Below are 72,089 nucleotides of genomic sequence, written 5' to 3'. Positions count from 1 at the left end.
ATATTGCAAACACCATATAGGGCTTGCTACTCCGACAAACTTAATGTGATATCATTCATTTATGTATGTGGCTAAACCTGTTAACCAAGGTTAGGCTTTTAAAAGTGGCAACTGGTAGTAGTAGCTGAATGTTTAAGTAGTATTTGTCGACCATTAATGTAAAAATACAGTGGACAAAGTAAATGTTGGTTCAATATAGAAGCAGCAATGTTGATTTGAATAAGGGCCATGTGTTTTATACCTAGGTAGTACTTTCCCAAATTAAAACTTTTAAGGGGGTGGATGGCCATACAATCTGTATTGGCACCTGATTGTTTGCATTGGCAAAACCTAATTTAATTTTCTTTCCAATAGGAATATGTGTGACCCAGGCCCCAGTGGGGAGCAGCCAGATATGCGTAAAAAAAAAAATTCGAATCAGGAATTAGAGGTTTTAGTGGCAGAGGTTTTACAGCGATTCCATTCGGAGGAGCGCCAGATTACGGGACCGGAGCGTCACCGCCATTGGGAGCAAATTACGCTAGCGATTAATGAAATATCGCCCCATGGACGAAAAGTGCATGAGGTCCAGAAACGGTACAAAGCCACTGTTTGGAAAAAATGCCTGTAGAATGTGACTAACTCTGTTGAGTAGTATTTATTTGCTTTTGTTTCTCTCTCTATATAGATATATATATATATATATATATATATATATATATATATATATATATATATATATATATGTATGTACATTCTGTGTTAGTATTACTTAGCCAACTGTGATGTACAAGCAGCCTTGTATGTATAATCTTTTCTTCTATCAGGCCCTTAGGTGATGGTTCCAAGCAGCATGGGCCTTGGCCACATTTACATAATGAGTTGTGCACATTAACCACGATTGTAAATCCCAAGACATTAGTGTACAATGTGGCATTAATAAATGTGGTTTGATGAGTATATTGATTTTAACCTTTAAAAAAAAAAGTTATTTAACACCATAATGTTTGTCTATTCCGCAGCTGGGCAGACTATAAAGCTAGGCTGAAAAGCAGACTAGCACGGCAACACCGCCATACGCACGGAACTGGGGGTGGGCCACCAATGGACATTTTCTTGACCCCGCTTGAAGAGCGTGCGAGGGCCGCTATTTCTCTTGTTGAGATTGTTGGGGTGGGCGACATAGACACTGGCTATAGCCCACCCTGAAAAGGAGATTCCGCTCCACTAGGTACAATGATGAGTGTGCTTAGTTAATGACTGTAAATGTTTCTATATGTCTGAGCTAATGTGTAAACTCTCTGGGTGTGTCTGAAGGATAACTTTGATTGCACTATATCTTAGCCTATCACATTTAAAGAAATGTCATGTAGACAGTGAAGATAAAAATCCTCTATATATACAGTTTTGTGCATAATTTGAATAAATTAAAGAATCTAAAGTCTCATTTGGGTGACTGTAAAGGGCAGCAAGCACATTAAAAGGGATTTCACACTTGACCAATGCTACATCAGGCGTACCTCAATATGTTTTTATAAAACATTATTGTTGCCAAATGTTTTTATCAAATATCTTAGTGTTTGTTTTAAATCTCTCTACAGATTCCCAGCAGCAGGCCACTGAAGCAGTTTCAGAAGTTGCCCGTGATGTGGAGGGGGATCAGGTGGATCCAGGTGACAATTCATGGGAGCGGGCACTCTCGGACGCATCACAAAGACTTTACTGCGCCACAGATTCACAGAATGATCACCTGGCACTTATAGCGAGCACTGTCCAACACACGAATCAGCAAATTACAAGTCTCATAAGCACACTCTCCACTTTCATGAGCACACACACCTCTTTAATGACCTCACACAACTCTTTAATGGCCACACACAACACCCAAATGTCAAATTTAACTCAATATATGTCACATATCGAAACACTCCTGGGTGAACTCTTGCATGCCCACTCCCAACGCACCTCCGCCACATTCCCTTCACCCAGCTCAGATTTAGTGTTCACCAGCCCCCATACCCAGTTGGCTGGTGGCTCCAACCTCCCTGTTGGGTCTGTTGCGTCCCCCCTCCCTGTTGGGTCTGTTGCGTCCCCCTCCCTGTTGGGTCTGTTGCGTCCCCCCTCCCTGTTGGGTCTGTTGCATCCCCCCTCCCTGTTGGGTCTGTTGCGTCCCCCCTTCCTGTTGGGTCTGTTCCGTCCCCCCTCCTTGACCCAGCCCTCTGTCGTCTTATGTGTTTTGCTTTTGCCCGTGGCTTCGGCCAATCCCCTGTCGTGGTCCCTTCCCAATCCCCTGTCCATGAGGCTGCACCTTCACCTCGTCGGACACAAACCCTTTCCCATGCAGGTTTGGCTGCTTCATCTGAGCCCTCTACATCACGGGTGACAAGAAGTAGGAGTCGGAGCCAGCCCATTCAGACTCCTTACAAAAAACCGACCAGAAAATAAATATTAGTTTTTGTTTTAAAACATTATTTCATATTTGGATAACAAAATATGTATTGTTTCATAAATAAATTTATTTTTATTACTAAGTATGTGTTTCTTGATTTATTATTACATCATCTATTATGGTTTTTTGTACGCAATACTTGTTATCAAGTATCAGCAAAATATTACCTCCCAAAAAACGGCCGGAATCATGAACGTTCTTTAACGAATAGGTATCTAATTTCAGTCTGGTGTCCAAAAGGATGTGGCAGATTGATTCAGGGTCATAAATGGAAAGGATCCTTATTACAATAATCTTCTATAAACCATGAATTAATGTCAGGGTAGTAAAATATCACCCGTTTTGTTTAAAAACTTACATACTGTCTGTATCATAATATTGTTCCCAAATACTTGTTAGCTTATTTGTAGACGGTAATTAAAAGTTAATCTAGGACCTCTCCTACCCCCCCATAAGAATCAGCAAGCTCCATTTTTAAAACATACCCCTCCAATGCCACATGGTTTGACCTGACTTAGTTACTTTGCCTTAACTTTCTAGAATGATTCAGGCCCCTGGTTTGGTCAAGAAGACTTAAACAAGAAGTTTATCAAGCTAAGCTTCAGAATGCTTTTGCCACAGTGTTTCTTTATTTGTGTGAAAAAATGCTTTTAAATTAAGCGTGCCACTACTACAGTGGGCCTTTATAGGTTGCAAAAATTATCCTGTAAAGGAAGTATTGTTTTTGTAAACTGTAAGTTGACACAAAGTAGCCGGAAAAGAAAGGTGCAAATAGCGCCAAAATACTCCTGAGATTATTTCCCATCATGGCACAGGTCAAGTATTGTTAGCTACTATTCTGAACAGTTCTGACTGTAGAAAATTGAAACACATCTAATAAGGCATTTGTCTTTAAGAATAGTACTAATGCACAGTGTATGGTACACCAATCATCCTTTAGTCTAACGCTTGTTTAAATGTTACTTAATGTCCTTATTGCACTAAGCACATATAGTTATTGAGTCAAATTGGGTTCCTAGGTGCACTTACCCCATCCACCTCTGTCATATCACATCTACCCTGGCCCCTTCTGTTAGTCTGCAACATCCCCGTCATCCACACCACCATTGGAAAACACACACGGTTTGTTCTGCTGCATGGGCGTGGTCAGCTTGGATGCAGTCAGGTGATCATTCCAGACCTACCAGAATCACAAGCTCAGATCCCAATAACTGATCAGACAATAGTTGTTTGGGACACCCTATTTAAATCTGCTGCTGTGATCTGTTCATTGGCCGAACAACACACTTCTCTCCAGAGGATAAGTCTTGCCTCCAGTGGTCTGGCCTGCATTACAAAAGCAGAGTTATTGGCCACATTTGCAGACTGCTCATTCAACTGCTATATTAAACAATCACCAAGAACATGAGCAGGAAGATGATCCAGTGTGCTAGGTTCTTATTCAGTCCAGCTCCAGCTAGTCCCAAGGGCCCATAATCGGACCAAGAAATACAGATGGCCGTGACATTTGTACAGTATATAAGGGTGTATGTTGTGTTGTGTGAGCTACTTGCTGTGTGCCTGGCTAATCATGTCATAAGGACACTAAAAACATCGCAGTTTGATTATGGTTTACTCTGCCAAAGAAACACACCCTCTAATTCAATTAGGTATACACAACATTATCTACATCACCTAGTGATCATCATCATCATCATTTATTTCTATCCACTGATTCCGCAGCACTGTACAGAGAACTCATTCACACCAGTCCCTGCCCCATTGGAGCTTACAGTCTAAATTCCCTATCATACACACACAGAGAGAGAGAGAGACTAGGGTTAATTTTGATAGCAGCCAGTTACCCTACTAGTATGTTGTTGGAGTGTGGTTGAAAACCAGAGGACCTGGAGGAAACCCATGCAAACACAGGGAGAAATCCACAAGATAAGGCCATGGTCAGGAATTTAACTCATTAGCCCAGTGTTGGGAGGCAAAAGTGCTAATCACTACGCCACTGTGCTGGCCGTGATTGATATCCAAGAGGTAGTTTTTCCACAAAATTTATTGCTACAGTCCTTATTTAACAAAACTCTATGGTCTCATTCCACAATTGCATGACAGTTGAAAACAATTTGGATGCCTTAATACACCTTTTTTGCCTAAACAGACCTTATAGTTTATTTAGTTATGAAAACTCATTCATTCATTGCTATACTGACCATGACAATACATTTTTGCTCCCTTGCAGTGGTGGATTTTATTTACGCAAGGGCAAGCTAGTTGACATGACGTGCAAATTATAATGCTGAGTCGTTTAGTAGGTGGAGATTTTGTGTATAGACAGACACAGGTACCCATTGCACATGATCACTGGGCCAGAATGAATAAGGATGCCCAAAGCTTTGTATCCTTATTTCAGTGTCCTGGAGAAAACCATGTTAAAATGCAAGAGGCGCAAAAGACTCTTCACATGTAGTAGCATGTTTAAACAGTCATAGCTTCTAATCAGGCCCAATCTAACATAATTTACTAGTGACACACACACTGACATAGGATTGGTAGTCCAACCAAGCTGGAATGTGGCTTTTGTTGATATGTTATATTTACAGAGGGAAATTTAACAGATATTTGGATAGTCTAATATTTACACATTTATACACCACAATAAATAAACTATAACATTGACAGGGCCACCAAACATGTCATGTGACAGCTGGCAAACAATGTGTGTCATCAGACAAATGTAACTAGTGCTAATTTTGTATAAGTGTGTTGGCCGTAATCTGACATTTTGCAGACTGGAGCTATTACCAAACTAGGTGAAGTATTCCTTATCACAACAATGAAACTTTGTAAAGACACCATGAAAAGGGTGTATACTGTATTATTAGCTGTTCCAAAGGTGGGTTACACATAATGTTAATCTGCCCTTGTAGCAACACTACACTAACTTAGGACACTAACGCATTTACCATCATTGTTAGTGTCGGATTTGTGTGTGCCATGTGGGTGTTGGGCCACTTTTAAACAAAGTGCCACTAGCACAGGCGAAATATAGTTATCCTGTTTGTGCAACGGCCAACAGTTTATAGTGTTGGACGTAACACCGGTAACATTTTTTCATTATTTGTATGCGTTACACATTTTATAATGCCTATATTTCAATGCACCTACCATGTTCCCTCTAAACGCTGTAAAGTGTACAAGAAATTAACTACTAAGCAAGCAAACACACATACAAACCTCCTCCAAACTAAACTAATTTCCGATAACTGAACATAAACACCATAGAGTGTGTTTGTAGGATATGGTGTGTCTGTGGCAAAGGACAAAAGAACCACACATAATAATATTATATTTTCAAAGTATACCTGTTACACAATAGTTAGGAAAGCAAATCACAAGGATTTGTGTGTATGCAAAGAGAAATAACAGCACTATAGTAATGGTACAAAATGGCATGACAACAGATTGCAGAGTCATTTGCAGGATAAGATATTTATTACATATATGAATCCAAACGGCCTAACAAAAACATAGCAAAGAAGTGAATAGTCTGTGTGTGGCAAAGATCCTTGGATGAAGAGATGCCAATGTGGCCACACTGAAGAGAGACATAAGCAGGCTTGGAGCTCTGGAGAAGTACTTCAACATGTAGTGAGACACGAATTGCACCACTCCAAAAAGCAAACAAAATAAAAAGTTAATTTCCACAAAGACCACCACTCCAGGCCAGGTGTTATATACAGGCTGTAGATATAAGAGAATAAAAACACAGTTAGAAAAATGACCACTACAACAAATTATATGTGCCAAACAATTACCTATAAACCTAGCATGGATAAATAACCAGAGTTAGGCCACATTTACATGCTCACAATTTACAAACACATTATGACACTAGGGGACATCTACATACTACAGCATTAATGCTTTTTGAGACTTAGCAAATACAAGCATCAAGTGTGCAAAGTCTGGACTGCCCAAAGTGTATCAAACATTAAACATTAATTTTGTAAAAAAAAAAAAAGCCTGTTGATTAAATCTAACACACTAAGGTGCATTTAGCTAAAGACATTGAGGCAAAACCTACAGACATGAATCTATACTTTCTACACACATTGTAAAGGTTACAAAAAGGTAGCAAAGCTTGGAAATACAAATTTTTACACATATTATACATTTCACTAACACACTAGTCCATGTAGATTCATATTGACATTTGAACTTAACATACCTTAGATCATCTAACCTAGAATAAGCTTGCCGATGATTTTAACACACAGCTTTTAAATGTTAAGGGTTAAAAAGTGCATTAAAAATTATTACCTCAAAAATACTGATCGACAACATAGCTCCTGAAGTTTGAGCAACGCACTGCTTCACGAGGGGGGGGGGGACTTGATCTTCCTCCTCCGCCTCCTCCACCCCAGCAACCTCGTCCATGACCCCTGGTGCCCCACTCCTGATGGCAATATTATGAAACACCACACACAGAGCGAGGATCCTACAAACCTTCCTCTGATCATACATCAGGGCGCCACCAGACCGGTCCAGGCATCTAAATCGAGCCTTCAGAACTACAAAAGCCCTTTCTATGACCGATCTGGTGGCCCTATGAGCCGAGTTATAGGCCTCCTCCTGCTCTGTGTGTGGGTTCAATATAGGAGTGAGGAGCCAAGGGCAGGAGGGATACGCATTGTCTCCTATGTAGGAAGAGAGGAAAGGAAACAACAAAAATTTTTTAAAACCTTTTAAGACTACAACTATACGTCATAAAATTTGTATGCAAACATTCTAATATATGAGGGCAAACTACAATCTAGGCCAAATAGTAAGGTTACAACGTCTTAATACTGTATAAGTAGCCTCCAAACAAAACTAGCCATATCCATTAATGCCTCAACAACAAAGGTAAAGAAACTTTAGAGTTTGGCAAAGTGCACCTAACTAATATTTTAACACCTGGCAGAGTCCACTATTCTCAAGACACATACCTATTACTACTAGGTGACTTTCAGTTATACGGCTACATGAGCATTATATCTCTTACTAGTCAAAATATTGATACAATCACTCTATGGTACCGAAATCTAAAAATACAAGGCACATGTTTAACAGTGAAAGATCAATTACTATATTAAACTTTAACAATCTATGTCTGGCATACAATATGACTAAACTTTTAGAGTTGAGGGAACCATTATTTGCAGATAATTACCAAGAAGCGACGGACAACCTCCGCATCTGACATCCCAAAGAGGCTGACACGTGGCCTGAAGATGCGCTCCCTCGGACGCCGACATCTACATAGTTGCTGGTTAGGATGGGGCACAGGAGCACGCCCCTCGTGATGCATAATGTAGTGAAACTACAGGAGTGCCTGTATATGTTTGAAAAGGAAGAGGTCACAATCCAGCACTTAGGTGAAAAGTTTAGACTTTGCATTGTCTGACTTTGGCACAAATGTCACAACCAATACTTACAATGATGTCGTTATTCATGCTTTCGCTTAATGGTGTAAAAGGACAGTCCATAAGAAGATGAAAGTAATGTTTAAGGCGAGTTTGAATATAAAAAGAAACAAAAAAAATAAAAAATTATATTGACCTTTATGTGCTATACAAATGTGAAGGGAGTGAAACACTAAACACAGAGTGCTAATGTGTTTTTAAGGTAGGGCCAAAAAACACCACTTTAATAAAAGTGATTATAGCACAAGAAAATAAATCATAAAACCATGCCCATTATTACTGCAAGGTGTTGTGTCATGTGCAAGCTAATGTTTAGGCATAAATCTGCAAATATATGTTTGTGAATTACTTCCTAGAAATAGTGTGACCTGGTTCTCTTAGAAGCTGTTAGATCAATGGGTTTTGTGGATGTTAAACCACCCAGGGGGGCTGGTAGATAAGGATAGCACCTTATACCATTTATGGCAGGATGGGAAATGTGAATGCCTTTGAGGAGATCTCTTGCAAGACAATGAAATCTCACACATGTTTGGGAGGCCCCAGACAAGCCGACTGCAGAGACTGGGTTGTATGTTAATGACAGATTCAAGCTGAATAAGGGCACAGGAAAAGATCATATCATTTTCTCCAATATCATACATACCAGAGGCATGTGTGGTATGCAGATGAAGGGAAACTTAGGACCTGTTGTGTGAAGGTAAAATCATGTTCGTAAACCATACTGTTGAAAAGTTAGAACGGTGTAAAGAAAACTTGACTTAGAGGTATTCAAACAGCAAAGTCATAAGACCCTAATTTGCATTCTCCCCTCCTGTTGGTTCTGACCTCACAGGGAAGGGGGCTGGGGGGCCCTGTAGCTTGACTTTAAAACTGTATTGAAAATGTAACTCTGGGTTCTTCTGAGGGAGTCAATTCGATATTGAAGAGGTCCCATTTTTCCTGCTTCTCCCGGCAACGGAAACTTGATTCTAAGTGAGGTATCAATTCTGTGTTTTATCATTTTTATTTTATAAGAAACAATTGCACTCTATTTGTATGTCATTTTATTATCTTTTTATCTTAAGCATTGTGGATGTATTTTCCATATTAAATTACACTTAATAAGTTCTAGTCTCTGTGTTCTTATGAATTCACGCGACAGTTTGGTCCAGACGCTACCTAATTGAAACTGTGCAAACCTTGTGGTTTAAGTGAACTCTGATTAAAGTAAATTGTGTTAGATTAATGCTAGGGAGAACCGAAGGCTTCCTAAATAAGAGTGTCAGCTCTTATCCGAACAAACCTTGGTGGTGGTATTTAGTATCGCAAAGCTAGTGTGTGGCATAGATAGGGAAGGATTTAATCATTTTAGACAGACCAGGTGGTTGTCTTTGTGGTTGACCCTGTGTCACATATGCGTCACACAGACTCAGGTGAGTGCTGGTCGTGACAAATTGGTGGCAGCAGTGGGATATATTTTTAATTTTTTTTTAAGAACTTAAGTGAATTAGGGTTGTGGGATCCCTGAGAAAGGAAATACAGACTAATTCACCAGAGACTGAACTCAATGCTTAAAACATTATAAGACATACAGCAATTGTTTCTTTCCCTCCCCTTCTCTTTTTTATTTTTTCTTATTTTTTTTTATTTGGCATTAAACTGAGGAAATGGCTGCTGCATATAAACGTTTGACAAAGGAGGCGCTGATTTCAGATTGTGAGGATGCAGGAATTCCCACCAGTGGCAAAAGTAAGGAGCAATTGATTGAAGCTCTTGTACAGAGGGATGAACATCAACTCACAGTTGTGTCCGAGAAAGAGCATAGCCAGGACTCAGGAGCGGACCTGACTGTGGATATTCCTCAAAACCAGGGACGGTTAATTTCGGATGATTCTAATGGTTCATGTGTGGACACTGCTATGGACGTTTATATGCAAACCGCCCTGAAATATTTGGGCCCAGCGGACATTACAACTAAAATGCAACTTATACAGCAGTTCCAGGAGAAGGAAGCTGCTGACCGTCAAGAGAGGCACGCTGCTATTGAGGCAGCAGAGAGGCGCGCTGCTATGGAGGCAGCAGAGAGGCGCGCTGCTATGGAGGCAGCGAAGCGCCAAGCAGAGCGACAGGCAGAAACAGAATCTGCCAAGCGAGAGGCAGATAGGAGATATGAGCTGGAGCTTGCCAAGCTCAAACGCCAGCCAGAAGCCAAAGACACTGGTATTAGCAGTCGGGTGTCCTGAGAATTTCCCTGTATTGGAAAAAGACGGGGATGTAGATGCTTTTTTGCGAGGATTTGAAAAGACTTGCCGACAGTATGGACTGGCCAAAGATCAGTGGGCACAATATCTAACCCCTGGTTTGCGAGGTAAAGCATTAGAGGCCTTTGCAGATCTTCCACCTGAGATGGACGGAAATTATGAGGCAATCAAAAGTGCCCTGTTGCAACGTTTTAACATCACCCCAGAGGCGCATAGGCAGAAATTCAGAGATTTAAAACGCAGTGCCTCTGACACATATTCAGGACTTGTGGCCCAGCTGTGTGCTTCCTTCAAACAGTGGGTTGGAGGGCTACCAATCACCACCAATGATGCTCTGCAAGATTTGATGATCCAGGAGCAGTTTCTGACTTTGTGTCCGGCTGATGTGAAGGAATGGGTAGTGGATCGTGACCCTACATCATCTGCGGAAGCAGCTAGACTGGCTGACAAGTATACTGTCACCCGGGCACCTGCAGCTAAAAGAGGAACTTTTGTGCCAGGGCAGTCGGCCTGGAAAGGGGGCCGGCCAGGAGGATCAACGCCACCCCCCTCAACTCCATCACCCACTGTTTCTTCATCTTTTGGGAGGGTTGGGGCAAAGCCTGCTGTGGGAGACACCCGCAGGTGTTTTGTAAGCAAACAGGTGGGGCACATTAGTACCGCTTGTCCAGAGAAGAAGACCAGTTCACCCTCCGCTGGGGGGGTACCTTCCCTGCAATCTTCACCAGCTGTCCTGTGTGTTGCGGGACCAGAAGGGGGCCGAACGGACAACCTACAAACAGTCACTGCGGGTGGCAAGGTAACTGTGGGGTTAAGAGACACTGGTGCGGATGTTACGTTAGTACATTCAGAACTGGTAGGATTAGAGGACTTCATTCCAGGAAAATGTATTTCTGTAAAAGGAGTGGGTGGAATTAACCTTACTGTACCTGTAGCCAAAGTTTACCTTGATTGGGGTGCTGGAAGAGGTATAAGGGATGTCGGGGTCTCGGATAATATGCCTATACATGTGTTACTGGGGACAGATTTAGGAAGAATGTTGTCTCAATATGTCTGTAATGACAATCTCATTGCCACCCCTGTTACTGTGTCAGAATCAACTGAAAGTACCAAAGTTTGTTCCCAGGTAGCAGGAGGTGACAAGGAAAAGGTCTGTTCAATTGCACCTGAAATGTGTAAATCAGGATGTGACAGGGACAGGGAATGTCTTATTATATCTGATGTAGGTAATGATGCTAATGTCACTGTGTTAGAATCAGCTGAGAATACCAACGTTTGTTCCCAGGCAGCAGGGTGTGACAGGGAACGGAAATGCCATATTATACCTGAAGTGTGTGATGATTTTAATGCCGCCCATGTTACAGTACCAGAACCTGCTGAGAGTAACCATGTTTTTTCCCAGGCACCAGGAGGTGACAAGGAAAGAGAATGTATTATTGTACCTAATGCGAATAACGAGGATAATGCCAATAACAGTATTGTGTTAGAATCCAAACCTGTCTTCACACTGACATCTTGTCATGGGATAGGGACAGCGGACATTGTTATTGCAGATATTGGCATTAAGACTGGTGTAAATATTATGCTTACTAGAAATGGGACAGATGCCCATGTGATTACTTCTGTTGTGCTAGAGAAAGACAATGTTTCTACCCAAGTAATATGCCCAGAAGATGCTGTACAAGGTAACTGGGAGGGCGGGCAGAGTGAAGATGTATGTTCTGTGCCTGAACCAGCTGCACACAGAGCGGGTGAGCATGGGGGGGAGACACCTAGTCCTGACCAACGGGAAATAGCGAGTGACAGCAATCCTTACCTTGCTGCTGGGACCTGTAGTTCGAATGTTCACCACTCAGATCTACATCTGAGTTCTGACCATTCATCTGAGTTTTCTATAGAGACAGGGGGGTCAGTGGCTAGCCCACACTCACTTAGCCAGCCGTCTAACAGCTTAGAGGAGGTAGATGATGGGCCCAAACTCCCTGTTACTCTACACCCCCAGATAGATGAGTCCAAGAGGAAGGGGAGCATCCTGTTCCGTAGCCCCCAAGATAATTGCATAGTGTGTCCCCACCTAGAAGTGCAGTGTCAGGAATCCCAGGCCATTGTTCCCTCAGGCTTTAACTTAGAGGACCTGAGAATTAGAGACAAAGTGCACACTGCAACAGGGTTGGTACATGAGAACATGACGCAGGCCCAGACAAGCCAGAAGCAGTGGTATGATCCCCCTGCCAGGATGATAGAGAGAAATTTTCATGATAATCTGTTGAAGGCTCCTAATGACAGTGATGCGTGTGCCCTGACAGTCTGTAGATTGCCAGATGAGGGGAAGAAGGACTTGCCATTGGATCTAGTAGCTGCAGCGCAAGGGATAGGACCCTTTAAGAATACAGAGGTTAGCCCACAGATATTGCCAGACCAGAAGTCCCAGCTGTCTGAGATATGTAACCCCTTTTTAACCCTTCTCCCCAGAGAACCTTTTGAGACCCGGCTAGCAGCTATTCCATTTGAACCAGGTGGGATCTGTGGGAGATGGCTTGGGCAATGACCTGTCAGTCAATTCCCATGCCATCTCTTAAAAAGGGAAGGTGTCATGTGCAAGCTAATGTTTAGGCATAAATCTGCAAATATATGTTTGTGAATTACTTCCTAGAAATAGTGTGACCTGGTTCTCTTAGAAGCTGTTAGATCAATGGGTTTTGTGGATGTTAAACCACCCAGGGGGGCTGGTAGATAAGGATAGCACCTTATACCATTTATGGCAGGATGGCAAATGTGAATGCCTTTGAGGAGATCTCTTGCAAGACAATGAAATCTCACACATGTTTGGGAGGCCCCAGACAGGCCGACTGCAGAGACTGGGTTGTATGTTAATGACAGATTCAAGCTGAATAAGGGCACAGGAAAAGATCATATCATTTTCTCCAATATCATACATACCAGAGGCATGTGTGGTATGCAGATGAAGGGAAACTTAGGGCCTGTTGTGTGAAGGTAAAATCATGTTCGTAAACCATACTGTTGAAAAGTTAGAACGGTGTAAAGAAAACTTGACTTAGAGGTATTCAAACAGCAAAGTCATAAGACCCTAATTTGCATTCTCCCCTCCTGTTGGTTCTGACCTCACAGGGAAGGGGGCTGGGGACCCTGTAGCTTGACTTTAAAACTGTATTGAAAATGTAACTCTGGGTTCTTCTGAGGGAGTCAATTCGATATTGAAGAGGTCCCATTTTTCCTGCTTCTCCCGGCAACGGAAACTTGATTCTAAGTGAGGTATCAATTCTGTGTTTTATCATTTTTATTTTATAAGAAACAATTGCACTCTATTTGTATGTCATTTTATTATCTTTTTATCTTAAGCATTGTGGATGTATTTTCCATATTAAATTACACTTAATAAGTTCTAGTCTCTGTGTTCTTATGAATTCACGCGACAGTTTGGTCCAGACGCTACCTAATTGAAACTGTGCAAACCTTGTGGTTTAAGTGAACTCTGATTAAAGTAAATTGTGTTAGATTAATGCTAGGGAGAACCGAAGGCTTCCTAAATAAGAGTGTCAGCTCTTATCCGAACAAACCTTGGTGGTGGTAATTAGTATCGCAAAGCTAGTGTGTGGCATAGATAGGGAAGGATTTAATCATTTTAGACAGACCAGGTGGTTGTCTTTGTGGTTGACCCTGTGTCACATATGCGTCACACAGACTCAGGTGAGTGCTGGTCGTGACATGTTGTAACAAGGGGTATGCAAGAAACTATATCTGGTTTATACTTACCACACACACACACAGACAAGATTGTCTTAAAATGGCACACAACAAGATTAGTCAAAATCCCAGCAGAACCAAATATCTGTGGGGGAGTGTAAACAAGAAAGAAAAAAAAATAAAGGGATAATATTGAAACATTTTTACTACATTCTAGAGGACTGTATGCAGTTCCGCCTCTAAGTATACACAGTGGACTAAATATTAAAACTCCACAGCTAACCAAACACTTTTGCACTAACATTCAACATAAAAACCACTAGCACAGTACATTAAGCCCTTTCTGCAGCAATAGAGATTTCTTGCTCACCAACATATAGTTACATCTTTAAACATACTGAGTACTGAGCAAGGTACAGCAGTAAACATCAGATTAAAAAAACATTTGCCCATCTACAGTCTACTTACCATGATTTGTGAAACTCACAACAACACAGAGGTGGTAGGAAGGTATTTTTAACTACCACTCTAATTAGGTAATTAAATGCCGGTGCGAACGCCAGAGAGTATGGTGAACAGAAGTCATTAAGAGCTGACAGCTGCGTACTAATTAAACAAGTTTGTTTTTGACTAAAAGTCATGCTGGCATGTAACCTAAGGTTCTTCATTGTACGGTGAGTCGATATTTAAACTATTATTACAGATGTCAATAATGCGCTTAGCTTTTATTACTGTGCCAATAATATAGAATAAATTGATTGGACGATAATTATATTCCCTAAAAAACATTTACATGTATTGAATTAACATGTGTAAACTTAATGTGTTACACTATAGTGTAGTGGTTATGTATTCCACCCACCAGTACTAAATGCAGGAGTTCAAGCCCACAGGTTAACCATAAGAACAGAGCTCCATTAAGCATACTCAGTAAAGTATAATATGAATAAAAATACGCAAATGCTTGCAAGATACGCAATTTTTTTATATTATTTTTTTGGCCTCAATTCTTAACATGGTCAAGTCTTTCAAGGTCCTGATGCGTTTAACAAGCATTTTTTTTATTTTATGTGTGTGTATGTAGGGTTATGGTTTTTATAGCACCTTATCCGTCATTCAGTTAACAATAAATGCAACCTGCCAGATTTGACAGACCTAAGACAGCGATTCAGCTGGCCGAAAAAGTTATTGTGCAGTTTGGTGTGTGTTTTTCTATCTGAAGTATACCTTAGTGGATAAAGAACTAACCTTGCAATGATAAGGTAATGAGTTTGACCCCCGATTCATGCGTGTATGTGGCTTACCTTTGTTTATGTCAATGTTTGAGTGCATTTACTCTACTCTGTGACTTATGTAAGAGTGCTTTTGTATATGGTTTGGTGTTTAATCTGCCTATCTGTCATGTTGAACATTGTGATCACTTACAACAGATGAAAGGAGTTGTAGCAAAAGACTTTATTGCAAAGACATAGTAAATCTATACTCTCAGAAGTAGAAAAAGAGAACACAAAAATGGTAGCAATATTATTATACTTTTGATTTGTATTAATGAACATAGATATAATTCCATATGCATACATTTTTACTCACCATATACCAGTTCCTACCATGTATAATATGTGAAAATATTTGGAATTTTAAACATCTTTTAAGGACACCCAACTTATTATATACCCTATGTATATAATAAGTTGTTGTCCTTAAAAGATGCTCATCTTTCATTGTTATTCTATTCTGTTCTTGTCACTACTTGTACAGTGGCGTAGCAGATAGCCAAGGCACCTTTGAAGCTTGCAAACGTGTGTTCAAGACCTCACTAATTCACTTTTGTCTTAGGGATCCTTAATTAGGGATTAAGGATATTTCCTTACAATATTTGTGTTGGTGATAAAACTTACCCTGTGGTAATCGAACACTTCGTTTACAATAGCTAAGAAAATGCATGTAAATTCCTTGAAAAAGTGTACAGTTATTCTATGTGTATTTTTATTTTATTATATTGAAAAGCCACCATCAACAAGTGTCAAATCATCCATGTTGCATATTGACACTAATGTTAATTGTTAGTTGCTGAGAATCAAAAGAGATTTGTAATCAATATTTATGATAAAGCAGAATGTTTGCCTAACAGTTTAACACAATTTATCAAATTAGCCATGCACTTTGCACTCGATTCCAGCAGCCGACATGAATGTGGAATGGAGTGTGCACTCTATTCCGGAAGGCACAATGAATGGGGAATGGAGTGTGCACTCCATTTTGTAAACTGTCATGAATGGGGAATGGAGTGTGCACTCCATTTTGTAAACTGTCATGAATGGGGAATGGAGTGTGCACTCCATTTTGGAAACTGTCATGAATGCAGAATGGAGTGTGCACTCCATTCTGGAAGGCACAATGAATGTGGAATGGAGTGTGCACTCCATTTTGGAAACTGTCATGAATGTGGAATGGAGTGTGCACTCCATTTTGCCAGCCGGAATGGATAGGGAGTAATAAAAGAAAATATAACGGACTAGGCATACCAAACTGCAGTGTAGAGGCCATAAAAGCCAGGCCTCTTTACTGAAGAGGCAGCAAGCAGCATAGTGCAGTATTTTTTATTTATTTGGTTTTTTTTTATAACAAAACAACTATTAATATGTGTGTTTGTTTAGCAATTTATTTTTTTTTATGTGTTTTTTCATACGCAGAGTATGCTTCTAAAGGCTTTTAACAGTTGTTTGCGCTAGGTGTTTGGGATTTAAACATGACCCTGGCCGTTATTAACTTTTGTGAAAGATTTGAGACAGGAGTGACGTCAATTTCACTCAACTGGAAAGAGGGAACGCCTACCGTTCTCAAGTAAAAATATATAACGCCTACTTTACTCAAATGGTGTCTCATCTCCGCCCAGTCTGCGCCTACTCTCCGCCCATTCCCACCCCTTTGTTCTCAAGGGGTCAGCAGCCATCTCAAATCTATTTGCGTTGTCTTTTGAGATTGCGTTGACTTTGAGAGTAGTATCTGCTGTGATTGCGTAGCGCAAGTGGCGTTTTGCGCATCTCAAGTGTCGTTTTACGCATCTCAAGTGTCGTTTCGCGCATGCGCAGAACAAATTAGCAGATGCGTATGCGTTTGCGTACCTTGATGAATCGGGCCCATGGTGTTGTGATGGAATTTGGTAACGGGGACAGAAGACCTCAAGTAACTGTCTAAAACCAGCTGCATTAATAGTGGATATTGGATGCAGTCGCGATGGCGTCTGTGAACCGCTTTGCGACTTCTTTCATACTTGCTTCCTATTGCAAAGGACTGTTTAACAGTCAATTGTTGTAAACTAGTAGTAGTCTTCTTCTTGGTCTGCTTCTGGGTTGAAAATCCACCCCCAGCAGCAGGAACAGCAGCAGTGGGCCTAACGCTCAAGGATTCTTCTGAGGAGTCCTGGATAGGGGAGGAGTCATCTCACCTTAGAAACTTGGATGCAGGACTAACTTGTGAGGATATTGATGATGAAGGTGTTAGGGATGTAGATTGCAAGTGCTGAGATCTAGCTGAGAGAAGGGAGGTAGCTGATGCTGGACTGCTCGTTGTTATGTTTTTAGCATAAGTTTCTGATTTTCACAAAAACTTTCCATGAACTCACCTCAAATGGTGTAACATGGATGAGGTTCCTAGATGGTTAAGGTCCATACCTTTACTGACTGTGGCTTTACAATGCTACAAATGGCTAGACCAGTGGATTCTAAACTTTTTCAGTTCAAGGCACTCTTAGGGTCTCCAAAAATTTTTCAAGGCACTCCTAAGCCACAATAATTACCAAGTAGTCTCCCGCCTTGCTTACCACTGGCCCTGGCTGAGACACCGCTGTGAGATCTCCAGGGCATCCCAGGAAGCCTGGGCGCACAGTTTGGGCTAGACAACTGTTGGCAGGATTTGTGTAAAAATAATTCCACACATAAGAGGTGGATTTTTTGTCTTATGCCCAGGCATGAAAATGGCCTTCTTCTTATCACTGGCAAGAACTGCTGCAGTCTTTGTTTGAAAGTGTATGAAAATAATATTGTGACCTGTGAGGTGGTCAAAATTGACTGCAAATGACTATAAATTAGTGTTATTGAGGTTAATAATAATGTAGGGGGAAAAAAAGCAGAATTATGTGATTTTAGCAAAAAAAAAATAGGGACTTTAGAAAAAAAAAGGGATCCAAAACCAAAACCAACCAAAACACGCAAGGGCGGTTTTACCAAAACCAAAACCAAATCCTGAAGTTAATCCAGATCCAAAACCAAAACCAGAACACCGGGGTCAGTGAACATCTCTACTTATTCAGTTTAATTTACTATGGAAAATACATCCACAATGCTTAAGATAAAAAAATTAACAAATGACCCAAAGGTATAATGTAATGGTTTCTTGTAAAATAAAAAAGGTTTGATAACTCACCTATAATCAAGTTTCTGTTGCTGGGAGAAGCAGAAAATGGGACACTCTTCAGTATCAGATAGACTCCCCAAAAGTGAATGAATCCTTAGAGTTACTCTACAGTTTTAAAAGCTGTTGGAGTACCCACAGCCCCCCTTCCTGTGATGCCAGAACTAAAGGTCTGTGTAAATGCAAATTAAGGTTTTATGATTCTGTTGAAAAAACCCTCTTCTAGTCAGATTTTATTTAACCTGTCCTAATGTCCACACAACAGGTTATAAGTCCCCCTTCATCTGCATAACCACATATGCCTCCTGTATGTATGGTATCGGAGAAAATAGGATATGATATTTTCCTCTGTCTGTAGTCCAATAACATATAACACAGTGCCAGACTCAGCAGACGAGATGTCTGAGGTTGGGGCATATCACTGTCCTAAAGGAGATATTTTTAAAGGCTTTCACTTTTGCGACCCACCATAAATGAAACCAGGTGCACATCAGTACCCATGGGTCTGAATTCTTATCTGCAAACACCATCTTGGGAGGACAGATGAGTTTAACATAATTAAAGGGACACAGTGATTTCATTTAATTTTCAAAGAATTAAACCCTGGCTGTACACAGCTCCTTCTAAGCCATATCAAGCTATTACTAGGAATTAATTCACAGATATTTGCAGTTTTACATGCCTAAAAATTAGCTTGCATATGACAGAAGGAGATACCTGAGTTGTTTGAAATAGTTAAATTAAGAAAACAGTTATTTTGAACTGAAGGACAAACAGAGCTAGGACTCCATAAAATATTACAATGTTGCCTGTTAAACTTTGTTTGGCTTTGCCTTGGGAAGAAAAAAAGCTTTAAGAAAGATCTTATTCTAGTTTGTTTAAATATAGTTCCTAACAGGTACTATGGCCTAAAGCTGGGTACACACTTATGCAATTATTGTGCAGATCACACGATAAATGAACATTTGGTCATATATTGCACGACTGTGTGCGTGCCTCTAATCATATTCTATCATATTAAAGCACATTGCAACCGTTTGATTTGCCTTTCTAAACTTTCTAAATATCATACTTGCCAACTTTTCCTCGTTGGCTTCAGGGAGATCCTAGGGGAGTTGGGCATGCGGGGCTTGACAAATTGCATCATTTTGGCCCGCCTCCTAAACGATTGTCACAATTTTGCCCAATTACAGCAGGGGGCGGAGCTAAGATTACGCAATTTGTGCATCATTAAGCCCCACCACTTATTCATTGCGGGGGCGAGAACCCGGAGTCTCCCGGACATTCCGGGAGAGTAGGCAACTATGTGTTAAAGAAAAGCAACTAATGAATCTCTAGAGACTGAAGTGTCTTTTACATTTCTGTCTCATTACTGAAGTCATGTTGTCTTACCTGTCAGTCTTTGATTAAATCTTGGTCTCCATGAAAATGGCCACCTCCATAGGCATCAATACATGGACATAGGACACAATTTCTGAACTGTGTCATCATGCCAATGATGGCAAAGCCAACCACGTCTTATACTGGCTCAGCATCAGGGAGAATGCCAGACTCTTCAGGGAGTGAGGGAGATCACCCCTATTTCAGGGAGTCTCCCTGACTTTTAGGGAGAGTTGGCAAGTATGCTAAAAATGACGATCAATGATGGAACAATATTGTGCAAATTTGAAAGTGTGTACATAGTCACGACCGTCTGTCCAACAATTCTGCTGATAATTCCTCCAACAGCGATGCCTTAGTGAGCGTACATATTTAAATCTATGATGCTGTCCTGAACCTCTTACTTAATATATCTAAAGCATTCTCCACTACTCGCCTTGCTCTTGATAATCTGTAATTGAATATCCTCCTTTCTGGTGTGAGTGCTTTTTGGGGGTAAGGTTTTAAAATATTAACTTGGAGTGCAACCACTTCATCAGCCACAAATATAAAGTGCAATGTTTTTAGGCTTGCAATGGAGTGGTTGTCTCCTGCAATACCCCATCATCAGACTCTTTGCCATTTTTTCCAATGTCCACAAAGATGAATCCATATTTTGCATCCACTATTGCCACTGAAGAATCCCTTGTAATTGTAGAAATAGGAACCTGTTCTAGAGGGAGGCATAATTATGACGTTTCCCATTTATGGCAATGCCACAGTTTGGGAAATTCCACATTTCTTCAAATTGGAACTTGGTAGAACACTAAAGAAGTGGTTGCAGCCAGAAAAGAACACTGCAGGCAGAATGATAGAAATTATGCCCATTGACCATTGGGTCTGGGGTATGAACCAAGGGCTCCAAAGGTGGGCACTGCAGGTGCACCCTTAGTCCTATGAGGAATTGGCTGCTTTAGTGGAGAGATACAGCTTGTGCCCAAACCAACATTTTCTGCTAAAAAGTTTGTGCCTTGGCCAAAATCTGGCATTTGGAACAGTGGACTCGATGTGGGTGAGGAGAGAGTGCCTGATAAAAGGCAACTGTTATAGCTTAAGTTTTACCAATCATTGTGAAGTCAAAGACATAAGCCACAAGATCCAAGTGTCTTTATTTTTATTTCATGCAAGCATGGGTGCAGCACTCTAACAAGTGTCTCAACAAGAAACAATGCATTTATACAATCTTATATACCTTTACTGTTGCTGGGCAGAGTTTTAGTAACACAGTGTGGAAAAATGTATCCAGGTGCGATTTTGCAAATCTAGCGATTTTCTCGGGAGTGTTGAAACTCTTATTTTAGCTGTGATCAGATCATTGATAACCTTGGTCAGCTGTCACTCTGGTTACTCTGTGGAGTTTTGAGTGCAAAAGCTTGATTGAAGAGGATCCAATAGGTTGTTTGCAGAAAGGAAGTGTGTGAGTGTAGGCAATTTGCTCGAGAAGTTTGGAGGGGCATGGGAGCTGAGAAATGGGCGGTAATTTGAGAGAGAGTTTGGGTCAGAATTTAGTTTTTTTTAGAGTAGGATTAATGTGCTTGAATAGTGATGGAAAGATACCAGTAGAGAGAGATAGATTACAGATTTTAGCTAGAGGGGGAATAAGCACATGAAACAGAGACTTATCAATTTGTGAGGGTATGGGATCAAGAGGACAGGAGGTAGAGTAGGAAGATAAGATGAGAGTAGAAACTTAATTTTTGGGATCAAATGAAGAGAGGGTGTCAGAGGATGCAGGGAAGGAATTGAGCTGATTGCTAGTCGAGGGATATGATACCATATCAAGTCTGATTTTATCAATCTTGTCCTTGAAATAGGAAGCAAGATCCTGGGCACTGATGGAAGTCAGAAGATTTGGGTTAAGAAGATTGAGAAGTTATTTAAATGTGTTAAAAAGGCTTTTGGGGTTAGAAGCCTGAGCATAGATGAGAGATTGGAAATATGCTTGCTTAGCAGTGTCCAGAGCACTTCGATAGTAGTGGTAGATAGCAGTATATACGCTGAAATCATTAGAGGTACACGACTTATGTCAGTGACGTTCAGCTTTATGAGAATTTTTTTTTTATTTCGTTTTACTTTAGTTTGCCACGGTTGACAACAAAGTCTACACAGAGTATGAAGAGTCGCTGGATCCACTTGATCAAGGGCAGTTGCTAGAGTTTGGTGAAAATGAGGAACTGCCATATCAGGGAAGGAGAATGTAGAAATTGGGGAGAGAAGGTGTTGGATAGAGGTGGAAAACTGTTGAAAATCAATAGAGTTGAAATTCCTGCGGTTGTGAGGAGGCTTGGAAGAGTTAGACAATAGGAAGCAGGGCCGCCATCAGGGGAGTACAGTGGTATGGGGCCCAACAGGACAGTGGGGCTCCACCAGCCCGGGCCCAAACAAATTTATTAGGAGAGGGGGCCTCCGCAGAGGATTAAGAGAGGTAGTGGGCACCATTTATTTGCAGCAGCTGCTCCTGAGATGTGAGAGGTGATGTGGGGAGAGACCTCTGTGCTTAATTATGGATGCGGCAGTGGGCCCCCCGGTGGCAGCATGTCTGCCTGCACTTCCAAGATGTCAGGGACCCACAGCTGCCACCATTTCTCCAGTCCCAGCCCCCCCAGGTGCGCGGCTCCCGGGCTGAGAGGCTCGCAGTGGCATCACTGATGTCATGTAATTAATAACGTCTCAGCGCTGTCAATAGAGAGGAACCGAAAGCGGACAGCAAGAAGACACAGAGAAGTAAGTAAAATGCTGCAGGGGTTAGAAGGAAATGGGGATAGGGGTGACTGTAGAGAATGGGGGCGGGAGGCAAATGTTGGAAAGAGAATAATTTAAATTCGAGGGTGGGGTGAGAGAAGGAAGGAGGGGGGCCCTGTCTGTTACATTTGTACTGGGCCCGCAAATTCTGGTGGCAGCATTGCTAGGGAGGGTAAAGAACTGGGAGTCAGTGAGTAACTAATAAGGTGATGATCGGAAACGGGAAAAGGCGTGTTAAGAAAATTAGAAACTGAGCATAGTCTAGAGAAAACAAGATCAAGACATTGGCCATCCTGATGAGTAGCGAATTCAATTCACTGGGAGAGGTCAAGTGCGGAGGTTAGAGAGAGCAGTTTTGAAGCAGCATTGGAACGTGGCTTAGCAATAGGGATGTTGAAATCACCCATGATAATGGTGGGGATGTTGGTAGATAAGAAGTGAGGGAGCCATGCACAGAAATTCAAGAAATTGTTGGTGAGGGCTAGGAGGGCGATAGATGACAGCAATACGTATATAGAATGGGTTAAAAATCCTAACAGTATGTACTTCAAAAGAGGTGAACATGAGTGATGGTACATTTGGTAGAACTGTGAACATGCACCGTGGGGCGAAAAGTAGTCCAACCCCACCTCCTTGTCTTCATCAGATCTGGGGCTGTGGGGGAAATGAAGGCCACCATGTGAAAGGGCTGCAGGTGAGGCAGTGTCTGTTTATGTTATTGCCATAAGGTTGAGGTTGTTTGAGAGGAAGAGGTCATGTATGGAGGTAAGTTTGCATTCCAAAGGGCACATTTAAGGACTTTGGAAGAGATGGGAGACAGGTGATGTGTTTGAGGTTTGCTGGTTTTTGATAGCATTCAGATATATGTGCATGGAAGAAGTGTGGGGGACTTGGATTAGGTGATATATCCCCAGCTAATAGAAGCAGGGAAGAAGAGAGATAAGAAAGAAGATTGTAATATGCTTGTCCTTTGGTTTATGGCGACCGGGTGAGGCTGTTATAACTATTAAATTCACATCACCTATCACAGTCTGTAATTGTTAAAACATGTGCAGGTCAAAATAGCCAGACATAGGAAAAGTAACATGATCTAGAGTAGAGATGAGCGCACTCGGATTTCTGAAATCCGAGCCCACCCGAACGTTGCCGATCCGAGCCGGATCCGAGACAGATCCGGGTATTCACGCCAATTGTAAAACTGAAACCGAGGCTCTGAGTCATAATCCCGCTGTCGGATCTCGCGATACTCGGATCCTATAAATTCCCCGCTAGTCGACGCCATCTTCACTCGGGCATTGATCAGGGTAGAGGGAGGGTGTGTTAGGTGGTCGTCTGTCCTGCTATATCTCGTGCTGTTCAGTTCTGTGCTGTGCTCTGTGTTCTGCTCAGTCCAGTGGTTCTGTGTCCTGTGCTCTGTCCTTCTGAGTTCAGTGGTGCTGCTGGGTCCTGTGCTGTGTCCTGTTCAGTCCAGTGGTGCTGTGTCCTGTGCTCTGTCCTTCTGAGTTCAGTGGTGCTGCTGGGTCCTGTGCTGTGTCCTGTTCAGTCCAGTGGTGCTGTGTCCTGTGCTCTGTCCTTCTAAGGGCATTGTTATTTCCCCATTATTCCCAAATTATAAAAAATTTCAAAAAAAGTTATAAAAAAAATTACATAAAAAGTAATTATAAAAAAAAATAATAAAAAAAAAAAATATCCCAAAACAATTCTGCAGTATAAGTCCATTGGTACTGCTATATTACAAAGTTCACTGATTCAGCAGTATAAGTCTAGTGGTACTGCTATATTACAAAGTTCACTGATTTTGCAGTATAAGTCCATTGGTACTGCTATATTACAAAGTTCAATCATTCTGCAGTATAAGTCCATTGGTACTGCAATATTACAAAGTTCACTCATTCTGCAGTATAAGTCCAGTGGTACTGCAATATTACAAAGTTCACTCATTCTGCAGTATAAGTCCATTGGTACTGCAATATTACAAAGTTAACTCATTATGCAGTATAAGTCCAGTGGTACTGCGATATTACAAAGTTCACTCATTCTGCAGTATAAGTCCATTGGTACTGCAATATTACAAAGTTCACTCATTCTGCAGTATAAGTCCAGTGGTACTGCAATATTACAAAGTTCACTCTTTCTGCAGTATAAGTCCAGTGGTACTGCAATATTACAAAGTTCACTCATTCTGCAGTATAAGTCCAGTGGTACTGCAATATTACAAAGTTCACTTATTCTGCAGTATAAGTCCATTGTTGTTACTGCCATATTACAAATTTCACTCATTCTGCAGTATAAGTCCAGTGGTACTGCTGTATAACTCCAGTCCAGTGGTACTCTCCTGTGCCGCATATAATTTTTAAAGGCTTTGCCGAGTGTGTGTGGCTTCGGGGTACACTCTCTTGTGCTACATATAATGCAGAACAAAAATTTGGAGAATAAAGTAGGGAAAGATCAAGACCCACTTCCTCCTAATGCTGAAGCTGCTGCCACTAGTCATGACATAGACGATGAAATGCCATCAACGTCGTCTGGCAAGCCCGATGCCCAATCTCCTAGTACAGGGCATGTAAAATCCAAAAAGCCCAAGTTCAGTAAAAGTAGCAAAAAGAGAAACTTAAAATCATATGAGGAGAAACATAAAGTTGCCAATATGCCATTTACGACACGCAGTGGCAAGGAACGGATTAGGCCCTGGCCCGTGTTCATGACTAGTGGTTCAGCTTCACCCAAGGAACTAAGCCCTCCTCCCCCCCTACAAAAAAATTAAGAGAGTTATGCTGTCAGCAACAAAACAGCAAACAACTCTGCCTTCTAAAGAGAAATTATCACAAATCCCCAAGGCGAGTCCAAGGGTGTTGGTGGTTGCGAAGCCTGACCTTCCCATCACTGTCCGGGAAGAGGTGGCTCCTTCCACCATTTGCAGCACGCCCTCTGCATATGCTGGAAGAATCACTCACAGTCCAGTTACAGATTTGGCTAATGAAGGTGTGAATGTTGTACACCGGGAGGAGGATATTGATGTAGCTGGCGCTGAGGAGGATGTTGATGATTATGATGCAGACAGATAACAATTTGCCTTTCTCAATTTCTATTTATATTCTAGATTATATAACGGCTGAATAGTTTTCTATTTTACTCCTAGTGGAGAGGGGATCTGATGCAGACAGATACCAAACTGCCTTTGTCCATTTCTTTGTATATTTGAATTTCTAGTTCTACAGTCTATGCAGGCTGCTTTTTTTATATTCAACTACAAGTGTAGGGCGGGAGGGGGGGGGGGGGGGCATAGATAGCCACCAAACTACTGTGGTCCATTTAATTTCACTTTCTAGCTCCACAGTCTGTGCAACCTGCTTTTTTTTATCTTCAAAGTATTTACAAGCCTTGCAATCTAAATTAACAAGAGGTAGTGACGTGCTAGAACTCCACCCTCTATATGCTGCAGAGGATGGAGGAGCATCAAAGGGCCATTCAAGCCTACACAGCCACCTACGACATAGGAAAAGGAGTGGGGATGCGCCTGAGTCAAGGGCACTGGAGAATGATTTCCGTGTTGTGCAAGGTTCTGCAGCCATTTGAACTTGCCACACGAGAAGTCAGTTCCGACACTGCCAGCTTGAGTCAGGTGATTCCCCTGATCAGGCTTTTGCAGAAGCAGCTGGAGAAAGTGAGGGAGGAGCTGGTACACCATTGCGATTCCACCATGCATGTAGCTCTTGTGGATGAAGCCCTTCGTACGCTTTGCCAGGATCCGAGGGTGGTCAGTCTTTTAAGGTCAGAGGAATACATTCTGGCCACCGTTCTCGATCCTTGGTTTAAAGCGTATGTTGTGTCTCTGTTTCCGGCGGACACAAGTCTACAGCGGTGCAAAGACCTGCTGGTCAGGAGATTGTCCTCTGAAGAGGACCGTGACATGCCACCAGCTCCACCTTCATTTTCATCACTGTTTGTGCAGTTCCAAAAAAGAGGAACTGCCATTTCTATTGCTACCTTCTTTCTTTCTGTATTTCCTGTGTCCTGTGGTCTGTTCTGCTAAGGGCATTGTTATTTCCAAGTTATCCAAAAGTTCTAAAAAAAACTAATTTAAATTTATAAAAAAAATTATAAAAAATTAATTAAAAAAAAAATAAAAAAAAATAATAAAAAATTTTCCAAAAATAATTGGAAAAAAATATTACAAAATTTTAAAAAATCTAGCTTGTACTGCTATTTAAAAGTCTAACTACGATCATTCACTGTTGCTGTACCCAAAAATAATAGGTACTGCTATTAAAGTACAGTCCAGTGGTACTCTCCTGTGCCGCAGATAATTTGCAAAAGCTTTGCCGAGTGTGTGTAGTTATGTATCACAGGTTTTAAGAAGAGGCACAACACTGACAACCTGTTAGAGAAACTAAGGGAAATAATCACTCTGTGGCTCACCCCACTTAGACACTCCTGGGGATTCGAATAACTGCCATTTCTATTACTAATTTCTTTCTTTCTCTATTTAAAAAAAATAATAAATAACTGCCATTTCTAGTACTACCTTATTTCTTTCTATATTAAAAAAAAACCAAACTGTCATTTCTATTACTACGTTAATTGTTTGTGCAGTCACAGAAAAGAGGAACTGAGCCCTTAACTGCTATGTTGGTTTTTAGACGTCCATCTGGTGTCCGCCATCTGTGCACTGGAATTCATACCAGTTGAGGGTTTTATTATTATATTGTGGCCCCGGTACCAAATTGGGTACAGGGGCCACTCCACTACGCAGTCCAGATACTTGTTTTATGGAATTCAGACCAGTTGAGGGATTTTTTATTATATTGTGGGGACCACTCCACTACGCAGTCCAGATACTTGTTTTATGGAATTCAGACCAGTTGAGGGATTTTTTATTATATTGTGGGGACCACTCCACTACGCAGTCCAGATACTTTTTTGGAGGAATTTAGACCAGTTGAGGGTTTTTTTATTATATTGTGGGGACCAATCCACTACGCAGTCCAGACACTTTTTTGGTGGAATTCAGACCAGTTGAGGATTTTTTTATTATATTGTGGGGACCACTCCACTACGCAGTCCAGATACTTGTTTGGTGGAATTCAGAACAGTTGAGGTTTTTTTTATTATATTGTGGCCCCGGTATCAAATTGGGTACCGGGGCCACTCCATTACGCAGTCCAGATACTTGTTTGGTGAAATTCAGAACAATTGGTTTTTTTTTTATTATATTGTGGGGACCACTCCACTACGCAGTCCAGATACTTTTTTGGTGGAATTCAGACCAGTTGAGGGTTTTTTTATTATATTGTGGGGACTACTCCACTACGCAGTCCAGATACTTTTTTGGTGGAATTCAGACCAGTTGAGGGATTTTTTTATTATATTGTGGGGACCACTCCACTACGCAGTCCAGATACTTGTTTGGTGGAATTCAGAACAGTTGAGGTTTTTTTTATTATATTGTGGCCCCGGTATCAAATTGGGTACCGGGGCTACTCCACTACGCAGTCCAGATACTTGTTTGGTGGAATTCAGAACAATTGTTTTTTTTTTATTATATTGTGGGGACCACTCCACTACGCAGTCCAGATTCTTTTTTGGTGGAATTCAGACCAGTTGAGGGTTTTTTTTATTATATTGTGGGGACCACTCCACTACGCAGTCCAGATACTTTTTTGGTGGAATTCAGACCAGTTGAGAGATTTTTTATTATATTGTGGGGACCACTCCACTACGCAGTCCAGATACTTGTTTGGTGAAATTCAGACCAGTTGAGGGATTTTTTTTATTATATTGTGGGGACCACTCCACTACGCCGTCCAGATACTTGTTTGGTGGAATTCAGAACAGTTGAGGTTTTTTTTATTATATTGTGGTCCCGGTATCAAATTAGGTACCTGGGCCACTCCACTACGCAGTCCAGATACTTGTTTGGTGGAATTCAGAACAATTGGTTTTTTTTTATTATATTGTGGGGACCACTCCACTACGCAGTCCAGATACTTTTTTGGTGGAATTCAGACCAGTTGAGGGTTTTTTTATTATATTGTGGGGACCACTCCACTACGCAGTCCGGATACTTTTTTGGTGGAATTCAGACCAGTTGAGGGATTTGTTTATTATATTGGGGGGACCACTCCACTACGCAGTCCAGATACTTGTTTGGTGGAATTCAGAACAGTTGAGGTTTTTTTTATTATATTGTGGCCCCGGTATCAAATTGGGTACCGGGGCTACTCCACTACGCAGTCCAGATACTTGTTTGGTGGAATTCAGAACAATTGTTTTTTTTTTATTATATTGTGGGGACCACTCCACTACGCAGTCCAGATACTTTTTTGGTGGAATTCAGACCAGTTGAGGGTTTTTTTATTATATTGTGGGGACCACTCCACTACGCAGTCCAGATACTTTTTTGGTGGAATTCAGACCAGTTGAGGGATTTTTTATTATATTGTGGGGACCACTCCACTACGCAGTCCAGATACTTGTTTGGTTGAATTCAGAACAATTGGTTTTTTTTTTTATTATATTGTGGGGACCACTCCACTACGCAGTCCAGATACTTTTTTGGTGGAATTCAGACCAGTTGAGGTGTTTTTTTATTATATTGTGGGGACCACTCCACTACGCAGTCCAGATACTTTTTTGGTGGAATTCAGACCAGTTGAGGGTTTTTTTATTCTATTGTGGGGACCACTCCACTACGCAGTCCAGATACTTGTTTGGTGGAATTCAGAACAGTTGAGGGTTTTTTTATTATATTGTGGGGACCACTCCACTACGCAGTCCAGATACTTGTTTGGTGAAATTCAGAACAATTGAGGTTTTTTTTATTATATTGTGGCCCCGGTATCAAATTGGGTACCGGGGCCACTCCACTACGCAGTCCAGATACTTGTTTGGTGGAATTCAGAACAATTGGTTTTTTTTTATTATATTGTTGGGACCACTCCACTACGCAGTCCAGATACTTTTTTGGTGGAATTCAGACCAGTTGAGGTGTTTTTTTATTATATTGTGGGGACCACTCCACTACGCAGTCCAGATACTTGTTTGGTGGAATTCAGAACAATTGTTTTTTTTTATTATATTGTGGGGACCACTCCACTACGCAATCCAGATACTTTTTTGGTGGAATTCAGACCAGTTGAGGGTTTTTTTATTATATTGTGGGGACCACTCCACTATGCAGTCCAGATACTTGTTTGGTGGAATTCAGAACAATTGGTTTTTTTTTTATTATATTGTGGGGACCACTCCACTACGCAGTCCAGATACTTTTTTGGTGGAATTCAGACCAGTTGAGGTTTTTTTATTATATTGTGGGGACCACTCCACTACGCAGTCCAGATACTTGTTTGGTGGAATTCAGAACAGTTGAGATTTTTTTTATTATATTGTGGCCCCGGTATCAAATTGGGTACCGGGGCCACTCCACTACGCAGTCCAGATATTTGTTTGGTGGAATTCAGAACAATTGGTTTTTTTTTTATCTTATTGTGGGGACCACTCTACTACGCAGTCCAGATACTTTTTTGGTGGAATTCAGACCAGTTGAGGGTTTTTTTTATTATATTGTGGGGACCACTCCACTACGCAGTCCAGATTCTTTTTTGGTGGAATTCAGACCAGTTGAGGAATTTTTTATTATATTGTGGGGACCACTCCACTACGCAGTCCAGATACTTGTTTGGTGAAATTCAGAACAATTGAGTTTTTTTTTTATTATATTGTGGCCCCGGTATCAAATTGGGTACCGGGGCCACTCCACTACGCAGTCCAGATACTTGTTTGGTGGAATTCAGAACAATTGTTTTTTTTTTATTATATTGTGGGGACCACTCCACTACGCAGTCCAGATACTTTTTTGGTGGAATTCAGACCAGTTGAGTGTTTTTTTATATTGTGGGGACCACTCCACTACGCAGTCCAGATACTTTTTTGGTGGAATTGAGACCAGTTGAGGGTGATATATTGTGGCCCCGGTACCAAATTGGGTACCGGGGCCACTCCACTATGCAGTCCAGAAAGCTACCTCGGTGAAACGTTTTGGACTAAAAACAATATTGTGAGGTGTGAGGGTCTTCAGAATAGACTGGAAATTAGTGGAAATTATTGTTATTGAATCTTATTGAGGTTAATAATAGCGTAGGAGTGAAAATAAGCCCAAAAACTTGATTTTGGAACTTTTTATGCTTTTTTCAAACTAAATCCGAATCCAAAACCTTAAATCCGAACCAAAACCTTTTGACAGGTGTTTTGCGAAACAAATCCGAACCCAAAACATCAAGCAAATCCGAACCCAAAACACAAAACACGAGACACCAAAAGTGGCCGGTGCACATCCCTAATCTAGAGTCTTTTTCTTCCATTTGATACAAATATTTTACAGAATTCAACTCATACTTTTCTGTACCTAACTGACGCTGGTCATCCCTCTGGAAATTTCATTGGCTATCTCCCTGGTGTGACCCTCAAATATTTTTATACACCAGCAAAAAGTCACATGGAAATGTCCGCATGCTAGCAGGTCAAAAGCCAAGTCTAGTAATAGGGCTCTCTACTAACTATTGCACAACCACACACGTGTGCACGCTCTGCTCTCTGGGTCTGTGGGTGATTCTGACAGTAGGTGACAAAATTCCGTAATCTGTCATCTGACTATGTCAGCCGCAAGCAGTCAGACCACGGAAATGCAGAAGACCTTTGTTACACCTTAGCGCCATTAAAGTCACTCACTGGCCCCTCATGAATCGGGAGAAAGTTATTTCATTGTCTCCCCATAAACACACTCCTTTCTTGTCACACTCATGAGCCTCCTTTCATTTAACAGGTGTTGCAACAATACAAGACTCAGACAAACTTATTAGGTCCAAATACAGACTGTGATAGCACAAAGCATAATACAGACATCTGCTGATGTGTATTATTAATAAAAGAAGAACATTTGAATCTTACCCAAAGAAGTCAGCTAAGGCAGCACTTCTCAAAGTCAACAAATCTTCATCTCATAAGACAGCAAGTGGAATAAAAGGCAATAAAGCTCACCTTTTTGCGGCCGCAGTCAATTCCTGTCTCATGATTAGAATTTTTTTTTCTTTCTTTGAGAGAGAAAGCTGTCTGTGGATCCTGGGTTTCAGTACCAAACTTTTATGTATATAGTTTTCAACAATCATTGTGAAGTCAAAGACATAAGCCGCAAGATCCAAGTGTTCTTTTCTTTATTTCATGCAAGCATGGGTACAGCACTCTAACAAGAGTCTGAACAAGAAACAATGCATTTGTATAATCTTATATACCTTTACTGTTGTTCGGCAGAGTTTTAGCAACAGAGGGTATATTTTAGCACAATCCTCTATACATAATTTTGTCTTTGGAGGGGTGCACTACACATTAAATTTAATCTAGTCTTCTGGTACCCTGGTACAGACAAACAAGAAGAATATGCCTTATCTCACTCTTTGTTAGACCTTAATCAAACAGGCTATTCTTTCCCGTAGAAAATTAACTTGTATTAACTATTTAAAGTATAAACACATATTATTACTTGAATTAATCCAAATTCCATTATATTTCTAACACAGACAAACCTGCATTACATCCAATCTGCTTCGAGTGCAAAGAGCCTGGACATTTGTGGGCACAGTGCCCAACGTTAGTAGAACTATGGATTGTTCACTGGCGCACACACAACTAACCTACCCGAGCTACTGTACAATGAGTCCAGTAATCGTGAGGTCTTGCTTGTTCCATATAACTGTGTTTGAGAATCAACATGTGGTGCTGGCTCTGGTAGAATAGGGTAGTGAACTGTCCTTGGTTTCCAGCTCCATTTTACCAGAGAAACTGACTCATAGATTGCCCAAAGTGAAGGTACTCTGTGTCCATGGGATGGCCGAGGAATATGACAGGACCCTTTTGCCTGTAGCTGTAAATGGACAGACAGTCACAGTAGTAGTGGCATTTGCCCTACAACTGCCATACCCCTTAATCCTGGGCAGACAGTTTCTGCTTTTCAAGCAGATCCTCCAGGAGAGAATCCAGATGGACACTTCGGCAATTAAAGCATAGTCCGAAAGTCCAGCCTTGACGGAGGAGCTTGAGGAACAGAATAGGGAAAATGCCATGAACTGCCACCAAACCTGAACCAGAAAGTTGGAGACAATACACCTAAGAGGTTGGAGCAAAGATAAAGGAAAGCCGCACAAGTACCAAAGTAGTACCGGTTCCTTCCATCATTTGCTGGCGAGACCTAGGGTGAAGTCTCCCAATGAATACTCAGACTGGGCAGGATTGTCTAACTTGTTTCAATTAATAGACTTTGGCCAAGACTAACTGGGAAATTTTGTCTTAGCTAATGTCTATAAGAATGTATTTGAGATCAATGGGGTAGAGAAGGCTGAAAAGCCTGCAGAAGGTATTGCCTTTTAAATGGTTAAGAATGATCTGTTGTATAGAGTTGCTAATGTGCAAGGTAGAACTGTAGAGCAATTGTTAGTGCCACAAATCCATACACCACTTGTTCTCAAAGCTGCACATACACATCTGTCTGGGGGGCACTTGGGAAAAGATAAAACACAGGAGCGAATATTACTACTTGTCAGCCAGATATAGGGTTGTGGGAGAACTGTGATGCCTTTACTGGATATGTCTGCTGTAACAATCGCTGAAACTGTTTAAGCCATCATGAAAACTGCCAATAAATAGTGAAATGGTTCAGCCAAGCTGTGTGAGACTCCAGTGAATGCCATGCTTTATCACAATATATCTATCTCTATATGTCTATATCTATCCAGGGATAATATATGAAGGTTTGTGTAAGAAATACTCAGATTTTCAACCTTTTTAATATACCTATTAATTTGAGATGGGCGGGCTTGGTTCCCAGAAAACCGAATCCTACCGAATTTAGGGTATCCGAGTACCGAGCCGAGCAGGCATGGTACTCTCCCACCTGCTCGGATTCCAAATTGAGGCCGAACGTCATTGTGACGTCGTCGGATCTCGGGGCTCGGTGCTCGCGATATTTGAAAATTATAAATACCTGCCTCCACAGCAATCCATCGCCATTTGACAGAGGGAGAGAGCAGGGTGTAGTCACAGGCTGATTAGAGCAGGGACAGAGAATACAATTCTAAATACAATTCTGATAACAATTCATAGAGAAGAGAGGAGGATAGAGGAGTCTTTTTTTTTTCAATATTTGGCACTACAAATGCTTTGGGGTGTCCCCCATTCTTTTGCATTAATATTTCTGGCTGTCAAAAGTCATATTTGTCAGCAGTATCTAAAACAATTTGTAGCACTACAAGTGCTTTGGGCTCATAATGAATTCAAAGCAGTCCACATATGAGCAGAATCAGCAACCAGGTTCTGTCACCAGACCTGATGGTAGTGTTCCCAGTACGTCATCTGGGAAAGGCGATGTCAAACTACACAGTCTTTTGAAATCAGTCAAAAAAACACACACCAAAAAAATATTTACCATGTTGAAGCGAAAAAGAAGTGTAACTGAGGAAAAGTTAAGGGCCGATAAAAAAAAATTCGCCAACATGCCATTCTACACACGCAGTGGCAAAAAGAGAATGAGGCCTTCGCCTTTCTCTATTAGTGGCAGATCCAAAAATGTTACTGAGCCTTCTTCTTGTACAGACACTTGTGACAAAGCAAAACCAAGTAATTTGGAGTCTAAAAGTGGTGCACAAGTACTGTTACGCGTGAAAGCCGAGCTGCAAGAAAACAGTAAGGCATTAGAGGATAATGTATGCTCTGAATCAGAAATGACACCAATCCCTGTGGAGAGTCCACCCACAGGGCCATCTTAACAACATTATGGGCCCCCGGGCAAAGCAGTGCACCGGGGCCCCTAGATATAGATATAGATATATAGATGTATACAGATACAGATATAGATATAGATATATAGAGATAGAGATAGATAGATGTACTTGCTCAGTGATCCTTGTAGGTTTTTTTTGTAGGTTTTTTTCTTTTGCAGGATTATTTATTCTCATTAAGAGCCGTGCCTATGGGGCCCCCTTGCCCATGAGGCTCCCGGGCAGCTGCCCATCGTGCCCAATGGAAAAGATGGCCCTGTCCATCCACCAGTGGTATGTCTAATCGTGAGCATTCTGTTAGTGACAGTGTACCCATAAAGAAGGTTCCTTTCAGCAGTTCTGCTCATGTGTGCCTTAACAGCCTGAGTGTAGGCGGTGATACACCAATTGAGGATGCCACTTTTGAATTAGAAGAGGATGAGGGGGAGATTTGTGTAGGCGACGAGGGCACTAATGATGATCTTGATGATTATGATGCAGACAGATTCCAAATTGCCTTTCTCAATTTCTATTTATATTCTAGACTCTATAACGGCTGAATAGTTTTCTATTTTACTCCTAGTGGAGAGGGGGTCTGATGCAGACAGATACCAAACTACCTTGGTCCATTTATTTTTACTTTCTAATTTCACAGTCTATGCAGGCTGCTTTTTTTCTATTCAACTACAAGTGCAGGGCGGGGAAGGGGGGGGGGGCATAGATAGCCACCAAACTACTGTGGTCCATTTCTTTTCACTTTCTAATTCCACAGTCTATGCAGGCTGCTTTTCTGCTATTCAACTACAAGTGGAGGGTGTAATATACACCCAAAGACGATGGCTACATTGCCAATAATCAAAGATGGAGGAGGTAGACAATAAGGTTTGTCTGTATAATTTGCAGGCAAGTGTTCGCATTAAGGACGGCCTACCAGGGATAAAACTGTTTTTTTCATAATTTATTAGCTTTAGAATTACCTCACTTATCCAAGAAACTAGTGGAACACTAAATTAGGTTATTTTAGACCAAAAAAATTGTATATTTTTCAAAAGTGGCAAAACAAAACCAACCAAAACCAAAACATGCAATGATGGCTTGGCAAAACCAAAATCAAACCAAAACACAACAGTAATCCAGATCCAAAACCAAAACCAAAACCAAAACACGTGGGTCAGTGAGCATCTCTACTATTAATATCCTTCTGCTGGTCACTTGGCAAGGAAGGTGGGATTTATAGTAAGATGTTCAGCAAAGTATGGCAGCAGGGATTAAATGGTGACACCCATATTAGTGGCATTGCATTTGCCTAATTTGACCTATTCTTGGTTGCATTTCTCAGCATTTTTTACACTTGTTTACAGGAATCTTTCACTTCCCTGAAATATCAAACATTGGGCAATCAGCTCAAATCTAAAGTACAAAGATAACATGTTATGACACATTACACATCCTCATCTTGGTGAGATCAGTACTTTATGCACAGACTGATTGGGTTCAGAGAGGAACTATGCATAAAATTATCATTTTAATTTGTGCTTTTTATTTCAAGACATCGATTCATGCTTTAGGTAAGTTCTTGACTACATATTGCTAATATTTAATAAGTCTACACTAAATATGTAATATTTAATAATATATCCCCATGCAGCATGTGCTATAACCCATAACAAACAAACAGTGCATACTATTTGCACCTTGTTATTCAATAAACCTAATCAGTTATTTAACAACATAATGCAATGTGCACAAATGTGTGTAGACCATAACAACTAGTCAGAATATACCTGTTATTTGTCTAGTAAAAGTAAGAAAATAAATTGGTTGTTTTGTGTCCAGTGTGTTATCAAATAAGCCTCAATTTAAGTAAGAATTTTGATTGCATTTTAGAGGGATAAATGTTAAATATTTATACATTGCTTTATTATGTTCTTAGCTGATATATGCACTACTGTTTTTTTTAATGTTTATGACCACATGTTGTATAATGAAGTCTTATTATGCTAATTGAGGATCTCATAATATTAATTGAAACACATGTAGGGTTTCTATTTAAATTGCCCTTGCAACACTGGTCAGTTACAGTGTTCTACATTAGCCTAATGAAGAAGAGTATCTCTGAAACGCATAGCAAGAGTCAGGGGCGGATTGGGAACTTAAAGTGGCCCTGGAAAAATTCTTGAAGTAGCCTCATGTGGGCAGGTCCAAATCAACTGTAGATGGGTCAACACAAAAGTAGGCGTGATTTAGAACTACTGGAATTCGCTTGCAGTAACATTTAGGAAAACCTAGATGTGAGGACTAAATACACAGTGGGTTAATTCTAAAGCAATGCAGGGAAAAAGCTGCCAGTCCTGTGTTATAAAAATACATGAATCATTTTACATTATCTGCGACTGGTTTGAGTCTCTGTGCTTAAACTTCTTTAGCTGCCTACTAACACATCCTTCCAAAATTCCGTTCATAGAAATATATCTGACTTTGTTTAGTAAGTTTAACTATTACGAAACATGTTGGGAGAATCCTATTTGTTCAGTCTGTCAGAGCAGCATATGAGCACCTCACTGTACTGTTGCATCTTTCTCTGACATCATGAGATTCCAACTCCCAGTCAAATCTGTCTCTTTAATATATAAAAATGTGTACTGTGTGTTTCAAAAAATGCATTAAAAATTATCCTTATAGTAAATGGCTATCAAGTGCAATCACCACAAAGGTAAAAATGCATCAAGCATCTGCAAGAAAACATTTATTTTGTAAGAACTGCATATGAGTCCGAAATGTGCCCAGTGATTGATAGTGGTTTGATTCAATAACAGTGCGTGGGAGGTTGGCAGACAATTGAGTAAGTGAAGGGGAGAGCTATTCCAAGGGTTTGCAGGTGATAAAGTAAGTGCAAAGGAGGCAGGATTAATGATATTGTCAGTGCAATGAGGGCTTGCCATATGTTCCACAAAGTGATCTGAGAATGGGACCAGTGCAAGGTTGAAGGCAGGCAATGGAATCAATGCAAGAACCATTAAAGTACTGCCAGAGCTGGAATAAGGTTCCAGGGGGCTAGGGGCACTTAAGACAGTAGGGTTATCATTTAAGACAAATACACAGGAAAAACTGTGTGTACTACTGTTATGTGCAGGCAGCTCTACCTTCACAAGCAGTACAGTTTGAAGCAGGACATATCTCCTAACTGTCCTTGTTGTCGGATCCTGGCTGAGCGATACAGTCACCCAAATTCAGGACTGCCCCACCAGATTCAGAACAGTTGGCAGACTGTCCTGCTCTCTCCTACCTGTTCTTGTCATCTTTCACTCCCTGTAGCTGTTGGTGTCTTTAGATCAGTTGCTGCTTGTCTTGATCCTGGAATGCTGGAGGTCCTATTTGGTAAATAAAAAATTAGTACATGAAACTTAAAAAACTCCAACCATCTCCGGCATTTATTCAATATCACCCACATTTAATAATTAGGCCTCCCTCCAGCCCCGACATTAAATTAATAGTATACACATGTAATAAATAAATCTCTTTCCCTCCCCCCAAGCAGCCCCAGCAATAAATTAACCATTTTCCACAAACATGCCTAGCATTAAATAATTAATATTCCCATTTAATAAATAGCCCTCCTCCCCAAACTCAGCCCTGCATTCAATTAATAGCCTCAAACCACCCCAGCATTAAATTAAAGATCCCTTCACCCCATATTAATTTAATAGGACCCAGTATTAAATTAAATTGCCCCACCAATAAATAAAATTGCCCTACCACCACCCCACAAATAATAGCAACCATTAAATAATTATCCCCAACCTAAACTCCACCATTAAATGAGTAGTCTATCTCCCACCCATGTACTATTAAGACAGCCCCCCTCCCTTCCCTCATATCACACAATATATTAAAACCCTCCCATTCCACACTTTAACAGCCCCCCTCCTAACCTACACACACTTTAGCTGTCCCCCTCACAAACACAGTTTAGCAGCCCCCCTTCACACACACACACACACACACACACACACACACACACACACTTTAGCAGACCCTTACACACACACACACACACACACACACACTTTAGCAGCCCCCCACGCACACTTTAGCAGCCCCCCTATGCACACTTTAGCAGCCCCTCCCACACACACACACTTTAGCAACCCCCCCACAAACACACACTTTAGCTGCCCCCATCACACACACACACACACACACACACACACTTTAGCAGCCCCCCTCACACACACTTTAGCAGCCCCCCTCACACACTTTAGCAGCCCCTCTCACACACACACAATTTAGCAGCCACCCCTCACACACACACACACACACACACACACATTAGCAGCCGCACACACAAACTTTAACAGCCCCCCTCAGACGCACACAAACACTTTAGCAGCCACACGCTTACCTTGTTCCAGCTGCAGACTTCTCTCTCTCATGCAGGGAATGGCACCTATCATGTGACATGTCCCATGTGACCTGTGTACGGGTTCTGCAGCCTCACAGATAGGAGGAGGGAGGGACAGATCAGCAGACGGTTCCACAACCGTATTAAGCTGGGTGGCTGATCCTGGAGCAGGGCCCAGCCACCTAGTACCACACTGCACCCCTCCCCTGCTGGCACCCGGTCAGGAGAGCTACACATAATTCTTTTTTTAAAACCTCTAAAAAGATACCAGTCGGCCTCCTGAGGCCATCAGCTTACCGGGACTTTTCTGGGTAGGTTACATTGCCAATCTACCTCTGGCAAGAGTACACACAGAGGGCTTGAGTCATTATGAAAAGTAAGGCAAAAAAGAGGAGTAATTGTTCTCCGAGACAAACCATGTCACAAAGCAAGGGGTGCAAATTAGTTTATTATTTTGCACATAAGTTAAATACTGGCTGTTTTTCATCTAGCACATAAATACTTGATAGCTTTATTTTTACTTTGAAACTTAAAGTTGATCAAGGACATGCCCTATCCCAACTATAATTATGTTCCCACATTTTAAATTTACCCCCCTCCAATGCAACATGGTTTTGCCCAGATGCAAACTTACTTCTTTTTTATGCTTTACTCTCCTTAATGACTCTGGCCCAGAGAGGGTTAACCTATTATTCATATTAATCCATTAAGACTTTGGAAAATCCATCTTCTGCCTATGAATAAATCATATATTATGACATTATGCCATAACAATTTATCTTACCATTATTTCCCAGTTTGTCCATAGTGGCAAAATCTGCAGTTGCAGATGGGATACAGGTACATCTGACTTTTCTGACTTTTAGGCTGCTATTATGCTTCTTTGACAGGATGGAGCTCCTATGCCACCCTGTCTGTTGTGTTGCTGGGGACAGACTGGGCTTTCCGTACCACTGTCCCTTTTCTTTATCCCAAATTGTGCACCTCAAAACGCAGTAGGAGGGGCCTGCTGCCACAACTAGGATTCTTCATTGGCACCTAGAACCGCTTCCTTCTGGGTAACTGTCGCTGCTAGTGTTCTCCCTCGCTGGGCACCTGGGCTGGCACCCCTAACCTCTGAGCTTCAGATCAGGGTTGCTGTATATCATTCCCTCTGGCTTATCCCACTGGCCAGAGCAGCAAGGTAGCGGCAGACCGTTGATACTGGAATGCTGGTTCCCAACCTCAGAACAGCCAGATAAGCGATATATTTTTCTAATCTGTAGGTCACAGAAATTGCCGCAGGTATGTAGGTGTCAAAATAGGATCTTGAAGCATTGATGTTTTATTAGCTCAAGTGTCCTATTAAGGACAGTTATATACACTAGTTTAAGATACTAGTGTCATCAAGAAGTAAAGATGGTATAATGATACATTACATGGTAAAGCAGTGCTCTTTTTATACAATTTTGCAGACATGCTAGCAGGAGGTAACCCAGCCTCCCTGTACTCTTTGCTGGCACCAAAATGTCTGACATTTTACATCAGCCATTTAAAATCAGGATGTGATATTTCCTCCAAGCTTGGAGGTAACGCGATTTTAAACTTTAACAAAATTGTCATCAATCTCTGAGTTCCCAAATCATTTTGCTGTTTACATTGTTCATACAGGTTCTAACACACAGGACAAAAGGCCTCATAGGAAAGAGAAGTAACGTCCCCCTGCTGTGTTTTTAGGCTAAACCAGTGTTAGCCACTTCACATGAAAGAGGTCTGATTAGCCTTAATGAGAATTTCCTCTGGATACGGTACAAAACCAAATCATGACATACTGTCTCAGAGGGTTGGCTTATTGCTGCCGAGAATTCCGATGGAGTTAATACCTACCCAAAAAATTCTATTGACTACAAAAATGACTGCAATAAAAACAGACTTACCTGCAAACCGAAGGTCCAGCTGTCCGATGGCACCGGCATGCTGACAGAAAGTGATGGTGAAGACACAGCTCTCTGGCAATTCAGTGCCACGTCATCGCGACTTACATCTAAATTAACCTAGAATAACCGAGATGTAAGTCGAGATGAAGTGACATTGAAGTGCCAGAGAGCTGTGTCTTCACCATCACTTCCTATCAGCATGTCGGTGCCATCGGACATCTGGACCTTCGGTTTGCAGGTAAGTCTGTTTTTATTGCAGTCGTTTTTGTAGCCAATCGGATTTTTTGGGTAGGTATTAACGCTGTTGGAGTTCTCGGCAGCGTTAAAACGATTTCCACTGGTCTCAGAAGTTACAAATCAAAGTTCTTACAACATTTGCCTATTTCTCATACAGAAATACTACACAGCAACAGAAATCAGTACATTTGCAATGATATAAATTGGCGCCTGCGCCACTAATTGAAATAAGTTTCTACAATAAATTATTTCTATGTAATCGAGCCACAACTTCCATTCCTCCACTGTGTGGCCTCAATTTTTTTATTGATTCAGTTGTAATGTTAAACGTCAGCACTAGGGGTCTATTTCCCATTGGTGGCTGGTGGGCTGCTGTAACGGGTGGGGTACCTTTTTCCGAAGGCCTAAACCCCGACAACAGTTACCACAGCAACTTGAGGGCGACGCTGTAATTTCCAGCGTAATAGTAATGCCTACTGGTAGTTTGACTGACGTTCAAGTAATGTGATCATTGAATATCCCAACGCGCGAAAATGACGTCAGCCTTTGACGCGACTCTGTTATTGCTCTTCTTAAGGGGGTAATGGAAGCAGCCGGCGCCAGTACAATGTGAAAGGGTTTCTCAAATATATAACATCCGCTGGCTGCTTCCATTACTCCCTTAAGAAGAGCAATGAAAGAGTCGTGTCAAAGACTGACGTAATTTTCGCGCGTCGGGATATTCACTGATAGGATTAGTTGAACGTCATTCAAACTACCAGTAGGCATTACTATTACGCCGGAAATGACAGCGTTGTCTTCAAGTTGTCGTGGCAACTGTTGTCGGGGTTTAGGCCATCGGGGAAATGAGTACCACCGGCTGTAACTATTATTATGTATCATTACTGTTCCCCGTGTTTCCAGACAATTGTGTGTTACCTTGCAGCAGTGTCTTCCTCTAATGCTTTCTAAGCTCCTCAGTGTACCGGACCCTCATATTTTTCTTAACCACAAACTCTGATATTCCTTCATGTTTTATGTCCCAAAAATTAGAATTTAACGCTTGCTTTGCTAAACAGTGTAATTAATCTATCTCAGTTGACCAGATCTTTGACATTGACATGGACTACGATTTATGGTTTCCAGTATGACAGTCCTTTGATACTGATTCAGACCATAATCTCTAACTCTTTGTTTATAAAACACCTGGCTTTAAACTTCATTGCAATATATCCTTGCCCGGGGATCTTGTATGTTCCATAACTCATTGCATGCTACCAGTACATACTACATCTTGGACTTTGATCTTCATTCTAATCTGTAGTGTGCTATTAAAAGATCAAGTGCAGTTTACCATTGTTAGTACTCAGTACAGAAATGCACCTTTCTCAATAACGCTATTATACAGTTCTGCTGGCACCATCCACTAGGGTTCATCCTCTGAGTTACAACCAGCACATTATTGTGACAGATGCCTTGTCTTCCTCTTTATTGAAACCTGACCCTTGTGGCTGCACAAAATCATGCCCAACGTCCCTACTATACTTTCTATACAAATATAAATATTTCTGACGTTTAAAACAGAATACAAAATAGCACATTTTATGCACAAAAGCAATATAATGAGCACAAATGGTAAAACATGGTGACAAATGAAAACTGCATTTAATTCTGTGCAATAAAAAGCGCTGTATTGGAGAAGACAAATTGCATTTTTCTTATTCTTTTAGGAAGTGATAACTTGGAAGAGACCAGCAATCATGTACCAGGTAAATATAATAACCGTGTGTAGTGAAAGCTGGGCTGCTGTCAAATAATGGTAGTTCTCAGTGTTACATTCGACAATGCTCGTGCACCTCATTCTTTTAAGATGGGTGATTAGAAAGACTGGGATAATTTTTTCCCCATTTGTTTCACACAGTGTTTCGATACCTGTGTGACTCATCTTCTCTCAGTGATATGATCTTATAGTTCACATGTATCAAAATCCATTTCACAATCACCCCAACAGAGAAAATGTTAATAAATTGGATAATGTAACCCCAACATTAAATTATAAGGAGCTTCACCATATTGCAGGGTGATGCCATAAACTGAGTTCTTTTTTTATACAGGTCATGGTAGTCTGTGGTGACTTTTAATATTTTGTAATAATTTATAGTAAGGTGAATATTATTCCTAACACAGTGCTACTCTCATTACAACGCTCCCCTTTATAACGTCATACTCACTTACCACCACATATATTCTCTTCACTAAAGTACATTAAAGAGCATGACATGATACTTTTTTACATAATGCCACCCTCATTATAATGCTAGTTTTATCCTGCAATATAAAGCAGACATAAAATTTCTACACACCCTTATTGAAATTCCAATGTTTTGATGATGTAAATCCCGAAATCAAGATAAATCATGTCAGACCTTTTTCCACCTTTATTGTGTCCTTGAAACCAACAATGTCCACGTAAAAATAAATAGACAATTTTTAAGATCAAGAAGGGGAAAAAAATACAAAAACCTGTGTTCAAAGTTAACCAATCACATTCAAAATCATGTTCAAATGTAATAAACATAAACCTACGAGCAATAAAAGTGAATTTGATTAACTTCAAATAAAGGCCAACTGTTCCTGTAGATTTTCCTTGGAGCTTTCTTGGTTGCATCCAATTGGGATAGTCAAGGTCCGCAATGTGCTTTCAAAACACCTAAAGAATCTCCTTGTTGAAAGGTACCAATCAGGAGCAGGGTATAAAAGAATTTCAAAGGCATAACATGTCCCATGAAACACTGTGAAGACTATCATCAATAAATGGAGAAAATGTGGCACAGCAGGGAACTTGCCAAGATCAGGGCATTCCTCCAAAGCTGATGACAGCACAAGGGGAAAACTCATCAGGGATGCTACCAAGAGGTCTTCAGTGACATTAAAGGGCCTGCTGGAATTTCTGTCAGGAACTGGCTACTCTCTGAATGTAACAACAAGCTCCCGTATTCTGCACTTGTCTATTCAGCACATGTCTGGGCTATGTGGTAGGATGGAAAGACAGAAGCCATTTCTAACAAAAAAGAATATCCATGCCTATCTATATTTTCCAAAACGATACATTTAATTATCCCAACCCATATCTACAAGATATGTTTGGAGCAAAGGCAACACAGCTGATCACCCAAAGAGCACAATATCCACTGTGTACCATGGTTGTGTCAGTATCACTGTGCATAACCCTCTTTAGGTCATTCCAAAAGTTTTCAATGGGATTGAGGTTTGGGCCCTGACTGGGTCAGTCCAAGACTTTGATCTTTCTTTTCTGAACAGATTCCTTGGTTGACATGGATGTATGCTTTGGATCTTGAATCATTATTATGTTAGAAGGTGAAATTCCTCTTCATCTTCAGCTTTTTACAAGAGTCCAGCAGGTTTTATGCCAACTTATATTGGTATTTGGAGCTAATCACTATGCCCTCAATCCTGATTAAAGCTACAATATGATGGAGCCTGAATTTTTTTGCAGGGGAGAATCGGATAGAATTGCAAAGTCCAGGGGGTAAATGTATTAACCTGCGTTTATTTTATTCGGCGACATTGCAGGGGAAATTTAAAGCGGCAATGGCTTTAAAGGCAAATTTTGCCTTTAAACTTCCTAAAAAAATTATTTTTGTTTTTCAATTAAAATTTTTGGTTGCAGGGTCACATTGAAGATGGAAAAAGGTCTAACACGATTTATCTTTCTTTCAGACTTTACATCACAAGCACCTGTTATTTCAATAAGGGTTTCAACACTTTTTAAACCTACTGTAAAGATGGAGCACTGTAGTACACTAGTTTACATAAATACTTAAATTTTTAGAATAATTTTATTTATGATGTTGAATTCTTTGGATGTTCAGTGTGGCTTACAATATGGATTCTAGCAGCAATGATTGTATTTATGTTACAGCTTTAATGAAATTAAGTTTTGCAAGAAATGAAAATGTTTAACTTCAATGTTTATGCTTCATGGAAATGTGCCCTTTTGCCCAAGGCCGTAGTGGTCTGTTCTAGTGATTATTTAGAAAACATTGATAAGAGAATCGTTGTCTCTAAATCCACAGGCAAGGCATATTTTAAACAAACTGTAGTTAAGGAGGCATTTTCTTTGAGTAGAGGTGCACGGAATTAATAGTTATCCAATCAGTGCAAATGCCAAGCTAAGGGTGCCAAGATGATTGCTTAAAACATACTGACAAATATATTATTGTTACCATTCTGATCTGCTTAGTCAGATGGCCCATGATCATGTAAATTAATAAAAAGGACTCTATTTAATAGTATTAGATTGTCTGCCTATTTAACTTTAATGGCTACAACATTTATTCCCAGGAAAATGGACACCTGGGAGACCAAAAGATTCCGAACTGGCCCTCAGGAATGGAGGCTTCTCTCCTCCATTCACTCCAGAGACCCTTAAACTAGCTCTTATTTAAGCTTAACTTATTGGAAAACTATCTTTCCAACACACTAAATAGTTTCTCAGAGTTTAAAGGGCTTAGGATGAAAGGTTGAAGCACTGTGCTTTCATATATATAGCTCTACATACCTATCTATCTATATATATATATATATATATATATATATATATATATATATATATATATATATTATCTATATATATGTGTGTGTGTGTGTGTGTTTTTTTAAGTTTTGCTTGCTATTGACCCTTTTTTGACTACTTTTGCCTGCTGCCAGCCTTAACCACTGTTTGTTACTATTTATCCTTATCTGCCACTTACCTTAGCAACAGTTTGTCACCCCTAGTATTCTGTTGGCCACCTGTCCTGAATTTGGATTGTATCTGACTATTCTTATTTTTATGCTATTTGTCTTACTCGTTATGTGGTGGCCGAGACTGAAGGTGGTCAGGAGATAAATACTTCAATGAGAGGGACAAGGATTGGTCAAATAACTTGGGTTTATTAATAATGCGGTAAAAATAATTTTGGTTATTTGCCCACCGCGCCACTGACCCCTTCAACTCAATGGTAATGACAAAATATTAATTTGATCAACATAGAGCACAATAGCATTTAACATATAATAATATCAAATCAATTTTCAGGTAAATCACTTAACATTAATATTCCACTAAAACATTTGGTAACGTTACCATATTTACACTCAGTCCTGGGTTGAACTGTGCACAGGAATTTAGTAGAAGTGCTGCACGTGGTTGGGGCCCATAAATTACTTTTTCACGCCAAATAAGCTGATGATCTTTTGTATTGCACAGTCTCTTTTGTGTGTATTCACAGACCTCTCTATTTTCTATCCTCTCACACTGTTCTCAGTACATAGCTCAGTCTGTTTAGTGTGATGTCACAGATCTCTATACTGCTTATAGATCACTTTGTCCGATTTTCATTCTGTCCCTATTTTTCTCTCTTAGTCTATGCAGACACAGGGATCTCTCTTCCTCAGAAGTCTAGAACTTTCCTCTCCCCACTGCCTTCTTCCTGTCACTCCCGGCAACCACCAACCACTCCCAACTGTCACTTCTCCCTCAAGAAACATTTTTTTTTTTTAAATCTTTATAAACACTTTTAACAATTAACAAATTAAATTAACAAATTAAAAACATATAGATACACCCCAGGGTACTCAGATTTTGGGGCACCACAATAGTATACCTATGTCTTAATCATAGTATTCCAGGGGCGCAGCAGCAGCTCTGTTTCGGCAGCACTGTTCTATACAGCAGCTGCGTCGTTGTCAAAGAAGCATCCGTGGCGGTGCTGTATACAATACAGCACCACCGCGGATGCTTCATTGACAGCGCCGCGGCTGCTGTATAGTACAGTGCCACTATGTAGGGCACTTTTTTAGCGGAGGTAGGGGTCTTTGGAGAGCCAGAAACCCCCCCTGCGTGCGCCCCTGCATACCTATTTCTTAATCATAGTATACCTAGTTTACCAGAATTACTTCTCGGGATTCTTCTCTAATATATTTGTATATGCACCAGTTTTCATATAAACCTATACTAATCATATATACCTACACTATCACACACAAGACATCAGAGTGTCAGTGAGCACCTAGTGCTCTCCGGGAAATACAGCTGAAGACTAAACCCAAAGGTGAAAACTAGACCCAGTTCGATAGGTTAACTTTCATTATGAATAGTATTAGGTAGGTCAACAAAAAAGTGTGTTTCTTTCTCATCCAGACTTAGCCAAAGACAAGAACAATACCAAAGATGGCTCTTATGGATCTCTGGCAAAGAAAACAAAGGTAAAATATGTTTAAATTCAAAAGAAGTTAACTGGAGTTGGAGGAATTATTCACTGTAAAAGTAGATGAAGGAATTATTTGTAACAAAATAAATTAATAAAATAAAGGACATAATTATAAAAACTAGCACAAAAAGAAATGGTGGTGATGCTTTCATTTTTACACTGTGCTACAAAAAATCTGATTGTTTTCGATGGCTAAAATGTGCTTTTCCTATGAACCAGTTTTCATAAATCACCCCCACTGTTTATAGTACTTGAAAGTTTATGCAGATTCTCTTTTAAAAAGGTGATATGTTGCCATAAATTTTTAGATCTCTTCTGTCTGAGTATTACAAGATTACCCTTGTGTCTGAAGGATACTGCTATCAAACTATAGTGTATTAGTTTTATAAAGATTTTAGAGTCTTCTAATACTCATGATAATGCTGCAATATGTGGTGCTTCTTTTTTGATATCCATGGATAATAATGTTTTTCTCACAGCTGCATCGGTCACAAAATGACAGCTTTCCCTTACATAAGTATGTAGCCTGTGGGATTTCTTATGAAGTGGGTACAGTCTTTTATGACAATCTGAATAAACCCCATGATATTACAATGAACTGAGCTATAAAATGAAAGGCATTAGCTATTTCTTAAAAAGTGTTGTTGATAACAATATTATATATCATTTAAAGTCCATATGAATTTGTCTAATGTAAATATTATGATATGAATACTGGATATAAAAATATTCTTGTTACATTACTTTACCTAGTTTTTATGAAAGTGTAAGTTACCATTTTGTACAGTTGCCATTGTTTGTCTTCTCTTTCATATAATCTCTGCATTTTATCTCAGAGCCCTCTTGTTATCCTGATTGAAATATGATAATCTTACAATACAGTTGGTTTGAGGCATAGCTTAAGACCAAGGAATGGGTATGAAATGAGTGGGAGATGTGTATAATTCATGTTGGATCCAGACTGAGAGCCAGATTGCTCATAGCCTGTACAGAGAGATAAAATAATATTACGTCTAACATATGCTTTCCCCTACACTATGCACAATTATAGGATATTTTCTCATTTGATACAGAGACTTATGTAGCACCCATATTCCACTGGTGCAGACCCCCACAGTGACATCTTCCTTTGAGCTTTTGGCCTCCTGATTAAATTAGCACTTCACAAAGATGGCCTCAGTGATACAGTTTTAGTGACTATGTACTATTTTGCTGTTTTCAGGTCAAACCCATTTAATGAGTATGCTTAATGTTCTTAGAAATTGGTTTTATATCTTGTTGTTTGTTGCAGACATGTATTCCTGTAAATGTCAGTAAGCAGTTCATAAGTACAATAGTAGAATGACTATAAAACTAAATGTGACTGGATTCACTTACTTTGCCACCTACAAACAAAGATTCCCAATGTTAGGAACCCCTCCAGCCGGCACAACACAACCTGCAGTCTACTCTGCCAGTCAGGTGTTCACTGGAGCCCCTGATGGTGGGGACAGACTGGGCTGCAGACTGACAGAGGGTCGTGAAGTGTGTACCGGCTGGGGAGAACCCAGGCAAGAAGAGTCAGGTCCACGCAGAGGTCAAAGGCCGGCAGCAGGTAGCAGTAACAATGAACAAGCTGAGGTCAGAGGTCACAGGCAAAGTAGCAGAACGGGTAAACAAGCCAAGGATCAGGGTCACAGGAAACACAAGCGAAGTCCAATACGAAGCCAAGGGTCATACACGGGAAGTCAATACGTAGATACAGGATACAGGAACTGGAACAAGCAGGTCAGCAGACTGGAGCACAGAAGCTATAACCGGCAATGAGGCAGCAAACCTCATTGCCTTAAATACAGACACAGACCAATCAGCAGTTGAACACACTCCTGCAGGTTAATTTCCTAGTATCTAGCAGAGCCAATCAAGGCTTGCCCCTGACCTACACAGTTGCAGGCTAATGCCTGTTAATGCTAATGAAATCAGCCCACCGGCTGCCTGCTCTGCGCATGCGCCCGGCTACCAGCACCGCCGGGACGCAGCGCTTGTGTGGTAGCGTCTGGCCGTTGCCTTGGCGACGGCCGGGCAGAGGGAGGAAATGACGTCCCGGTCGTCAGGGTGACGGCCGGGACGCCAGAGGGAGCCAGAAGCGAGCCGCGGCGGCTGTGAATACCGCCGCGGCTCGTGACACCCAAGGTGTAAAAATAGCTAAATTAAAGGTAGTAGAGCAAGATGGAGGTAGATAATGGTTAATTGAGAGAACCAATACCCAAGACTAAATTATATTATATGAATGTAGGCACAAATAATGGGTATAAAACAATATAGTGTATTGGTAAAGCTATGTACAGTGCACCTAAAATAGTAACTCAAACCAAAACACAAAAACAAAAAACAAAAAACACAACAAACAAATAAAAAATAAACTGTATATACCTATATCATACTTGCTGACTTTTTTCAGCAAGCTTTCCAGGAGAAAGATCCTTCATGGGGGCATGGCCACGTGAATTGTGTCGTTAGGCCTCGCCCCTGCTGATCTTTGATAATTTCAGCCTATAACAGCAAGGGGCAAGGGGCCAGGATGACGCAATTAGCCTCGTCCCCACCCACTTCACCAGCGAGGAGAGCTGGATGTGGGAGGTTGCCCTGCTCTCCCAGGAGTTTGGTAGAAGTCCCAAAAATTCAGGAGTCTCCCAGACATTCCAGGAGAGTAGGCAGCTATGATGTATATACTCAAAAACGAGTCATATGGGGTGTCCAGTAGTCAATAGGTAGTAGAAACATCCCTCCTGGGAATGGACATAAAAGTCACAGAATTCGAGCAGGCAAATCCTAGTAGTGCCGCGTAGCTAAATGGCAAAAGTCAAAGGCGAATAATAACATAGAGAGCATCCAGCTGGGTACACTGTCCATTAATCATCCATTGCCATTATGCAAGTCTGTAAGACGCCATATAGGTAAAACAAAATCTTACTTGATCGATGGTGGTGGTAGCGGGACGACGTGGCGGGCAAATGACTTTACCCTCTGAGGTGTAATTGTCTGGGTTTCTAGGTCTCTCTGGTCCCTTCCGCCCACAGGTAGAGGTTCATGTAGGTTGCCAGTGAGTGTGTTTCACCTGCCGGAAATGCAGATAACAGTTTCTTGTATCATGGCCACAATAGTGCACTGAGCATGCGTCCCAACTTGAGACTCCTAAGCACTATTTCACGAGGTGGTCAATAGTAATAGAACGTTCCCAAAAACTTTTAATATGGAGATTTAATGTGCAATAGCGATAAACCAACAAGTTTTGCCCTACCAGGCTTCCTCAGGGGGTGTGGTATAAACTTTTGTCCCTGAGAATGCCGACACACTTTAGAGCGACGATAAAATACCAAGGAGTATAAGAGCAACATATATATAATCACCATTCTCAGGATATGTAAAGTGACAGTAAAGTCAGTCCAATATATATGGGTAGATCCAGATAAATGCATAGCTCTGATTAGAGCAGACTTGAAAGGTGTCCATTGGTCAAGAGGTGTGGCCCATAGGCAAAAGGGGCAGTAAGCAATCCTTTGTATAACAATTGAGGGAAAAAAAGAAGAGAGAGTCCTTTAGGATACATCAATATCCTCTTAAAAAGAGAAAATAAAAATCAAACTTAAATAAAATGAGTAAAAATAAAAAAGACAAACACGTGAATATGTACATAACATAAGTACATGGCATATAACAGAGATAATATTGACAGCAGGGGCATAGAGACGAAGTTGGAACTAATCACAAAAAGGTACCCAATTCAAAGTCTATGTTCATCCCGTGAGATACCAGGGTCCCTAGGTGAAAGGTCCACTTGGTTTCTCTACAACAAATCTGACCAATATAATCTCCCCTCCCCCTCCAGGATCTGTTCACCTTACAGATGGAAAGAAAATTAAGCAAATAGGTGTCATGATTATGATGTTCCTTAAAGTATTCGGAGACACTATATCCTCAAACTAATTTTTTATGTTCCTGTGATGTTCGGACACCCTTATATGTAATTTCCTGATGGTCCTGCCGATATATTTTCCACAAGGGCATTCTAAAAGATAACCTCCGTAGTGTCGCAGGACAGCTTATTTCTAATGATATATGTTTCACCGGTAGTATTTGACCTGAAAGTCTGTATTGGTTTGGTTCCTATTTTGACACCAATTTTACAGGCATGACATCAGTTACAATAGTAGGGACCACCTGCATTTTCCTTAAGCCAGATGCTCTTATGACCTGAGATACTTGGGGCAATGGTACTCTTTCCTAGGTGATTCTTCAGTCTATTAGCTGACTTATAAATGAATCTCGGATTCTTGGAAAGGAACTCTTTGAGCCTTGTATCCCCCAAAATGATGCCTCAATGCTTCTTGCTAATGCCCTCAAATCTCCCGGAGTCTCGGCTATATCTAGTGATAATGGGGAGACTGATCCAATTTTGTTGGGATTTCTTATTCTCATTTGTAAGAAGATGTTCCCTGTCTGTATATTTGATTTCAAGGTATGCCTCCTCTATCAGAATGTGGTTATAGTTACATTCAGAGAATCTCTTTTTGAGTGTGACGGATTGTGTCTCATAATGCTGTATGCTGGAACAATTCCGTCTAATTCTGGTGAATTGACCTTTCGGGATGTTGTCCAGCCATTTTCTGTGGTGACTGATAGTGGAGGGGATATAGGAATTACAATCTACTTCCTTAAAAACATCCTGATCTCAAGCTTGTTGTTTTGGATATATACTTCATGGTCTAAAAATGCGTCCCTTTCTGTACTCCAGGTGGATGTAATTTGCATGGTTAGGACATTACTATTGATGTACTATTAAAATGAGTCTAGTTCATTTTTGGCAGCAGTCCAGACACAGATGACATTGTCTATATACCGGTACCATTTTAGGATATAGTCACCAAAAGGATTGTTATTCCAGATACACAAATCTTCCCAGTGGGCCATAAACAGGTCCACGTAACTAGGCGCAAATTTTGCGCCCATAGCAGTCCCGCTAACATGTTTGTTACCCACCATTGCACCAGAAGTAGTTATGCTGTAAAACAAACCTTATGCTCTTGAGCAGGAAGTCAACTTGTTCTGCTGGCAGGTCAGATTCCTTTTCTAAAATGGCTTTGACATGATCACATCCTATATTCTGATCAATGATAGTGTAAAGAGATGTTACATCACACGTCATGATTATGAATCTTTCTTGCCACTGTATAACCTTAAGAATTTTTAAAGTGTGTCCTGTATCCCTCAGATAGCTACACTGGTGCGTGAAAATGGCTGCAGGAAAAACAATCAATATAACTGGACAAGTTGGAAGTAAGGGAATTAATCCCTGGTGGGTTTGTGAGAAATTTCTGGATCTTTGGTAGCTGATAAATAACAGGCAGTCTTGAATGTTTTATTGTAAGGTATTCCAATTCAGATTTGTTAAGTATTCCTGATCCCCCCTGTTTTCATCAACCCTACTGGCAGTTGTTCAACCTACATTAGGAAGCGCAGATACAAACATACTGTTTTGTTTACTTGACCACCTGGTCTGTTGGGGACAGAAGAATGAAGGGATGTTCTTTCTGCACAGTTTATCTGGATTGCTTTGTCACCGTCATAACCAACTATTACTGACCACTGTTCCTGGTGTCACCTGCCACCAGACACTCGCCGAATTGCAAATGCAATCTGCGCAATAGTTGTATGAGATTTAGTCTGCCACCACTAGGCTCCTTCAACGGAGCCTATTATTATTATTATTATTATTAATATTTATTTATAAGGCGCTACAAGGCATCCGCAGCGCCGTACAGAGACAAACAAAATCACAATACAATGGGAGACAGCACAGTACAGTAAACACAGCAACTCAGTACGCTCAATGCACAGCTAGAGAGGGCGGGGAAGGGGGAGGGAGGATCCGAAAATGACGGGGCCCAAGAAGGGGGGCGTGGATAGCCTAGAACACCAATAGCCTAGAACTGCTTACTTCTGGGTAGCTGGTATAGCTGCTGCAGTGCCTCTTTTCTGTGGGATGACTGGTACCTACTGACCGCTTACTATGAATCAGAAATGCTGGATAGTGGGCAAAAGTGTTGTTGCAGAGAAGTTGGGTTCAACACAGGATAGCCAGGGAACAGATTAGAGTGTAAGCTCTTATCTGATGGTCACAGGATAGAGCAGGTAATAGTCTCAGGCAGAATCTTCAAGCAGTGATGGTTTATTTCTCAATAGTCCTGTCAATGACCTTTACACGCTAGTTTGAGGTACTAGTGATCTCCAGAAACTTAGATGGTATGCGAACATAACATGATCGAACAGGGCTCTTTTTATGCAGATCCTTACACATATGTTGGCAGGGGGTAACCAAGCCCCCTTCCGAGCTGGCACCACAACGTCTGAGATATTACATTGAATGTTTACCATCAGGATGTAATATAGTCTCTAATCTTGCATTTAACACAATTTAGCTTAACACAATTCACATCAATCTGTGACTTTTTAAATTTCTTACTTGTTGCATTATTCAGACAGGTTCTAAGATACAGGATGAAAAGCTACACAGGAAAGAAAGATAATGTCTTCCTGATGTGCATTCAGCCAAAATTGATATGTTGTCACTTCTGAGAAGAAAAAACTTAATTAGCATGATTAGACTGACTTCAGGAGTTACAAAAACAAATTTCCTCCTACATGGAATATCACTACATTTTCAATACAAAAATACAAACCAGTATCAAACATCTGTACAATTGCAATTATATACAGCAGTGCACTATGCCCCTAACTGAAATAAATATCTTCAGTAAGTTATTTCTACGGGATACAGTCTTTGAACTTGTGTTACCATCTCTGCAAATGTTAACCCAGTGCAAACTAAACATGGTTGGAGCAGCTAATTCATGAATCCAAAGAGGAGACTTGCAGCCCCCACCCTTGCTCTAACTTATTCTCTGCATTATGTCATAAAACAGATAATAACACTGAAAAAGAGCAGAAGGCTTCTGCATCACGTGACCTCCTGCACAACGCAGGGTGTTGACACAGCACACCAGACAAGTTGGAGGAGAAGGCGTAGTGAATGCAGTGTATTTTGCAACACATAGTCTCCCTCATTTCTCTGCAGCTTCCGGCTGTGACGGTAATTCATTTTTAGGCTGTAACTTAGCCGATGAGTGAGAGTATGTGAGGAGGTTGATAGCGGCATTTGTGAAGATCTGAACAGCATATGGGGCATGTGGGGGAATTTCAGCGTACATGTGGGATCTGAGGGTTTGTGGAGATCTGAGTGCATGAAGAGACATTTTGTGACAAGTGGGGGTCCAAGTGGCACATAGTTGAATTTTTGAGCAAATGATGTGAGTGCCACGGTTATTTTCTCTTCCAGAGGTTCCAGTGATGTCTTCTAAATTAAACTTAAGATGTAACATGTTGTGTTGGCAAATATGTATACCTTTGCCTAATAAAGTTATTAGATACTTGTTTGTAAGTGGAAGTGCCCTTAATAGAAATCTGTTAACTAGAATTATTTGTAATCAATGGGTATTCTCTTTAAGGACTGCATTGATACTGATATTACCAACCTGACCCGTTCACAAATTAATTCACTAATCTTAACCATTGAAGAAGCACTTTCTACGTATAAAGAGCATCAGTCCAAAGGTAGAGTTATTTAGGTAAAATAAAATACACTTATTATTTACTAAGAAGTTGATTACTGAAATAATTTTATGTTATTATTGTTGAAAGTGTATGAGAAGATTTTGAGTTCAACCAACTGCAAGATGCCACTAGTACCCAAAAATGGTGGTTTGGTGTGTGCTTATTTTGACAGCATCTACTACTGCAAACCAATGTGTAATCAGGTATAACATTTATGTTGCTTTACAAGTAAAACTTTTTGTACTCATGAAAGTAATGAGCTATTGACAGAAAATTGTATTTACATTCTGGTTAATATAAATATTTTTTTAGTGTAGGAAGTTAAGAGTCAATACACATAAAGAGACACAGAAGTCTTATGAAACCTGGAGTACAGCAATGTAATTTGTTCTGATGATACAACCTTATTTTTTGTCTGTTTACTTTTTTATCAACCACCCTATATATACACTATATGGACAAAAGTTTTCGAATGCCTGACCATTACACCAACAGGGACTGTAATGACATTATATTCAAATACATATACTTAATATGGAGTTTGTACCCCTTTTGCAGTGAAAACAGCTTCCACTCTTCATGGAAGGCTTTCCACAAGAAGTTGGAGTGTTTATGTGGGAATTTATTCCCATTCATTTTGTAGAGCATTTATAAGGTCACTGATGTTGGACAAGAAGGCCTAGCTCACAATCTCCTTTCCAGTTAATCCCAAAGGTGTTCGATGGGGTTGTGGTCAGGACTCTGTGTGGGCCAGTCAAGTTCTTCCACACTAAACTCATAAAACCATGTCATTGCAGTCCTTGCATTGTGCACTGGAGCACAGTCATTTTGGAATAGAAAAGGGCCTTCCCCAAACTGTTGCCACAGTCGGAAGTATATCTTTGTCCAAAATGACTTGGTATGCTGAAGCATTAAGGGGCCTAGCCCAAACAATAAAAAACAGCCCCATACCATTATTCCTCCTCCACCAAACTTCACAGTTGGCATAGTGCAGGTAACATTCTCCCGGCATCTGCCAAACCGAAACTCGCCTATCTGACTGCCAAACAGAGAAGCATGATTCATCCCTCCACAGCACACGTTTCCACTGCTCCACAGTCCAGTGTCGGTGTGCTTTACAGCACTCCAACCGATGCTTGGCATTGGTCTCTGCTAATGTGAGGCTTGCATGGAGTTGCTCGGCCATGGAAACCCTTTCGATTAAGCTCCTGTCGCACAGTTTTTGCGCTTACATTAATGCCAGTGGAAGTTCGGAACTCTTCAGCTATAGAATTAGCAGATTGTTAGCGACTGTTATACACCATGCACTAGCAGTCTTTGACCCTGCTCTGTGATTTTACGTGGTCTTCAGCTTCAAGGCTGAGCTGCTGTTGTTCCTAAATGCTTCTACTTTCTAATAATATCACTTACAGTTGACTGTGGAATATCCAGCAGAAATGAAATTTCACAAACCGCCTTAGTGTAGAAGGTGGCATCCCATCACAGTACCAGGCTTGAAGTCACTGAGTTCTTCAGAACTATCCATTTTTTATCACAAATGTTTGCAAATGGAGACCGCACGGTAGGGTGCTTGATTTTATACACCTCTGACGGTGGTTCTGATTGAAACACCTCAATTCAATATTTAACAGTTGTGGCCAAATACTTTTGTCCATATAGTGTAGCTATGTATAGCTGCCATAATCTCAAGAATGCTACAGTATTTACAATGCATGTTGTTTTTTTCTTTTAGGGCTATGATTTTGCCTTTCTGAGGAGGAGCAGGTTGTATGAGAAATGCGGGAGTCAAAATGGCTTTTCTTGGTCATCTCAGTATATTGGTGGATCCAGACTAGCGGAATGTATCGGTAAATGCATTGCTCTGACAATAATCATACATATTGTAAAACAAATAAAGTCATATGTGTTTATCATGTGTTGGGTGGGTTACCAAATATTTGAAAATGCATGCAACTGAGATTTATGTCTTCTTATTAGTCGTTTTTTTTTCTTTTTTGCTGGTGTCATTTGGGTGTATCGGTATCCTATTTTTTATGTTTAACAGTTAACCCCATCCTTTGAAGAATATTTTGCTACTGATAAATTGATTGATTACATTGTATATGTGTGACTGTTGGAAACAAATAACATTGGTGCAGAACTCGTCTAAATGTTTATTCTAAGTTAACCCTGCTCTTTCAACACCCCTGTTCTACTTATAAATTCATTGAGCAACTTGTGCTACATTTATGTCTATATTTATCATCATACTGAAAAAAATATACATATAATCTGTTATTATTATTTTTGGGGTAAAAATTTAATTAGTGAGCCACTAAACAAAGTGCATACATATTGAGTAATGTTGAAGAATACAACACTCATATGTCACAATAAAAGTCAGAAAGATTTAATCTTGTGAAAACAGATGGAATAAGACTTACAAACCCCCTCCATACGATGGATGAGAAGAAAATAAGCTCAGTTATAAGTTATAAATTCTGAACTCCCTATTATGATTTTTACTTTAACTCACACATGCCAACTTTTAAGATTTCTCCCCCGGGAGATCCGGGGGAGAAGTCATGTGACCTGGGGTAGGAAAAAAGGCGAAATTCACGGCACTGAATGGAGTGGACAGGGCTTAATGACGCAATTAAGCCCCGCCCCCTCCATTCACAGGCGTGAATTTCGGCAAATGAAGGAGCTTTGCCTACTCTTCAAGTATGCTTTAACTTTATCTATAGAAAACAACCCATAAAGCTCAAAATGTATTATCTAATTAGATAAATATATATCTGAAATATTATATCACTCAGCAAATATATCCAGTAAATGGATTGTAAATTCATTGCATAACACCATATTATTATGAAGGAGGTCTAAATATATGGTGTGAAAATCGGATATATCTTGGACTGACACCCTATAAATTTAAAATTTGGCCTTTTAGTTCCAATAGATTCACAATAAACAATAAAGATATGATATTGTGCATGTAATTAATGTTAAGTTTGGAAATGTTCTAAGTGCTTTTTTTAAAATATAATTGGACTATGAAGTTCTCTACATGGATCTTTCTCCAGTTTTTAAAATAAAATCAATATTTTCTAAAGCATTCCCACTTGGAAAGAGTGCCCTGTATAAAAATAATGCTTTCTCTTTTATATGCACAATCTCAATTAATTGAACCAATTTTGGAAAACTGGGTCTTCATTTGACTTAGTCCATTTCATGACAAATTTTATAAATCTATAAATTAGAGGTGGTATCAAATCATTAATATGTGTTAATAAATGTTTTAATTTCAGCTTCAAAAGATGAAGTGAGTGGAGAATCATCAGGCTATTTCAAGACCGAAAAGTGTCAAAAAGTTGTCAGTAGGAAGAAAACAGAACAAAAATATATAGATGAATTCATAAAGGAACTGGAAAAAAATGGCATAAACAAAAATCACAAGAACGACTTGGATTTTGTTGTTTGCGGAGACTGATAAAATGTTAAAAGCTAGAACAGAAGGCTGCTCTATCTCAAGATTCAGATATTCAATAAGGATCAGAAATGGATTAATGCAAAATTATAATAAAATCATTGCAGCCTACAAATATCATGCCCTCTACCATCTAGCCAGTTTATCCAACATGTATTGGAGGATTAAAAATCTGTTTCTCTGGCAGTGATATATAAAAAACACAAAGCTCTATCTGGTGTACAGTTAATTAGTGTCATGAATCATCATCATCATTAATTTATATAGCGCCACTGATTCCGCAGCGCTGTACAGAGAACTCACTTACATCAGTCCCTGCCCCATTGAGGCTTACAGTCTAAATTCCCTAACACACACAGACAGAGACAGACAGACTAGTGCCAATTTGTTAGCAGCCAATTAACCTATCAGTATGTTTTTGGAGTGTGGGAGGAAACCGGAGCACCCGGAGGAAACCCACGCAAAAACGGGGAGAACATACAAACTCCTCACAGATAAGGCCATGGTCGGGAATTGAACTCATGACCCCAGTGCTGTAAGGCATAAGTGCTAACCATTACGCTATCGTGCTGCCCCATAATATTAGATGCCACTAATAACTACTAGATATAATTATGATTGTCATCAGTTTATAATAATACTTTTTTTTCTGTACAATAAAGCTTTAAATGGTGTAATGATACTGGGTTTAATGCACAGCTGGCCTACCTGGTACCTATCCAAGGTTCAAAATCATCCAGGCAAATATCGCAAATAAAACAAATAGGTTTATTTAACAAAATTGTAGCACCAAACAGCACTCTCAGGGGGTGCCGTCTATCCAAACTTCTCCTGGCTGCCAGCAAGGCAGCGGTCCTGAGTCACTGGCTCTCTGCTTTTGGCGGACAAACAGCTCCCCAAGACCTAGAGAGAGTAGATCAGGACAAAGGCAGTATTCCAAGCACCGACTGTCCCTTTCTTGTCAGGGCAGAGACCGAGGCCTCAACGCCAGCCTGACTTCAGCTATCACTGGGTAGTGATTGCCCATATGCTGCTCTCTGGAGCCCTCTATTAAAGGCATAAATGACCTCGGGAGTTTCAGTACCTGCCTGATTGGTCCTTTTCTGTGTACCTTTTCACAGGTAAACATGCAGACAAAGGGATAGCAGATGAACCACTCTTGAGATAATTTGGGGCAGTTATTGTTCTGTGGTTATACAGTAGAAGTTGTGTAAACAAATGAGGACACAACCTACAGACATTACATTTAAATATATAATGTAGTCATCTGTTGACCTTTTCCCTATGCTAACACACACAGACACACAGCTAAACAAAGACAAAAGACCCCCTGGTGTGATTTACCTTCATACAAGAATTTGGTGGACAATAATCCTTTGCATAGACTTAAACAATGGACTAGTCTGCTTGTATACACAAGATAGGAACATCATGCTGCCAGACATATTAACTGCTGACAAATACAAAATATACAAGTTTAAATATGTTTGACAAATATGGGGAACCAGGGGGCTAGAAAAAGAATATGTTTATATAGTCCACACTTTCTGAGAGTAGCGGGAGCGTCAGTGGTCTGCGGATAGCAAGTTGTACCACTGCGGTGATGGGAAGACTTGTCCAGGTGCAGGTAGGTGGCGGAATAGCAGGTAGTCTGTAGCGGCAAGTATACCACTGTTGAGCAAGGGAGACTTGTCCAAATGCAGGCAAGCAGCTGAATAGCGAATAGTCTGTGGCGGGTACGTTACCACTGATGAGCAGAGCAGGCTTGTCCAGGTGCAGGTATGCAGCGGAATGGCAAGCAGTCTATAGCGGGCACGTTTACCACAGAAGAGCAGATAAGGCTAGTCCAGGTGTAGGCATGCAGCGGAGTAGAGGTAGTCTGTAGCGGGCAAGTTCACCACGGATGAGCAGAGAGGACTTGTCCACAGCAAAACCGATTACACGAGCAGAACACAGGAAACACCTAGGAGTCTCAAGGGAATGAGAACCAAGAACAGGCAACGATACTAAGGACACAGGTGCCTTAAATAGTGAGTGGTGATTGATTCACCAATAGGATTAAAAGCAAGGTTTTAAGTTCAAGAGTCCTGCACATGCGCAATCCAGTCAAGATGGTGGACGGCCGCGGCTTAGGACAGGCGCCGGCAGGAATGAGAGAGAGCCACGTACCGGACCAGAGGCACTAACCGTCCGGTGAGTGACAGTTAGTTTAGACCAAAAAAATTGTATTTTTTTCAAAAATAGCAAAACAAAACCAAAGAAAACCAAAACCAAAACGGTAATCCAGATCCAAAACCAAAACCAAAACATGGGGGTCAGTGAGCATCTCTAGTAAATATGCAGCTCCCCTTAGAAGCAGAAGTTCTTGCTTCCTCCACCATGTGGTTGATGGCTGAACTGCAGATAAAATGCCATTGTTTTACGGTTATCTAGTGTGTTTAAACACTTAGGGGCATATTCGATTGCCGAAAATCCTGCGGCCGCGCAGTATTACCGTAATCCTGCGCAGTTTTTCCGCGCTCGATCCCGCGGTCAATTGAATACCCCCCTTAGAATACATATTCAATCACAGTCATTATTAGTTAATAATTAGAACTAATTCACATAATTCTAAAAGACTACTCACACTGTGCATCATAAAAACAACTAACTTGTGTAGGGGCTTTTAACAGAACTGGGGGGTAGAACTAAGCAAGAATTGGAGGCAGACACACAAATAGGAAGACTGACACATTAGCAGGAGCTTCACTGAAGCAAAATGCTATTGTTTCCTCTTCAACTATTAAGAGAACACGTAAATCGGACCATTTACATAGAGAGATAGCAGGGCACACCTAGGCAATATGTGGCATAGCCCCAACATGTGTAAAATATATGTGTAAGCATATGTGTAAAGCACTACGACATATGTTGGCGCTAAATAAATAAATGATGATGATGATGATGATATGGCATTACACGTTTTGGTCCCGGTAACAACAGCCAAGGTCACCAGTGGGATGTTCAATGCAGTGGCTAGTGCGGCAGTGGGACATGCCCTGGTGACACAAGCAGTGGCACCACCAGGTAGGTGGACTCATGCAATGGCTTGGGCAGCCATGTCACCGGTGGGGTGTGTGACCAACGGCGCTGCACAAAAGCACCTAGCGCCGGGTACAGGGGAGTCAGGTAACTCCCGCCCCAGAGAAGAGCAGTCATATTGCTGGAGAGTCAGAACAGGTTCCCCTTTGTCTAGAAAGGCTAATGCTGCAAGACACCAGTTTTAAATAGCCCCTGGAGTAAGAACAAGGGAAGTGTACACCATAATTAGAAGCGCCCATAGGAGCCAGAAAAATAAAGATGGGTGGGCACAGCGTGTCCTACGGGAGGAACTAGAGGGTCACTCCCCAGAGCCTGGGGCGCCCCCAATATGTAGAATTCAGGGGCGTGGTTCCTGCCACAAGGGCCAGTGTAATTGAAGAGAGTGGGAGAGTTTGTAGTTCTTCGACAGCTAAAGAGTTATAGGATGCCCAAGACTGGATTAGATAGATAAGATAGTAGAAAGATATGTAGAGAGTGAGTCAGCTAAATAAATAGACCGAAAGCTGTGAACCTATGCTCAGTATATCTCATATTATATATGGTACCAGCTGCATGGCTGTAAGCCCACACTCAGTATTTCCCATATTATAAATGGTATCAGGTGCATGACAATATAAATGCCTATATATGTATACAAATATTGAGCTGGCTGGATGTAAAACGACAGAGCAACGACATAAACACACGGCAGTCCATAGCACATCTAGGAAACATTGCCACACAGCAGTGGCAGAAAAAAAAAGTGGTGCAAGATAAAACTGTCCTTGGGGTCTCCCACCCACCCATATGTTAGAAAGCTTTAGCAATCTCACACAGAAACAGGAGGGGTAGCAGTTTCAGTTTAACAAAGCAAGCACTTCAGCGACAAAGAGTGCCACTTTTGTGGCTGATATGCTTGGTTTGTTTGGGCCCCAACAAAACATGCTAACAATGGGCTTAAGACAGCTAAGCTAACAGTGCTGTCAATGAACTCTACAGTGGCAAGATGTTGTCATCATCATCACCCTCATCCTCACCCTCATCAGTGTGCACATCATCCTCACACAATAATAATTCATCCCCGCTGGAATCCACTATCACAGAAGTCTCTGTACTTTGATGTAATTGCCGCTAAAGACCTTCCTCGTGGAAATTGTGGTTCATTTTGATGAAAATCATCTTTTCCTCATTTTTTGGAAGTAGCCTCCTAAGCTGTTGCTGACAAGGTTCCCGGCTGTGCTGTAAACTCTTTCCGAGTACATACATGAAGGTGGGCAGCTTAGGTATTGCAAAGCGAGTTTGTACATGGGTCTCCAAATTGCTTTTTTTTCATCCCAGTATGTAAAGGAACTGTAAGACTTGTCAATTTCTATGATGCAGTTAAAATAATCATCCACAAAGAGCATGCTTCATGTGTCAGCCCCAAACCAGGTGTCCTAGAGGATTCATCACATTTAGGTAGTCATTAAACCATGTCTGGTCGTGCTGCATCTTTAATCTCCTTCTCCTCTGTAGATACCTCCCTCTCCCTGTGAAGAACTGTCAAAATTATATAGACACAGGAATGGATATTACAACTGGAGTGGCATTAGATCTTCTTCAGACATTAAATCTGGATGGATGTCTAAATAGATGTGTACATATACACGTCTATTTAGACATCCATGCTTACATTACTTCTGCAAGCAATGTTGTACTTTATTACTAAAACTGTTGTCTTAATACCATTAAAAATGGTTGTTGATAGTAGGACCAGGTGGCGTCACGGCAGAGGGACCACGATTTTTGGGAATTCTTTTAGACCAGACCAGATGACAAAATGTCCTGCTGAATCATTTGCATCATCCCTGGGTCTCTTGGAAAAGCTGAGATTTTTCGTAGAAGCAGTAGCCATGGTGTACAAGGTGTTGAAACCACTCTAAGTAGTCACCTGAGATATGAGTTCAGACACAGTTAGCGTAAGTCAAGTGATTCCCCTAATTAGACTTTTGGAAAAGCAGCTAGAGAAATTGAAGGAGGAGATGAAACAAAGCAATTCCGCTGAATATGTAGGAATTGTAGATCAAGTACTTTGTTTACTTCACCAGAATATGAACGTTATCAACATCTTGAAATCCTATCACTACATTTTAGCAACTGTGCATGTTCCTAGGATTAAGAGCTATGTCTTCTCTTTATTTCCAACTGACCCAGATCTCAAGAGATGCATTGAGCCATTGGTCAGCAAGCTGACAGCTCAAGTGGTACATGAAAGGATGATGTCTCCTCCCTCAGTTTCTTTGGCAACTGCTACTAGGTAAAAACTTAGCTTTCCCAGGACACCCAGTGGTGATGCAGATGAGTCAGCACAACATTTTGACGTTCTGTCTTGTCTAAAAGAATTGCCCAAAGTTGTGATATCTCTTTGTAAAATGAACTACAAATTCCACGAATAAGGCCATTACCGGAAATTACATCAAAATACAGGGACTTCTGTAATGGTGGAATCCAGCGGGATGAATTAGTATTGTATGTGGATGATGTACACACTGGTGAGGGTGAGGATGATGACAGTGTTGATTGCAGGTGCTGGGATCTGTTAGGAACTCCCAAGTCAGTACAGAGAAACTCGGGAACTACTCTGAAGGCCAGGTGTTCGCTGGAGCCCCTAGTGGTGGGGACAGACTGGGCTGTGGGCCGACCGAGGGTCGAGTAACGTATACTGACTTAAAGGAGTTCCCAGAAGTGGAGTGATTGGTGGACTGTAGTATAAGAAGAATCCTAGGTCAAAAGGTCACAGGCACAGATGCAATATCCAAGGGCAAGCGAAGGGTCAAACTCACAGGCAGAGAAGCAAAATCCGGATTCCAGGCAAAAGGTCAAGGTCATAAGAGAAGGGTCACAGGTCCAATAACAAGCAGGGGTCAAAACACGGGTAGTCAAATCCAAGGTAGCAGGAACCAAAATGGATAGCACAAGCAGGCAGCAGGACTGAGGACAGAACGCTATAACCGGCAATGAGGCTGCAGACCTCACTGCCTTAAATACCAGTAGTGGCCAATCAGAGCCTAGCTCTGAAATCACATGGGCAGGCTCAATCCTGCCATATTAATCAGCCCACAGGCTTGTGGGCGCTTCTGCGCATGCGCCCGGCTGTTCCCAGCTGCCGGGACGTAGCGCCCCTGTAAAATTACCATGGCAACGGTCGGGTAAAAGCAGGAAGTGACGTCCCAGTTGCCATAGCGACGACCGGGACGCCTGCAGGAAATAGGTGAGAGTCGCGGCGGTGCCCGCGGCCGCCGCGACTGCTAACAGTACCCCCCTTGAGGAGGGGTCAAGGAACCCCGACATCCAGGTTTCGTGGGAAACTTATTAAAAAACTCTTTAATGAGCCTTTCAGCATGGAGACACCTCTGTGGTATCCAACATCTCCCTTCTAGGCCGTAACCCTTCCAGTGGACTAGGAATTGAACTTGGCCTTCAACCGTCCTAGAGTCAAGGATCCTTTCAACGATGTATTCCTGGTCTCCGTTCACAATCAAAGGCCGGGGCCTGGTAGAGGAAGGCTGACTGAATTTGCTGGGAGCCGCAGCTTTCTTTAGAAGAGAACAGTGGAATGTTGAGGGTATTTTTAAGGAAGGTGGTAGTCTCAGCCTGAACGCCACTGGATTTATCTTTTTCTCGATTGAAAATGGTCCAATGTATCGGGGCCCCAGCTTCCTGCAAGGTTGCCGTAACCTGATGTTGCGTATGGACAACCAAACCCGATCCCCCACTTTCAATGAACATGGCGCACGATGGCGGTCCGCGAAAACCTTGGATTTTTGGGAGGCTAGACCTAATGCAGAGTGCACCTTTTTCCAGACACCCCTCATCCTGGCAGTAAAAGCAGGTGTTCTGTAATCCCCACAGGAAACAGCAGTAGAGAACGAGTTGGATTTCGGATGGAACCCGAAGTTGCAGAAGAACGGGGATGTGTGTATGGTGGAATGGCAAGAATTATTATACGCGAATTCCGCCCAGGGTAAGAGAGAGGACCAGTTATCATGGAATTTAGACACATACATGCGTAAGAACTGTTCCAAGGCCTGATTGGTTCTTTCTGTCTGACCATTCGACTGAGGGTGATATGCCGAGGACAGACTGATAGTGATCCCAATGGATTTACAAAAAGATCTCCAAAAGTGTGCAATAAACTGGGATCCTCGGTCCGATACAATGTCTTCGGGAAGCCCATGGAGACGAAAGATATGTGTGAGAAACAAGGTGGCCAAGGTCCTGGCATCAGGTAATTTGGGTAAGGAAATAAAATGTGCCATCTTACTGAATCGGTCCACCACTACCCAAATGGTGTTATGACCTGTAGATACTGGCAGGTCAACAATAAAATCAATCGAAAGATGAGTCCAAGGCCTGGTTGGAGCAGGTAAGGGTAACAGTAGACCAGAAGGACGATTTCTAGCAGATTTATTTCTGGCACTTTCAGGACAGGCACGGACATAAGTCTCCACGTCATCCAATAAGGTAGGCCACCAAAGCCAGCAAGAAAGAATTTCGATAGTCCTACGAATTCCTAGATGACCAGCTGAACAGTTATTGTGACCTTCTATGAGAACAGATTTCCTAAGGTGCACCGGAACAAATAATTTGTTGGCAGGTGTCTGCACCAGAGCGATTTTCTGGAAGTGACGGATAGTGGCTCCTAAATCCTGGGTGAGTCCGAGATGAATCGTGGTTGAAGGAACAATAGGCAACGGGTCAGGTGACTGAGGATGATGGGCCAAAAAACTTCGGGACAACGAATCGGCTTTAGAATTTTTGGAACCTGGACGAAATGTGATGATGAACCTAAATCTGGTGAAGAATAGGGCCCAGCGAGCCTGCCTGGGATTCAAAGTTTTTGCGGTCTGAATATATTGGAGGTTTTTATGGTCTGTGAAGATGGTAATGGTATGTGCAGCTCCCTCCAACCAATGTCGCCATTCCTCCAATGCCAACTTAATGGCCAATAATTCACGGTTTCCAACGTCATAATTACATTCCGCAGGCAAAAACTTTCTTGAGAAAAATGCACAAGGATGTAACTTTTTACTCTGTGGGTCTTTCTGAGAGAGAATGGCACCAGCACCGACATCCGAAGCGTCCACCTCCACAATAAACGGAAGTCCTGGATCAGGGTGTCTAAGGACTGGAGCGGAAATGAAGGCAGCTTTGAGAGCTGAGAAACTTGCCAGTGCTTCTGCGGACCACTCCGCTGGGTTAGCTCCTTTTCGAGTGAGGGCAGTGATAGGAGCCACTAACGAGGAGAATGAGCCAATAAACCTTCGGTAATAATTGGCGAAGCCAAGGAATCTTTGGATCGCCTTCAAGTTAGTAGGTAGGACCCAATCTTGAATTGCCTGCACCTTGGCGGGATCCATAGCGTATCCTGATGAGGAGATAATATAACCCAGGAATGCCACTGTGGACACCTCAAATTCGCATTTCTCCCGTTTTGCGTACAGATGATGCTCTCGTAATCTCAATGAAACTTGGTGGACGTGCTGACGATGCTGAGATAAGGATTCGGAATAAATTAAGATGTCATCCAAATAAACAACAACTGTTTATCCCAAGAACTCACGTAATACATCGTTAATCAGGTCCTGAAAGACTGCCGGAGCGTTGCACAAACCGAATGGCATTACGAGATATTCGTAATGTCCCGAGTGGGTATTAAAGGCAGTCTTCCACTCATCCCCTTTCTTGATTCGGATAAGTTTAAAGGCCCCTCGGAGGTCAATCTTAGAGAATACAGTAGCTGTTTTTAATTGATCGAACAGAACAGAGATCAAGGGTAACGGATACATGTTCTTAATCGTGATGCTATTAAGTCCACGGAAATCGATGCAAGGCCTCAGGCTGCCATCTTTTTTAGAAAGAAAAAACAACCTGCGCCTACCGGAGACTTAGAAGGGCGGATAAACCCTTTCTCCAGGTTTTCTTTTACGTATAATTCCATGGCCTGTGTTTCAGGAAGGGATAGTGAATATAAACGCCCTTTGGGCAACTTAGAACCGGGTACCAATTCAATTGCGCAGTCGTATTCCCGTTGTGGTGGAAGTGAATCAGTTTTCTTCTTGCAAAAGACATCACTGAAGTCCTGGTAGGGTACCGGCAACAATTCTGGACTAGGCTGTATAATTCTAAGAGGCAGGGTCAAGCAGGACGTAGAGCACCCGGGACTCCAACGCCAACAGACAATCTCCCCTGTTTTCCAATCAATAAGGGGGTTATGACTGCGAAGCCATGGATACCCCAATATCAAAGGAGCAGAGGGACAAGAGATAAGATAGAAGGAGAGCTCCTCCGTATGGAGGACTCCTACAGACAACCGAACCATTGGAGTCCTGGCGAGAATCCTTCCCCCAGGCAAGGGGTTACCATCCAAACCACATGTGGTGATGCTTGATGCTAACCTGATATGTGGAATATCAAGTGTCTGAGCCAAATGTATATCCAGAAAATTACCAGCCGCACCACTGTCAAGAAAAGCTTTCAGGTCCATGGATCTCTCACGGAAAGTTAGGCGTCCAGGGACTAAGAAAGAATTGTCTGAAGAGGTAATCTGAAGACCCAAGCGCACCTCTTCACCTGCACTTAGGCTTTGGAGTTTCCCGGCTTGCTGGGACATGAATGGACTAAGTGGCCTGGTTGACCACAATACATACACAAGCCTAGTGAGCATCTTCTGGAGCGTTCCTCTGGAGGCAAACGCTAAGCGCCCAACTGCATGGGTTCAGACGAATCGGGCAAAATGTTATCAAGTTTAGCGAAAGCGTCCATAGGAGCAGAGGACTCCCGTTCGGCCTTCCTCTCTCTGATCCAACAATCAATTTTTATAACGAGTTGCATCAAATTCTCCAACGTGTCGGATATCGGATACTGGACCAAAGAATCCTTTATCTGCTCAGTGAGTCCTAAGCGAAATTGACTTCGCAATGCTGGATCGTTCCAGGCGCTATCAGTGGACCATCGTCGAAATTCCGCACAATACTCTTCCGCTGAGCGACATCCTTGCCTCAGCGTACGGAGATGAGACTCAGCTGAGACTACCCTATCCAGGTCATTATACAATAGCCCCAGAGCTTGAAAAAAGGCATCCACTGACTGTAAGGCTGGACTTGTGGAAGGCAAAGAGAATGCCCAAGACTGAGGGTCGCCCTGGAGTAAAGAGATGATGATCCCTACCCTCTGTTGTTCGGAACCAGAGGAACGTGGTTTCAGACGAAAGTACAACTTGCAGCTCTCTTTGAAATTACGGAAGGCTGGCCTGCTTCCAGAGAATCGATCAGGCAAATTCATCTTAGGCTCCGGTGTGTCACCAGCGGGAACTTGTTGGAGCTGCCGGTCTCTGGAAGCCCCTTCTTGGACTGCCAGGCGCTGGGATAAACTCTGCAATACTTGGGAAACCGCCTGTATCTGGTTGGCCAGAATCTGGTCTGGGGACAGATTCGACTCCTCTCCGTCCATGGCCGTATGATACCAATCTTCCTTGGCTGGTTATAATGTTAGGAACTCCCAAGAGGGTCGAGTAACGTATACTGACTTAAAGGAGTTCCCAGAAGTGGAGTGATTGGTGGACTGTAGTATAAGAAGAATCCTAGGTCAAAAGGTCACAGGCACAGATGCAATATCCAAGGGCAAGCGAAGGGTCAAACTCACAGGCAGAGAAGCAAAATCCGGATTCCAGGCAAAAGGTCAAGGTCATAAGAGAAGGGTCACAGGTCCAATAACAAGCAGGGGTCAAAACACGGGTAGTCAAATCCAAGGTAGCAGGAACCAAAATGGATAGCACAAGCAGGCAGCAGGACTGAGGACAGAACGCTATAACCGGCAGTGAGGCTGCAGACCTCACTGCCTTAAATACCAGTAGTGGCCAATCAGAGCCTAGCTCTGAAATCACATGGGCAGGCTCAATCCTGCCATATTAATCAGCCCACAGGCTTGTGGGCGCTTCTGCGCATGCGCCCGGCTGTTCCCAGCTGCCGGGACGCAGCGCCCCTGTAAATAGCGTCCGACCGTTGCCCTGGCAACGGTCGGGTAAAAGCAGGAAGTGACATCCCGGTTGCCATAGCGACAACCGGGACGCCTGCAGGAAATAGGTGAGAGTCGCGGCGGTGCCCGCGGCCGCTGCGACTGCTAACAGGATCTAGCTGAGAGAAGGGAGCTAGCTGAGGCTGGTATGCTTGTTAATAATTTGGCTAGAATTGCATGCTGGTAATTTTATGTTTTTCTACAGTAAACTCTCACAGTTATTAGAGAGATGTTTCTTTCTTCAAAAAGGTAAAAGCTTTTTTTTTTACATAATTGTTTCCTTGACCTAAAGCCACTATCTACTTAAATGTAGGCTTTAGCACATGATGTAGAGGGATTAGTATCATCATGATGACTGGTGCCAGCAGCTGCTTGGTGCTCCTGGTCTTCTGTGGACTGATGTGAATCCATATCGATGGCACAGAGCAATGTGATTGGAGACTGGAGAGTGTCAAGAACAATGTGACTAGAGACTGGAGATTGACAAGAACACTGCTACCCCTGTTTCTTTGTGACCAATGACAATAAGACTGGAGAGTGACAAGAACATTGTGGCTAGAGAGTGACAAGAACACTGCTACTCCACCTGTTTCTGTATGAGCAATGGCACACAGCAATGTCACTGGAGACTTTTAAAAACACTGAAACCCTTATTATTTCTGATTCAGCACTGACAATGAGCAATGGCATGCAGAGTGTACACTGGCAAGAACACTGCCACCTTTCCTGTTTCTCTGTGAACTATGGCACAGAGCAATGTGACTAGAGACATTTAAGAACACTGCCACCCCTATTATTTCTCTTTCAGCACTAACAATGAGCAATTTCACGTATACTGTGGCCTGGAAAGAACACTGTCACCTCTCCTTTTTCTGTGTGAGCTATGCCCAACTGCACTGGACACTGCCAAGAACCCTGCTACCCCTTCTGTATCTGTCTGTGAAATGGCACCGGATCTCCGTGGAGGGCGGTACTTATAGAATCCAAAACTCGTGAGATCCGATTACTCAACGATAACGATTTGCCTTGTTTTCAGTTCTGAGGGCATGGGAAAGTACTGAGTCAGCTCAGCTCAGTACTCAGATCTGCAATGTTTTCCAAAAACCGAGCCTGAGCATCTCTAATGAAATCAGGAAACTTTCCAACCACAGTTCCCTCTGTATGATAGTCTCTTCCACAAATATAATAAAAGCTTTGTGCAGTGTGTTTCTTCTTCTTTACTTTTTTACTCTTCATACAATTAGTGTACCAAGAACATGAAAGAATGAGTTTACATAAAATGAGTAAGTCAAAATGTAACTGGAACACCTTAACATGTATGCAATAATTTTCCACATTGGTGCCCTTAAACCAAAACATGAAAAAAATGTGAAGCAATCACAAAACGACTTACACAGACAATCATCCAACTATATAGTGTAATACTATATATGTTGGAGACAATATCCATTGTGGTGCTAAATTCATATTTTACTATTTACCATTTACTCTGTGTGTTTCTTTTTCCACATCACTTTTCTTTAACATCCAATGGTGCATTGGTTTGAATTAAAAGCCAGTTCCACTTTCAATCAGCAGAAGAAAAGATACTGATTTTATCTCATTATCTAGTGCAGATAAAAACAGAAAAAGGGATTATCTAGTGTATAACATTCATGATAAGAAATGTATTCTGCTAAAGATGCACTTACATTCACAATTAACATGTAAGCAATCGATTGATTAAAAGCAAAATAACTACAGAGGTCTAGCAAACCTCCTCCCCACAAATCCAGAACACCAATTGCACAATCACAATAAGATGGTCTTCTTCAATTCTGGGACTATGAAGCTATTTTTCAAGATTTTCAAGTTAATTCGTGTGTGGGGTATGAGGCTGCTTCTACCTTATTTCATTGGCACGTTTCAGCATAATGCCTTTCTTAAAATGGTGGGGGTACCATTACATAACTTACTATTTATATAAATATTGACCAATGAAAAAGTTATTCTTATTGACCTATCAGAGAACGTCTCCATACTTGTAAAAAATCTTTATAATAATAAAAACATTTCCTGTGCTTATGACAATGTATATCTTACTGAGAGGCAGGTATTGTAACCAACATGCCCCTCCTTACAATCACAATCTGGAAGAAAACATCTTGCGACACTATATTGCAAGATGTAGAAGTGGCTTCATACTTCACACATGGACAAACTTGAAAATCTTCCCAGGGTTGACCATCTTATTGTGACTGTGCAATTGTTGTTCTGGATGTGAGGGTATGAGAATTGATAGACCTTTCAGGGAATTTTTTTAATCAATCAGTGTATACATGTTATATAAACGCAAATGAACGTAAGTGCATTTTTAGCATTTTTTTTAATCATGAAGGTAATACACTAGAAATTACCTTTTGCTGTTTGTATCTGCAATCTGGTTTATGGATTTGGAGTTTGAGAATTAGAGAACTGAAACATCTTCTCTTCTGGTGATAGAAAGTGGAACCATTAAATCAAGGGATGGATATTAAAAACAAATTGTTGTGAATAAAGAAACACACTTGGCTGTCTCTTGGAAGATTATCTGTGTGAGTTTGTGATTGTTCAGAATTTGTTCACAAGATTGGGTTGATAGAAGGTGATTATCCTTTTTCAAATTTTTTCATGTTTTTTTCAAATCTTTTCACGTTTTGGTTGAAGGATAACATTGTGAAAATTTGGAAGTTATTGCAGATATGTTAAGGTGTTCCAGATACATTTTGACTCACCTGTTTTATAAAGTTATTCTTTCTTTGAAGTTATTGGTACATTAAATGTATGAAGAAAGTATTGCTTTGAAAAACAGTAAACAAAA

At 41.3% G+C, this 72,089-nt stretch overlaps 1 protein-coding gene and 1 long non-coding RNA gene across 3 annotated transcripts; one reads left to right on the top strand and one right to left on the bottom strand.

The window, feature by feature from the left end:
• Positions 1 to 5,990: 5,990 nt before the first annotated feature.
• On the bottom strand, positions 5,991 to 13,973 carry LOC142160349 (uncharacterized). Its single transcript, XR_012693171.1, has 3 exons — positions 13,908 to 13,973; positions 6,740 to 6,875; positions 5,991 to 6,160 (listed from the first exon to the last, which is right to left on the bottom strand). It is a non-coding gene; the product is annotated as an uncharacterized LOC142160349 (long non-coding RNA).
• Positions 13,974 to 35,640: 21,667 nt separating this feature from the next.
• On the top strand, positions 35,641 to 58,250 carry LOC142161478 (uncharacterized). Of its 2 annotated transcripts, XM_075217146.1 has the most exons (7): positions 35,641 to 35,775; positions 42,472 to 42,510; positions 46,947 to 47,011; positions 54,561 to 54,666; positions 54,754 to 54,869; positions 56,399 to 56,513; positions 57,957 to 58,250. In XM_075217146.1, the coding sequence occupies exons 1-7, from the start codon at positions 35,715 to 35,717 to the stop codon at positions 58,136 to 58,138; spliced, it is 684 nt and encodes a 227-aa protein (XP_075073247.1). In that variant the 5' UTR covers positions 35,641 to 35,714; the 3' UTR covers positions 58,139 to 58,250. The 2 variants fall into 2 exon arrangements, with proteins under 2 accessions (XP_075073247.1, XP_075073248.1); XM_075217147.1 differs by lacking the exons at positions 35,641 to 35,775; positions 42,472 to 42,510 and adding an exon at positions 53,979 to 54,145.
• Positions 58,251 to 72,089: the final 13,839 nt, after the last annotated feature.

Source organism: Mixophyes fleayi, chromosome 6 (assembly GCF_038048845.1).
Source record: "Mixophyes fleayi isolate aMixFle1 chromosome 6, aMixFle1.hap1, whole genome shotgun sequence".
NCBI lineage: Eukaryota > Metazoa > Chordata > Amphibia > Anura > Limnodynastidae > Mixophyes > Mixophyes fleayi.
This window is presented reverse-complemented; position numbering and strand designations above follow the sequence as displayed.

Excerpts from the sequence above, each read along its gene's own strand:
- LOC142161478 (XM_075217146.1), top strand. The coding sequence starts at position 35,715 with ATGCATAAAATTATCATTTTAATTTGTGCTTTTTATTTCAAGACATCG. Across the intron at positions 35,776-42,471 it reads GACATCGATTCATGCTTTAG|GAAGTGATAACTTGGAAGAG; the intron begins GTAAGTTCTTGA and ends TTATTCTTTTAG. Across the intron at positions 54,870-56,398 it reads GCAAACCAATGTGTAATCAG|GGCTATGATTTTGCCTTTCT; the intron begins GTATAACATTTA and ends TTTTTCTTTTAG.